This window comes from Macaca nemestrina, chromosome 11 (genome assembly GCF_043159975.1).
Source record: "Macaca nemestrina isolate mMacNem1 chromosome 11, mMacNem.hap1, whole genome shotgun sequence".
Lineage (NCBI taxonomy): Eukaryota > Metazoa > Chordata > Mammalia > Primates > Cercopithecidae > Macaca > Macaca nemestrina.
This window is the reverse complement of record NC_092135.1, coordinates 125,808,932-125,880,281: the sequence shown is the minus strand read 5'-3', so window position 1 is coordinate 125,880,281 and position 71,350 is coordinate 125,808,932. Positions and strand designations below refer to the sequence as shown.

General features: G+C 43.3%; 3 protein-coding genes across 14 annotated transcripts; 1 reads left to right on the top strand and 2 right to left on the bottom strand.

Annotated features, from left to right (window-relative positions):
- Positions 1-18,046: 18,046 nt before the first annotated feature.
- On the bottom strand, positions 18,047-18,412 carry LOC139357035 (small cysteine and glycine repeat-containing protein 8-like). Its single transcript, XM_071072492.1, has one exon. The coding sequence runs from the start codon at positions 18,410-18,412 to the stop codon at positions 18,047-18,049; it is 366 nt and encodes a 121-aa protein (XP_070928593.1).
- Positions 18,413-30,023: 11,611 nt separating this feature from the next.
- Positions 30,024-30,764, bottom strand: LOC139357015 (small cysteine and glycine repeat-containing protein 7-like). The gene has a single exon (XM_071072483.1). The coding sequence runs from the start codon at positions 30,720-30,722 to the stop codon at positions 30,396-30,398; it is 327 nt and encodes a 108-aa protein (XP_070928584.1). The 5' UTR covers positions 30,723-30,764; the 3' UTR covers positions 30,024-30,395.
- A 7,552-nt stretch (positions 30,765-38,316) lies between these two features.
- LOC105473971 (thiamine transporter 2) lies at positions 38,317-65,022 on the top strand. 12 transcript variants are annotated; one of them, XM_071073480.1, is made up of 7 exons: positions 38,317-38,414; positions 42,290-42,427; positions 49,971-50,122; positions 53,033-53,861; positions 56,068-56,260; positions 63,808-63,949; positions 64,556-65,022. In XM_071073480.1, the coding sequence occupies exons 3-7, from the start codon at positions 49,973-49,975 to the stop codon at positions 64,730-64,732; spliced, it is 1,491 nt and encodes a 496-aa protein (XP_070929581.1). In that variant the 5' UTR covers positions 38,317-38,414; positions 42,290-42,427; positions 49,971-49,972; the 3' UTR covers positions 64,733-65,022. The 12 variants fall into 12 exon arrangements, with proteins under 12 accessions (XP_070929581.1, XP_070929580.1, XP_070929586.1 ...); XM_071073479.1 differs by having other exon boundaries at positions 38,340-38,414; positions 41,735-42,427; XM_071073481.1 differs by lacking the exon at positions 38,317-38,414 and adding an exon at positions 38,445-38,802.
- The last annotated feature ends 6,328 nt before the right edge of the window (positions 65,023-71,350 follow it).

Here is a 71,350-nt window from a genome sequence, read left to right as displayed (position 1 = left end):
AGCATGGAAAACGTGACGGGGGGCTACATGCATCAGCTAACAGAACAAAAAGTTTTACAGTGCTTTCTCATACAAAGTCTGGAATTTACAGAGAGCACTAGTAGTTTTGGTCAGGGGTTAATATTATTATTATCATTATTATTATTATTATTATTATTTTAACCACCAGGGCCAGGTGGTGGCGCCAAGGTCGTCTAGCTATTTATCTTCTGTTTCTTTCCAACTTTTTGCTTTCTCCCCCTTCTCCTGTCTTATAAACTAGGGAAAAGGGGAGATGGGGAAAAGCTGGGAAGGACAACAGGAGAAGTGGTGGTCTCATTCTGTACTAACACATCCTTCTTTGCTCTTTAAAAAAAAGGGGGGGGGATTGATATTTTTTACTCCTCTTGCTATGATTCCCAGTTGTCTCTTGTTACTCATGCAAGGAAGGATAACTGCTGATTTTGTGCCTTGGCGGGTGCTGCTCCCTCTGCCTGAAATGTCTTTCCTGATTTCTGCTTCCAGTTCACATCCTCCAGGGAGTCGGCTCCTCGCTGGCCTGGGCTCACCTGCATTGTTGCGCCTATCGCTTTGACCACCAGGTGGTAGCACAAGGCAGTGTTTAAGCGCTCGGGCACAGGCGCCCAGCTGCCCGATCCCAAATGCCAGCTCTCCCAAGGACTGAATTACCCTGGAAAAAACACAGAATGCCTCTGTGCGCCTTTTTTTCTTTATCTACAAAATGGAGATAGTAACTATCTACTTCATAAAGTTGCTGTGTGGGTTATATGAGCTAATATGTGAAAAGTGCTCAGAAAGTCTCCTGGTGAAAGCTCAATACAAGCTACTTGTTATATTTTTCTGTGTGTCAGTCTCTTCCAGAAGACTGATCAATCTTTCATATTTTAAACATGAATAACAGAAATCTCACTTTAAAGCAGTCTCTTAACACTGTCCTGGGGGTTTCACGTTTTCCAGGTTATTTGAGAAGCTTCCTGGCCATTTGTACTACGGCATCTGTGAATTACCATCACACCATTTGCTTTTTAATTCCCCCAACAGAGGGGACTGTTTTAGAGCTCAGTTTTGATCTCTGGCCTCTCTCCCTCTCCTCATAGTCTCAAGACTTTCCTCTTCCTGTGACGATGTGGACTGCGTTTCAGGACCATTGTTCTTTTCTACATTTTACTATTTAAGGTAAGCATATTGTCTGTTACTTGAAGTAGATAAATCAACACTTTTTCCAGCCAATAAGAGAAATTGCATATTAAGTAGGGAACAGATAAAGAATGATGTTATTTCATGCACAGTGTTTAATTTTCTCCACTCAAATTCCAATTATGAAAGAAGAGGAAATTACTAAGATAACTTAAAACCGTATGCTGCAGATTTTGAGGTTACTTAATGACACAGAAACCTCCAGAGCCACATGATACTGGGGTAGTGCTTCCACTGACAAACACCACAAAAAGACAAATCTTTTCTTTAAGGGTAGTTTCTGGTAGAATCTACACCTCTATATGTTCAAGGATGCTCATTGCAGCATTGTTTACAATATCAAAAAATTAGACACAACATAAAAGCCCATTATTGGTGACATAAATAAATTGTGGGAGCCAGGTACAATGGCATGCAACTGTAGCCCCAGCTATCTGGGATGCCCAGGCAGGAGGATCACTTGAGCCCAAGAGTTCGAGTTCAGTTTAGGCCATATAGCAAGACCCCACCTTAAAAAAAAAAAAAATTGTGAGCTGGGCACGGTGCTTACTCCAGTAATCCCAGCACTTTGGGAGGCCGAGGCAGGCAGATCACTGGAGGTCAGGAGTTCGAGACCAGTCTGGCCAACATGGTGAAACGCTGTCTCTACTAAAAATACAAAAATTAGCTGGGTGCAGCGGCACATGCCTATAATCCCAGCTACTTGGGAGGGTGAAGTAGGAGGATCACTTGAACCTGGGAGGCGGAGGTGGCAGTGAGCCAAGTGGTGCCACTGCACTCCAGCCCAGGTGACAGAGTGAGACTCCATCTCAAAAAAATAAAGTAAAATAAAATAAAAATTTAAAAATGTTTAAAAATATTGTGGTAAATCTATAAGATGGAAAACTTTGCAAAAATTGTTAAAAGGTGTGTGTAGACAACAGAAAAGACATGCAGTACTGTAATAATAAGTAAGAAAAGCAAGGCTGGGCGTGGTGGCTCATGCCTGTAATCCCATAACTTTGGGAGGCCGAAGCAGGTGGATTGCCTGAGCTCAGGAGTTTGAGACCAGCCTGGGCAGTACAGTGAAACCCTGTCTCTACTAAAATATAAAACATTAGCCAGACATAGTGGCATGCACCTGTAATCCCAGCTACTCAGGAGGCTGAGGCAGAAGAATCACTTGAACCCAGGAAGCAGAGGTGGCAGTGAGCCAAGATCCCACCACTGCACTCAGCCTGGGTGACAGAGCAAGACTTCGTCTCAAACAAAAAAAAAAAAAAAAGAAAAAAGAAAAAAAGAAAAGAAAAGCAAGTTGCACAAAAAATATATAGCATATAGAACATAAGTCTCACTTTGCAAATAGTAACTTTTATTTGTACATGCTTAGGAAAAACCTAAAAGCATAGCCACCAAATGCAAAAGTGGTTACCTTTAGGTGATGAGATTCACTGTGATTGTCTGCTTTCTACTTTGTCCAGTTCCAGAGATAAATTTCTCCATCATCATAATCTATTTGTGCAATATAAAATGAATATAAGTTTAGGCCAGGCACGGTGGCTCACGCCTGTAATCCCAACACTTTGGGGAACCAAGGCAGGTGGATCACCTGAGGTCAGGAGTTCAATACCAGCCTGGCCAACATGGTGAAACCCCATCTATACTAAATATATAAAAATTAGCCAGATGTGGTGGCACGTGCCTGTAACCCCAGCTACTCAGGAGGCTAAGGCAAGAGAATTGCTTGAACCTGGGAGGCGGAGGTTGCAGTCAGCCGAGATCATCGTGCCACTGCATTCCAGCCTGGGCAACACAGCAGAACTCTGTCTCAATAAATAAATAAACAAATAAATAGTCTAGACAGAGTGACAGAGAGATGTGCAGTCTGTGTAAAACTGTGCTGCCTTGCTGCCTATCTCAGTACAAAATCATAGTTTTATTCCTTGTTTCATGATTTTCTAGGAAAAAAGCAAAAAGAAACAAAGTCAGTTAACCAAGAAAACAATAATGAACAATCAGAATCTTCACTGCACTCTCTTAGCAAAGTTCAAAATGGGCAGCAAATTATAGGAGCCAGAGAAAAGCACTATCAACGTACTCATCCCTTGGTCTCAGTGTGCCTCCCCTTCAGAGCATGGCAGAGGTCCTCATCTCTCTCCAGGCTCCAAAAAATCCCCCCAGATTCCCAAAGAACTCAGTCTTGGCTTTCTTCTCTTAGGATCTCACCATCTCCCCCTCCCTGCCCCCGCCCAATCTAATCCTTCCTTGATTTTCCAATATAAATTGAATTTTTTTTTTTTTTTTTTGGAGACAGAGTCTCGCTCTATCACCCAGGCTGGAGTGCAATGGCACGGTCTCGGCTCACTGCAACCTCTGCCTCCTGGGTTCAAGGGATTCTCTTTTTTTTTTTTTTTTTTTTTTGAGACGGAGTCACACTCTGTCACCCAGGCTGAAGTGCAGTGGCGTGATCTCAGCTCACTGCAAGCTCCGCCTCCCAGGTTCACGCCATTCTCCTGCCTCAGCCTCCCAAGCAGCTGGGACTACAGGTGCCCCCCACCACGCCCAGCTAGTTTTTTGTATTTTTTAGTAGAGACAGGGTTTCACTGTGTTAGCCAGGATGGTCTCGATCTCCTGACCTCGTGATCCGCCAGCCTCGGCCTCCCACAGTGCTGGGATTACAGGCGTGAGCCACCGCGCCCGGCCTCAAGGAATTCTCTTGCCTCAGCCTCCCGAGTAGCTGGGATTACAGGCGCCCGCCACCATGCCCGGCTGATTTTTGTATTTTTAGTAGAGACAAAGTTTCACCATGTTGACCAGGCTGGTCTCGAACTGACCATGTGATCCGCCCAACTTGGCCTCCCAAAATGCTGGGATTACAGGCATGAGCCACCGCACCTGGACTAAATTGATTTTGTCTTTCTGGGCTTCCTTCAGTCCTCCACTCTGAGAGCTGATAGGTAAACCTAAAATCTATGGGATAGAGGGGAAGATAGGCATATTTTTGTGTGAATATCATTTATTTACATAACATGTGCTGTATCTTATGTAAGACACTATATAGTCTATGGCCATAGCACCCTGAACGTACCCGATATCATCTGATTGAGGAAGCTAAGCAGGGTCAGGCCTGGTTAGAACTCAGACAGGAGGTACTGTATACCCACATGTACATGCCAGGAGAAAGATCCCCGTTCAGTAGTTTTCCTTAGAAATAAGCAAGATGTAGCGGGGCCCAGTGGCTCATGCCTGTAATCCCACCACTTTGGAAGGCCAAGGAGGGTGGATGGGTGCATCACCTGAGGTCAGGAGTTCAACACCAGCCTGGCCAACATGGTAAAACCCCGTCTCTACTAAAAATACAAAAAATTAGCTGGGCATGGTGGTGGGTGCTTATAATCCCAGCTACTCAGGAGGCTGAGGCAGGAGAATCGCTTGAACCTGGGAGGCAGAGGTTGCAGTGAGCCAAGATTGTGCCACTGCACTCCAGCCTGGGCAACAGAGTGAGACTCTGTCAAGAGAGAGAGAGAGAGAGAGAGAGAGAGAGAAAGAGAGAGAGAAAGAGAAAGAGAGAAAGAGAGAGAGAAGAGAAAGGAGAGAGAAAGAAGAAAGAAAGAAAGAAAGAAAGAAAGAAAGAAAGAAAGAAAGAAAGAAAGAAAGAAAGAAAGAAAGAAAGAAAGAAAGAAGTGAGATGCAAAAGGCTAAGTGCAAGACAAGAAAACAAGGGACTTTCTGTGCTGTTTGTTAATGTTTGACTTAAGATACAAACACAAACACACATACGCACATTTCCACGAAATACCATATGCTTCTTCAAAGACAAAGAGCAGTAGCTATCAACTGTGTTAATCATTTAAGAAGCCATTATCCTCACTATAAAAATAGAGTCTGGAGATGTAGCAATAAAGCTGTATTTATAGCCAGTTATTAAACTTCGCCCTTTAGTCTGGGGAAATGGCTATAAAGTTGAATTTATAGCTAATTATCGAACTTTGCCTTTTCCTGGATCTGGCATACTTCACTCTCTTGTGTTATGTGCAAGAGTAGTACAGAAATGTTGGATGATTACCTAGTGGGCCCTGAACCCTGATTTTGCATAATTATTACTCAAATGAATTGGTATTCTTCATGCTATCCATGCAGCCGGTTTTCTTCTCTAGACCAAGACTTAGACAGAACATCACAAAAACGCTCCAGCCCCAACTAGGAACTGTGCCTGACATTCCTTCAAAGGCAAACAATTCCCAGTTGAGAGTAAAATGTTAAATGGAAATGTGTCTGGCACCTGTCATCTTTAGTACATTTACACAGCTTTTAATAACTGACTTCTGCTATCAAGACTTTTCCTGCAGTAGCTTTTGAAAAAGAAAAGGAACGCACGAGCCAGTGAACCCAGAGGAAGAAGGCCTGAGCCTTCCCCCATGCGCCAACTTAAGCCACAGAACAAGGACAATGGCAAGGACATCAAGGACACCTTGATCTTCTTCATCAACTGCTTCAGGCTCACCCAGCAAGGCCCCTTTTTTGGACTCTTGCCAACTCATAAAATAGCATCATGAGGTTGCACAGCGTCCACATGGAGATGTCAGCTACACACATGGAGAGGGCAGCATCCCACGTGCTGAAAGCTGGCCTGGGGGTAGCAGAAAGTGTATTCCAAGTAGAGAAACAAACAGTCTAACCAGCAGAGATGATGGATGAAAGTGTGCGGGTTGATGTAAACATGGCTCGAATGAAGGGGAATTTTAGACATTGAGTTTAGAAAAAGAACTGGCATAAGATTTGGGAAGGCCTTGAAGGCCACACCAGGCCCTCAGTATCTGCGTGTTTGGGAACTAGGACTGCTGATCCAATTTCTGCAGACATTAGGTCACTCTTGTTCTGTTTTTCATTCTACTAATTTGTACTGATTAGCATAGGCTAGTCCCAGCCCTAGGGATATAGCACTAAACCAGACAGACTTCCAGGATATTTGCACCAAATGTGGAGGAAAACAGATCATAAATGGCAAATATATATAATGTCAATGTGTAAGGAATGCGATGATGACAATAATGGGGCAGAGGACTCTGTGAGACCTGACAGAGGGATAAGGAGCCAGAAGTGCAGAATGGGGGTAAAGTGTACTCTAAACTGATGAAACAGTAGGTGCAAAGGCCCTGAGGCAAGGAAGATTGAGAAGAGATGAGCTGCAGTCCAGCACAGAGGGGTGCACTGAAAGCTGGTAGTTGAGGACTAGATTACATCAGAGTTTGTAGGCTGTGGTAAAGAGAAGCACAGGGCTGGGCGTGGTGGCTCATGCCTATAATCCCAGCACTGTGGAAGGCTGAGGCAGGCAGACTGCTTGAGCTCAGGAGTTCGAAACCAGCCTGGGTAACACGCGAAAACCCATCTCTATTTAAAAATAGAGAGAGCAGGGTGCGGTGGCTCACTCCTGTAATCCCAGCACTTTAGGAGGCTGAGGCGGGTGGATCACTTGAGGTCAGGAGTTTGAGACCAGCCTGGCCAACATGGTGAAACCCTGTCTCTACTAAAAATACAAAAACTAGCCGGGCATGGTGGTGGGCCCCTGTAGTCCCAGTTACTAGGGAGACTGAGGCAGGAGACTCGCTTGAACCTGGAGGCGGAGCTTGCAGTGAGCTGAGATCCTGCCACTGCACTTCAGCCTGGGTGACAGAGTGAGATTTTGTCTCAAAAAAATAAAAAATAAAAAAAATAGGCTGGACACAGTGGCTCATTCCTGTAATCCCAGCACTTTGGGAAGCGAAGGCAGGTGGATCATTTGAGGTCAGGGGTTCAAGACCAGCCTGACCAACATGCTGAAATCCTGTCTCTACTAAAAATACAAAAATTGTAGGATGAGGTGGCCGAGTGGTTAAGATGATAGACCGCTAAAAATACAAAAATCAGCCAGGCATGGTGGTGGGTGCCTGTAATCCTAGCTACTTGGGAGCCTGAGGTAGGAGAATCGCTTGAACCTGGGAGGCAGAGATTGCAGTGAGCCGAGATTGCACCACTGCACTCCAGCCTGGCCAATAGAGTGAGACTGAGTCTCAAAAAGAGAGAGAGAGAGAGAAACACAGAAGCCTTCAAATGACCATGAATTCCAAAGGAGAAATGCTGATATCCTTATGAAAACCATTGACCCACTCCTCGTGTCACAGTTAAAGAGGCATGGAACAAAAGCAGACTGAAAATGCACCCAGCAAAGCTGATGAGTAGGTACCCGGCTGGGACCTTATGATGACTGCCCCTTGGAAGAGCTGCATCTGGCTGAGGTCCGCGTAGGAAGAGGGAGCGCAGTTAAGAGGGAGGCCCAGAGGCATTCAGGCCTGAAACAGTGGCTAAGGCTACCAAGCCCAAACAAGGCAGTTCGGCCAGAAGTTGTGCACGCGTCTCATTGAAGAGACACCCTGCGTCTCATTGAAGAGACAGGCTAAGCCCGAGCAACAAGGCTGTCTGTTCACTCAGGTGCGAGCAGGCTGATTCCAAAAAGAGCGTCAGCGGAGGGTGGTGGCATTGCAGTTAGTTTTACAGGTAAAGGGAAAGTAGTGGAAAGTTACAGTTAGTGACAGTTTTTTCAGGCAGGGGAAGAATGTCACAAGGTGCATAGTCACGAGGTGAGGGTAGGTCACAAGGCACAATATCACAAGGTGGATTGATTCGTTAGGGTTGGGCAGGAACAATGGTGGAATGTTGCAAGGTCGGTTAATCAGTTAAGGCAGGAACTAGCTGTTTCTTCTTCTTTAGTGGCTCTCCTATTGCTGCAGGCTTTGGGACTCCAGGACACCTGTATGTGTGGGTCACAGGGGTCACAATGGCTCGACCATGGTGTAGCCCATTCAGAGGACCTTACAGAAGAGATCAATTTTTTTTTCTTTAACTCCCAAAGCAAGCCAACTCTTAAATCCTCTGACAAGGGTATCCTCTTAAAAGCAATTGCTTAATTATTTACTTAATTAAAATAAACTCTAATTTCTGAAAGACCTAGCAATTATGAAAGCTTTTCCTGGTTTGGCGCGGTGGCTCACACCTGTAATCCCAGCACTTTGGGAGGACGAGGCAAGCAGATCACCTGAGGTCAGGAGTTCAAGACCAACCTGACCAACATGGTGAAACCTCGTCTCTACTAAAAATACAAAAATTAGCCAGGCGTGGTGGCACGCACCTGTAATCCCAGCTACTCGGGAGGCTGAGGAAAGAATCACTTGAACCCGGGAGGTGGAGGTTGCAGTGAGCTGAGATCTCACCACTGCACTCCATCCTGGGGGACAAGAGTGAAACTTCGTCTCAAAAAAAAAAAAAAAAAGAAAAGAAAAGAAAGCATTCCTTGGTCAGCACTGGATTAGAAGAAATAGAATTTGAACAACCTTAACATCTATGAGGATTGAGCCAGATGGGTTCGGATTTATTGCAGAGACGAACCTGGCAAAAAGACCACAGGGTGGAGGCCACCTATGGGTGTGATGGGATCCTGCCACTTGTCGTCCCTCAAACTCTGCTCTCGGCCAATGCCAGGCAGGCCATCCCTCCAATTAATCAGCACATAGTAGGCTGGACTCGGTGGCTTATGCCTGTAATCCCAGCACTTTGAGGGGACCGAGGCAGGCAGATCACGAAGTCAGGAGAAACCCCCTCTCTACTAAAACTACAAAATGTTAGTCGGGCAAGGTGGCGGGCGCCTGTAGTCCCAGCTACTTGAGAGGCTGAGGCAGGAGAATGGCATGAACCCGGCAGGTGGAGCTTGCAGTGAGCCGAGATCACACCACTGCACTCCAGCCTGGGTGACAGAGCGAGTTCGTCTCAAAAAAAAAAAAAAAAAAAAAAAAAAAAAATCAGCACATAATAATCACAGGAGTTTTCAACAGCACTAGCACCACCATGCACAGAGTACATCAAACATCCCCTGGGCCTCGGCCAGGCACCTCTCAAAGCTCTCTGCGAGTGACATACACAATTTTCTCTCCAGAACGTTGTTGGAAGATATTACTATCCCCATTTTACAGATGAGGAAAGTAACAGAGGTTCGTTAACTTTGCTTAACACATATGAACAAGCAATTGCCAGAAAAAGGAGCGGTGATGCGGAACTTACGTGAGGAAATGAGCCTGGGATCCCTGACACTCAAGGAAGTGCCTCATGCTCCTTCCAGATTGGCAAGAGAAATAAATACCCAGTGTTAACAAGAGTGAGAAATGGGCAATTCAGATGCCATTAGCACAAGTTCAAATTGTAGCAACTTAGGTGAGCCTATCAGAATTCAAATTTCAACCTGGGAAATCCATTTTTAGCGTCTATCATAGAGAAATATTCAGGAATCTAAAGCAGAAATTCTTTAACTTCTTTATTTCTTGACCTGGTCCTCTTAGCTCTCAGACCTCATCTCTGGCCATTTGTCACCCTGTCTCTACTAAAGCACCTCTCTGCTTCTTATAGAAGGCAGCATCATAAAACACGTAGTTGGGGTTCGTCCCTTGTTTCTGGCACAGAACTCCTAAAACCTTTAAAATTTGCTGAGTGACAGAAGTGTCTTTTGTGCGTGGGCGAGATGGCTCAGGCTTGCAATCCCAGCGCTTTGGGAGGACAAGGCGGGTGGATCACTTGAAGTCAGGAGTTCTAGACCAGCCTGACCAACATGGTGAAACCCCATCTCTACTAAAAATACAAAAATTAGCCTGGCATGGTGGCGGGTGCCTATAATCCTAGCTACTCAGGAGGCTGAGACAGGAGAATCGCTTGAACCCGGGAGGTGGAGGTTGCAGTGAGTCGAGATCATGCCATTGCACTCCAGCCTGAGCAACAAGAGTGAAACTCCATCTCAAAAAAACCAAAAGAAAAGAAAAAGATATTGTATACATATACAGACCCCTGTGGTAACTGAGTATACCATTCTGTTTCTTACCTTGATTTTCTCGTCAATAAAATAAAATAAAAATAATACATAGGCAGCTGCCTCCTTCTCATTTGTTACTGTATTTTATTTCTTTTTACACATGTACCAAGCTTAACTAAGTCTTCCTTTGTTGGGCCATTAGGTAGTTTCAAACTCTTTTCTTCTATAAACAATACAACAAATATTCTTGCTCACAGGTATCATGCCCATGTAGGAGTAGGTACGGGATTTACACATCATATGTCAACTTTCCCCACTTCTATTCTTAGAGATTAATTAGTCTGGGGCTCCCCTAATTCTACGTGTTTTGTTCAAACTACTCTACCTTTGTGGATTTACAATAATGATATGTGCTATGGACTGAAGTGTGACCCCTGCCTCCGACCAAAATTCATATATTGAAGCCCTAACCCCTGATGTGACTGTATTTGGAGATGGGGCCTCTTAGGAGGTAATTCAATTCAATGAGGCCCTTAAGTTGGGACCCTAATTCAATATGGCCAGCGTTCCCATGAGAAGAAAAAGGCAAGCTGGGCGCGGTGGCTCACGCCTGTAGTCCCAGCACTTTGGGAGGCCGAGGCAGGCAGATCAGGAGGTCAGGAGTTCAAGACCAGCCTGGTCAACATGGTGAAACTCCATCTCTACTAAAAATACAAAAATTAGCTGGGCATGGTGGTGGGCCCCTGTAATCCCAGTTACTTAGGAGGCTGAGGCAGAAGAATCATTTGAACTTGGGAGGTGGAGGTTGCATTGAGGCGAGATCACGCCACTGCACTCCAGCCTGAGTGACAGGGCAAGACTCTGTCAAAAAAAAAAAAAAAAAGAAGGAAGAAAGGAAGGAAGGAGGGAAGGAAGGAAGGAAGGAGGGAAGGAAGGAAGGAAGGAAGGAAGGAAGGAAGGAAGGAAGGAAGGAAGGAAGGAAGGAAGGAAGGAAGGGAAGAGAGAGAGAGAGAGAGAGAGAAAGAAAGAAAGAAAGAAAGAAAGAAAGAAAGAAAGAAAGAAAGAAAGAAAGAAAGAAAGAAAGAGGCACCAGAGATGAGTGGACACAGAGAAAACGCTATATGTGGACATGGCAGGAGGGTCATCTGCAAGCCAAGAAGAGAAGATACAAAAAAGACCAACCCTGCTGGTATAACCACCCAATGGGTTTACCTTGCCTGCTGCCTAGACAGAGCCAATTTATCAAGACAGGGGAATTGCAGTGGAGAAAGTAATTTATGCAGAGCCGGCTGTGCGGGAGACCAGAGTTTTATTACTACCCAAATCATTCTCCCAGAGCATTCAAGCATTCAGAGATCAGAGCTTTTAAAGATAATTTGGCAGGTAGGGGCTTGGGAAGTGGGGAGTTCTGATTGGTCAGGTTGGAGATGGAATCATAGGGGGTCGAAGTGAGTTTTTCCTTTTTTTTTTTTGTTTTATTTTGTTTTGTTTTGTTTTTTTGAGGTGGAATTTCCCTCTTGTTGCCCAGGCGGGAGTGCAATGGTGCAATCTCAGCTCACTGCAATCTCCGCCTCCCAGGTTCAAGCAATTCTCCTGCCTCAACCTCCCAAGTAGCTGGAATTACAAGCTCGCAACACCACACCTGCCTAATATTGTATTTTCATTAGAGACAGGGTTTTGCCATGTTAGTCAGGCTGGTCTCAAACTCCTGACCTCAAGTGATCCACCCATCTTGGCCTCCCAAAGTGCTGGGATTACAGATGTGAGCCACCGCGCCTGACCCGAAGTGACTTTTTCTTGCTGTTCTCTGTTCCTGGGTGGGAAGGCAGAACTGGTTTAGCCAGGTTACTGGTCTGGACGGTATCAGCTAATCCATCGAGTGCAGGGTCTGCAAAATATCACAAGCACCGATCTTAGGTTTACAATAGTGGTATTATCCCCAAGAACAATTTGGGGAGGTTCGGACTCTTGGAGCCAGAGGTTGCATGACCCCTTATCTGTAATTTCTAATCTTGTAGCTAATTTGTTAGTCTTGCAAAGGCAGACTGGTCCCCAGGCAAGAAAGGGGTCTTTTAGGGAAAGAGTTATTATCAATTTTATTTCAGAGTCAAACCATGAACTGAAATCCTTCCCAAAGTTAGTTCTGCCTATGCCCAGAAATGAACAAGGACGGCTTAAAGGTTAGAAGCAAGATGGAGTTGGCTTTCACTGCCATAATTTACTCAGTTGTAATTTTACAAAGGCCAATCAGACTGGTTGTGGGCTACCACTTCATTTACATGAGGTGAGTATGAAGTGGCCAGTGGGAAACTTCTAGGTGGTATTTGAACCCAAGAAGATTCTGTATCTGGGCCCTTGAGCCACTGCTGGACCAGAACCCACACTATGGAGTGTACTTTCATTTTCAATCAATCCCTGCTTTCATTCTTTTGTTGCTTCATTCTTTTTTTTTTATTTTTTTATTTTCTTTCTTTGCTGGGCAGTTTGTCCAGTTCTTTGTTCAAAATGACAAGAACCTGGACAACTTGCAGTCATGACCCTCTACTGGTGACAAAACCAACCGTCATTTCTCCATGTGCACCTTCTTACAGCATATACTCACCCTTTTCACAAACAGCTCACTAGCCAGCCAGCACAAACACAAAATTCAAGGATTTTTTTTTATATTTGAGACAGAGTCTTGCTCTGTTGCCCAGGCTGGAGTGCAGTGGCGCGAACTTGGCTCGGCTGACTACAACCTCTGCTTCCTGGGTTCAAGCAATTCTCTTGCCTCATCCTCCTGTGTAGGTGGGATTACAGGCGCCCACCACCACACCCAGTTATTTTTGTAATTTTAGTAGGGACAGGGCTGCACCATGTTGCCCACACTGGTCTCGAACTCCTGACCTCAAGTGATCCACCCACTTAGACCTCCCAAAGTGCTGGGACTATAGGTGTGAGCCAATGGACATTCTTCATATAAGTACATACAGCAGATCTTGATGCCTTTGCTTTGTCTGGATTGAAGTGCCTAAAGGACTTTTGGATGGTAATACTCTGACCTGTGAGAACCTCTGGTAGAAGCCGCGGAGCATAAAGTAAACACAAGGGTGAAGTCCCTGCAATCACAGTTGACCCAAAGATCAGAAAGGAACAGACACAGTGAGGTGGAGGCAAGCCTTAACAATGGAAACAATGTATTCGAGAACGTATGTTCCGAAAATTACTAGATTTTACAAAATCACGTGTTAAGTCACAAAGTTTAGACTCTGAGAACATATATGTGTTATACATACACACATATGTATATACATATAACATGTGGATGTGTAAAAAATTGTGTGTAACATGTACAATCTGAGGTATATCTGTTATATATAAGTAACATATGTATAACATATATATGAATTTCATATATAACATAAGTATACTATAATGAATACAAGTAACATATACAAACACATATATAATCTATATTATATATATATCATATATATGGTTTTATTTTATTTTATTTTATTGAGACAGAGTCTTGCTCTGTTCCCAGGCTGGAGTGCAGTGGCATAATCTCGGCTCACTGCAACCTCTGCCTCCGGGTGTTCAAGCGATTCTCCTGCCTCAGCCTCCCAAGTAGCTGGGATTACAGGCACATACCACCATGCTGAGCTACCTTTTGTATTTTTAGTAGAGATGGGGTTTCACCATGTTGGCCTGGCTGGTCTCAAACTCCTGACCTCAAGTGATCCTCCTGCCTCAGCCTCCCGAAGTGCTGGGATTACAAGCGTAAGGCACCACACCTGACCTATATGTAGATATAATGTATATAATATATATAACATTTGCTCATTCTAACAATATTTAGTGGCAAACTATACATGTGCCAAGCCCTGTGATCCCTATATGTGTGTTATTAGTCTACAACCTGCATCCGAACATTCTTAAAATGAATGCAAAAGATCAACATTCAATAAGTAGGAGGTGGCTCACACCTGTAATTACAGCACTTTGGGAGGATAAGGTAGGAAAATTGTTTGAGGCCATGATGTTGAGACCAGCCTGGACAACAGAGCAGGACCCTGTCTCCACAAAAAAAAATTTTTTAATTAGGCGGGTGTGGTGGTGCATGCCTGTAGTTCCAGCTACTTGGGAGGCTAAAGTAGAAGGATTGCTTGAGCCTAGGAGGTCAAGGTTGCACTCCAGCCTGGGTGACAGTGAGACCCTGTCTTGAAAGGAAAGAAAGAAGGAAAAAAAAAGGAGAAAAGCTTAGGAAGAAAGGAAGGAAGGAGGGAGGCAGGGGGGAGGGAGGGAGGGAGGGAGGAGGGAGGGAGGGAGGGAAGGAAGGAAGGAAGGAAGGAAGGAAGGAAGGAAGGAAGGAAGGAAGGAAGGAAGGAAGGAAGGAAGGAAGGAAGGAAGAAAGAAAGGATTCATTTAAGTAGACTAAAAAAGCAATTTTTGGCTGGGTGTGGTGGCTCATGCCTGTAATCCCAGCACTTTGGGAGGCCAAGATGGGTGGATCACTTGAGGTCAGGAGCTCGAGACCAGCCTGGCCAATATGTTGAAACCTCATTTCTACTAAAAATACAAAAATTAGTCAGGTATGGTAGCATATGACTAGTCTCAGCTACTTGGGAGGCTGAGATGAGAGAATCACCTAAACCTGGGAGGTGGAGGTTGCAGTGAGCTGAGATCCCGTCACTGCATTCCAGCCTGAGCAAAAGAGGAAGACTTTGTCTCAAAAAATAAATTAAAAATAAATAAATAAATAAAATAAAAAAGCAGGCAGGCACAGTGGCTCGTGCCTGTAATCCCAGCACTTTGGGAGGCCGAGGCAGGCAGATCATTTGAGGTCAGGAGTTCGAGACCAGCCTGGCCAACATGGTGAAACTCCCGTCTCTACTAAAAATATAAAAATTAGCCAGGCGTGGTGGCGCATGCCTGTAATCCCAGCTACTCAGGAGGCTGAGACAGGAGAACTGCTTGAGCCCAGGAGGCAGAGGTTGCAGTGAGCAGAGATCGCGCCATTGCACTTCAGCCCAGGTGACAGCACAGGACTCCATCTCAAAAAACAAAAAAAAAAAGGCAATTTTTTTCAAGCCTAGATCTTTTCAGATCAGCCCAATGTAGCCAGTCAAGCAGACCTGCATTTTCTCCAAATAACTATTTCACACTGCATCTGCGATAGAATGAACACGCCAAGATCGGGATCAGTGATATGTAAGGGAGTTGTCATGCACATGTATTAGACAGCATTTTTAGATTATCAGCTCCCTTTCCTGCTACATCTTAACAGAGCGAAAAGAACAACTTTAAAGGAAATGGCCAATTCCTGACCTAATTGATCATATTTGATAAGAATTTTAAAATGGGGGCCAGGCACAGCGGCACACACCTGTAATCCAAGCATTTTAGGAAGATCACTTGAGCCCAACTGTTTGAGACCAGCCTGGGCAACACAGCAAGACCTCAATTCTATCACAAAATGTAAAAAGTGTGGTAGCATGCACCTGTGATCTCAACTACTCAGGAGGCCGAGGTGGGAGGATCGCTTGAGCCCAGGAGGTTGAAGCTTTAGTCGGCCATGATGGTGCCACTGCACTCCAGCCTGGGCAACACAGCAAGAACTTGTTGAAAAAATAAGATAAAATAAAATAAAAATAACAAACTGGGATGCCTTGTACAATTTCTCGAATCTCTAATAAAAGAATAGAAGTCCCAGTGCATTGTTAAATCACCATTGTCATCTTGCCTGTTTTGTCATCGCAGAAGTTCCCCTCATTTGTTGGGTTTTGTGTTATGCCTTAACTCCCCACAAATACTCTTATACTCTTGCCATTCCCACTCTTCTGTTGTCTTGGGCCCTCGTTGCTTTGCTCAGGATTGCTGACACTGCTCCGTTCTCCCCGTGAACCGATTAATTCTGCGCATTGCTGTCCAGGTAAGTGTCCCCTCACAAAAGCCTTCCCTAGCCCATAGCATTGCTGTGTGTGCAGCACCCCCAGCAGCAGTTATGTACTTTGAGCAAGTTTCTTAATAACTTCTCTGTGCCATTTCCCTCTCTGTGCAACATGATACATGTATGTGCTTAGAAGAATGCCTGTCCCCTTTTCACTCTATCACCCAGGCTGGAGTACAGTGGCACTATCATGGCTACTGCAGTCTCCACCTCCCAGGCTCAAGTGATCCTCCCACCTCAGCCTTTCAAATAGCTGGGACTAAAGCCACATGGCATCACGCCCAGTTTATTTCTGTATTTTTTGTAGAGACTGGGCCCCACTATGTTGCCCAGACTGGTCTTGAACTCCTGGGCTCAAGTGATCCTTCCAGCACTTTGGGAGACTGAGGCGGGCAGGTCACTGGAGGCCAAGAGTTCAAGACCACTCTGGCCAACACAGCGAAACCCTGTCTTTACTAAAAATACAAAAATTAGTCAGGTGTGGTGGCGCAGGCCTGTGATCCCAGCTACTCGGGAGGCTGAGGCATGAGAATCACTTGAACCCAGGAGGCAGAGGTTGCAGTGAGCCAAGATCACGCCACTGCACTCCAGCCTGAGTAAGAGATTGAGACTCTGTCTAAAACACAAAACAAAACACAAACCAAAGTGCTGAGATTACAGGCATGAGTCACCACGCCTGGCCAGAATACCTGGCTTTTAAGGGCAACGTGAATGCCAGTTACTGTTGCTTTTGTTCTTGCTGTTATTCTTAACCCCTCAGCCTTCCAAATCATAGGACAGCCTTCCTGTCATTGTTGACTTGTAACTATTTATATTAGCCTACTGTAGGTCAGATTCATGATTTGTCCCATGTATGTCTTGAACTTTTCCATTCTCGCATTTTTGCCCTTCTCAAAACATCTGCCCCAACCACCTCCACCTGTCAAAACCTTACTAATTCTTCAAAACACACTCCCGAATGTCCCTTCCTTCTTGAAGTGATCCGAGTTCCTTTGAATGACACCCATTCCCCATCCAGCAATGTGGAGTTGTTCCTGCCCATGATGTGCACATCAACATAGAACTTTTAACACGTTCATTATTTTTCTACCTCATGTTTGTGGTTATTTGTGTATAAATGGAATGTAAACCACGCAAGGGTATAATGATGTGTGTATCCTTGATGGCCTCCAACCCGTGGGAAATCATAATTAATGGAAGTTTAATGGAAAATATCTATAAGAATAAAACTAAGGGAAACTGTTCAGAGTTCACTTTTACATTTTATTATGAAATTTTTCATGAAGAATCGTTGATTAATGAATACAAAAATACAGTTAGAAGAAACAACACCTAGTGTTCAATAAATCAGTAGAGGGACTATAGCAAACAATAATCTATTACCCATTTCAAAACAGCTAGTAGAGAATAATTTGAATGTTCCCAGGATAAAAGAAAAAGATTTAAGGTGATTAATATCCCAATTACCCTGATTTGATTATTACACATTATACAAATATATTAAAATATCACATGTACCTCCCCCCAAATATCTACATCTATTATCTATCAATTTTTTTCAAGTAAAAAAATAGAGATGGGTTACTACAAAAGGGAAAAAAGATTTTTTGGTGATGTAATCAAAATTATAGCAGTAAAATAAAGACCATGAAGTAGCAAAATTTAAAAACAAAAAAAAGAGAAAATTTTAGAACACCTAGAAAAGACTCTATGGCCACAGAAAAGACAGAGCATATGTGGAACACAGGAGAAGACCTAATGCCTAGAGAGAAACGAGTTCAAAGAAGAAAACACGGTCAAAATCATGATCCCGCTTTGCTGAGCTCAAAACTCAAAATGTCCTGTATCTTCGTGCTTGAATGACATTGTACCAGATGTCCATGTGACTATCTTAACAATAGAAAGAATTCCTTAAACTACAGAGATGAGAACCAAGCAGAAAAGTGCCATGAAGTCCAGGTGACGGGGAGACAGCAGGGAGCACACAGGATGGGATGGAGGAAAGCCACAGCAAGGGGAGCAAGCTGCCTCCCTGTGGCACCTGCAGACCCGCAGTCTTACCAGCAGCATGAGCGCCTGCAGCCCCTGCCCAGAGGCTGGGTTCCCACCTAGCAGCAGCATTGCTTCTGGCAGCAGCACTTCCGCTGACAGCACCCCTTCTGCTGGCAACAGCCCTTCCCACAGCCACAGCCACACGAGCTGCAGGTGCGGCGGCAGCAACAGATCACGGGCGTACTACAGCAGCCCCCACAGCAGCCGCGGCAGCAGGGGCAGCAGCTGGAGCAGCAGCCCACCCGGTAGCACCTGCAGGTGGTGCAGCTGCCACAGCCACCACCACAGCCACCGCAGCCACCACCGCAGCCACCACCGCAGCCACCACCACAGCCACCACCGCAGCCACCACCGCAGCCACCACCATAGCCACCACAGCCACCACCGCAGCCACCACAACTTCCACAACCACAGCAACCCATGGTGTCAGTAGAGAGGACTCAGGAGAAGTGAGGATGGAGGACTCAGGAGAGATGAAGAGTTCTGATGCCTCCTTCTGTCCGGGGAAGCCCTTATATAGTAACTCCAGCAAGCCAAGCCCAATATGTGGCCCATTTCTTGTTGTTGTTTATCCCATCTCTTGTTGTTGTTTATGAGATCTCGTAAAAGATCTCATGAGTTGTCTTATGCCCTACCTCGTGAACGTCTTAACAAGCTAATAATGCTAAATTTAACTTTTACTCATCTCTTGAGAACACACCTCTAAGACGTTTGTGTTTGTAAGAACTTAAATATGTGTATAGTTTTTGCCCCAAGGCTTAAAATAGTGCCCAACACATTGTAAGTATTCAATAGGTATCTTTTGAATTAAATAAATGCCTAGAACATTTAAGGATAGTCTTCATTTCTTTATAACCATGAGAGACTGAATCCAAAGCCAGGTAAAACTCTTGTGTTTCTGTTGATACTTCTCAGTTGTCACAGGTTAGACAAAACATTGTTTTTCTCTCTATTGGAATTCATCACACAGTCTTAGGATCTATTAGAAAAAAAAAACAAAAAAACAAAAACTTCTCGGCTGGGCGCGGTGGCTCACTCCTGTAATCCCAGCACTTTGGGAGGCCGAGGAGGGCAGATCACCTGAGGTCGGGAGTTCGAGACCAGCCTGACCAACATGGAGAAACCCCGTCTCCACTAAAAGTACAAAATTAGCCAGGCATGGTGGCACATGCCTGTAATCCTAGCTACTTGGGAGGATGAGGCAGGAGAATCGTTTGAACCTCGGAGGCGGAGGTTGCGGTGAGCTGAGATCGCTCCATTGCACTCCAGCCTGGGCAACAAGAGGGAAACTCTGTCTCAAAAAAAAAAACAAACAAAAAAAAGAAACAAAACAACAACAACAACAACAAAACCTTCTTGAAAGAATTAGTGAAAATCAGAATCAAAAGAAAAAAGGCCAGGCACGGTGGTTCAAGCCTGTAATCCCAGCACTCTGAGAGGCCAAGGTGGGCAGATCACCTGAGGTCAGGAGTTTGAAACAAACCTGGCCAACATGGTGAAACCCTATCTCTACCAAAAAATACAAAAATTGGCTGGATGTGGTGGCACATGCCTGCAGTCCCAGCTACTCAGGAGGTTGAGGCGGGAGAATCCCTTGAACCCAGAAGGCGGAGACTGCAGTGAGCCAAGATCGTGCCACTGCACTCCAGCCTGGGAGACAGAGGGAGACTGTTTTTAAAAAAAAAAAAAAAAAAAAAAAAAAAAAAAAAAATTAGACCAGCTACTCGGGAAGCTGAGGCAGGAGAATCACTTGAACCCAGGAGGCAGAGGTTGCAGTGAGCCAAGATTGTGCCATTGTACTCCAGCCTGGGTGACAGAGTGAGACTCCATCTCAGAAAAATAGAAAGAAACAGAGTAGGCATTTCTGAATGTATTATCTTGCACATTATATCTCACCTTAAAACACAAATATTCTCTTTTCTAGCTCCTTGGAATTTTTCATTCACCAGAAGAATTGCTTGATCATTAAACATTCCAAAAACAAATATTGTGCTATGTGAAATCCTAAAAATACAATTATGTAGGGCCTACTCCTAAGTCATCTGCCAAGGGTGAGGTTTCTGTTTGCTGTTTATCTGTTAAATAATTGGGAAAAGCAACGAAGTTTACATTTGGTGGCTGGCCTGCTCTCGTGCCTCTCTCACATTTAAGACCCATGGAGAGGCTCCAGGCTTAGGCCTGCCCACACACTAATGGAATGTGTATTTGGAATGATCCCCTTCAGTCCACCTGACTCTACCTGTCAGGCCTCCATTTCCTGCCCCAGCTAGCCCGTGGGCGTGAGTAAGTCAGTAGGGTAAGGTTCTTGCCTGACTATGTCCAGAGTTTAAGGTCTGCCCGGCTAATCTCTGTTCTCCAGACAACTCACAGAAGAGGCTCGTGCTGTGGGGACCCTGCAGTCCCTCTTGGAACTTACACTGCAGGTTCTGATCAACAATGACCAGGCTCTGCAGCGGCTGCCTGTCCCCCGGGATGTCACTGTCCGTGGTTTTACGACTGGCACCTCTTTCATAAGCTGACTTTTTGAAAGCAGAAGAAAGGCTTAAGACACCCTCCCCTGATACACCTCTCACAGGTGCGGGGCTGCGAGGATTCCTCCTGCTCTCCGTTTTGGCTGCCCAGCGCCCCACTTGAGACATTCATGTAATGTCTGTGATGCCCACGTTAGAGACAACAAGGACCAGACTCCCTCAATTGGTTCCTGCTCCTTCCAGACCTGTCTGCCCTGCTGTATGAGATGGCTGTTCTTTTTGTTTTATTTTGTTTCTTAACGTTTTGACACAGGGTCTTGCTCAGTCAGCCAGACTAGAGTGCAGTGGTGCAATCACAGTTCACTGCAACCTCAAGCTTCTTGGGTTCAAGTGCTTCTCCATCCTCAGCCTGCCAATAGCTGGGACTATAGGTCCATGTCACTAGGTTCAGCTACAGACGGCTGACTCCGGACTCTGTTTGGGGACCTTGTTTTTGTGCTCTTCTGTCTTTTTTTTTCAGACAGAATTTCGCTCTGCCGCCCACGCTGAAGTGCAGTGGCACAATCTTGGCTTACTACAACCTCTGCCTCCTGGGTTCAAGCAATTCTCATGCCTCAACCTCCCAAGTAGCTGGGATTACAGGCGTGCACCACCACACCTGGCTAATTGTTGTATTTTTAACAGAGACAGGGTTTCACCATGTTGACCAGGCTGGTCTCGAACTCCCGACATCAGGTGATCCACCCGCCTCAGCCTTCCAAAATGTTGGGAGTGTAGGCATGAGCCACCGCGCCCAGCCTGTAGTGTGCTTTTGACATCACAGCTAAGAAGTATTAATGACCTCAGTAACCCCCAACCAGGCAGAGCAGTGCTCCTAATTCTTCTACTTTCCTGGACCTCTGTGTCCTCCAACACACACACAGTAGCTTTGGGGCTGGGCTGGGGGATGTCAGGCAAAAACAGCAGCAGTGACAGCACACAATGGCTGCCCTCCTCTCTCTGTGGAATGCAGATGTCTGATTTTTCAATTGGCCAAAAACCTCAATGTCTCAGGGTGCCTGTAGGTTGAAAGTGAAGTAATTTGGGGGAAATATCAGGGGATTCTTGGGCTCAAGTTTGCTCGAGCCATAGGTTTCAGTAAGTAATTCACCCTAATCTTATTCTCTGCAAGTATTCAGCATTTATTTTTATTATCATTAATTATTATTATTTTCAGACAGAGTCTCACTCTGTTGCCCAGGCTGGAGTGCAGTGGCGTGATTTCTGCTCGCTGTAACCTCCACCTCCCAGATTCAAGTGATTCTTTTGCCTCAATCTCCTGAGTAGCTGGGACCACAGACACGCAGTACCACACCTGGTTAATTTTTGTGTTTTTTTTAGCAGAGACACGGTTTCACTATGTTGGCCAGGCTGGTCTCAAACTCCTGATCTCAGTTATCCACCCACCTCGTCCTCCCAAAGTGCTGGGATGACAAGTGTGAGCTACCTCACCCAGCATGTCTTCAGAATTCTTATAGGTCATGCCCAGAACATCTTTGCTCAGGGAATTAGACCACACCTACAACCATTGCTTAGATTCCCAGGGAAACACAACCTAGACGGGACACCTACCTCAAAACACGTTCACAACAGAGCTGAGGGTTGTTCCAAAATGCACACTGTGGATAGTAACAGCACTTTCCCAAACACCTCAGAAGGTGCCACATCTAGACATCAGCAGTTGCCTCTGCCTCTTTCCCGAGTCCACGTGTTGTCATGTCAGGTTATGGAAATTGACATAGAACATTGAAAAAGAAAAATGGGGAAAATCGAGTGGTTTTTCTCTCCTCTAAGTTTTTTTTCCGAATTTAGAATAATAGATATAAGTTCACTATAAACAATTTTAAAATACAGAAAAACATAAAGGAGAAAAGTAGTAGTGCCTGTAATAACCTCTTTTACCATTTTGTTGTATTTTCTTCCATTATTTTCCTATGCCTTTTAAAAATGGAGATGGGGTCTTGCTATGTTGTCCAGGCTGGTCTTCAACTCCTGAGCTCAAGCAATCCTCCTGTCTTGGCCTCCCAAAACGCTGGGATTACAGACATGAGCCACTTCACATTGCCCCATCATTTTTCTATGTTTTGTTTTTTCCCAATATTTTTATTTTGGAGAATCTTAAACCCACATAAAATGTGCAACAATATTACAGTAAAATCCTGTATACCATTTACTTAAGTTAACCAGTAGTTAACATTTTGCCATACATTTCATTTTAGTTATCTCTCTTTAATTTAGTTTAATTTTATATTTTTGTAGAGATGAGGTCTGGCTATGTTGCCCACACCGGTCTCGAACTCCTGGCCTCAATTCATCCACTTCAGCCTCCCAAAGGATTGAGATTACAGGAGTGGGCCACTGCACCTAGCCTTCTCTCTCCCATTTGAATGAAAGCAAGCTGCAGAAGTGGCATTTTACCCCTACAAATTTTAGTAAGTGTCTCCCAAAAGGGAGATTTTCCTGTAGAACTACAATACTATTATCACACTAAATTTCCCTAATTATCCCAAGAATGTCCTATAATTCAGAATTGCATTTTTAATAATTTTTCATGTTAGATCCAATCAAATATGTATGTTTATTGAACTTTAATCTAGAATGGTTTTCCAGCATTTTATTTTTGTCCTGGAGAGTTGTTTTGCAAAATAACCCTCAATCGAGATTTGGCTGGTTGTTTCCTCATGGTCAGGTTCTGGTTAAACATTTTTGCAGAAATATTACACAGTCGATGTGTTTTCCTCAGTGCGTCACAACAAGTGTGTGACGTTAATTGATCCCATTTCTAGTGATATTAAATTTTATCACCCAATTAACATGGTGTCCACCAGATTTTGCTGTTACTAATCTACTGTTTTTTCTTTTTTTTTTTTAATTAATTTTTTTTTCTTTGAGATGGCGTTTTGCTCTCGTCACTCAGGCTGGAGGGCAATGGTGCTATCTCAGCTCACTGCAACCTCTGCCTCCCAGGTTCAAGTGATTCTCCTGCCTCAGTCTCCCAAGTAGCTGGGATTACAGGCATGCGCCACCAGCCCAGCTAATTTTTATATTTTCAGTACAGAGGGGATTTCACCATGTTGGCTGGGCTGGTCTCGAACTCCTGACCTCAGGCGATCTGACCACCTCAGCCTCCCAGACCACTGGTTATACAGGCATGAGCCACAGCACTCGGCCTCTTTTTTTCTTTTAATTAATATAGACTATTTCCTTGATTTTTTAATTATTTATTTATTTGTTTATTTATTTAGTTTTTTGAAACAGAGTCTTGCTCTGTCGCACAGGCTAGAGTTCAATGGCGCAGTCTTGGCTCAGCCTCCCGAGTGGCTGGGATTACAGGCACGTGCCACAATGACCGGCTAATTTTTGTATTTTTAGTAGAGAGAGGGTTTCACCATGTTGGCCAGGCTGATCTTGAATTCCTGACCTCAGGTGATCTGCCCACCTTGGCCTCCCAAAGTGCTAGGATTACAGGCGTGAACCACCGCGCCTGGCTATTTCCTTGAATTTATATGGCAAAATTAAAAGCATTGTGAATCTATAATTTTGTATCCCGGTTTTAAACTTAGCATTTAATCATATACAATTACCCTCATTATTAAATATTTGGTTTTCAGAAACTGTTTCTTAATGACCACATAATCGCCAATTACATATATAACTTCTGTAAATTACCTCATATTCAGTACTAAGCTCCCTAAGCAATTAAACATTTAGCTAACCATCTGGAAAAATAAACTTGGATACCAACCACCACGACCACCACAACAACAAAATGACAAAACGGGTTTTTTTCCTTCTTTTTTCTTTTTCTATTGAGACAGGTTGTCACTCTGTCGCCTAGGCTAGAGTGACAGTGGCACCATCATAGCTCACTGTACCCTCGAACTCCTGGGTTCAAGCAATCTTCCTGCCTAATCCTCCCAAGTAGGTAGGACATCAGGCATGAAACACCACACTCAGCTAATTTTTAATTTTGTTTTGTTTTGTTTTGTTGTAGAGACAGGGTCTCACTGTGCTGCCCAGGCTGGTCTTGAACTCTTGGCCTCAAGTGATCCTCATGCCTCAGCCTCCCAAAGTGCTGACATTACAGCTGTGAGCCACTATACTCAGTGGGTTTTTTTTTTTTTTTTTTACTTATTTTAAAATTATAATAGACTTTTGGTTGCAAACATAGCATAGAGAGGGCCCACGTACTCTTAGTCCAGCTTCCGTCAAGGACATCTTACACAACTATAGTATGACATAAAATGATTTTTTAAGTAAAACCCTTGCATCATGCCAAATCCCCATAAATTCCAAGGATCAAGTATTGAAATATAAAAAAGTAAGGCAACAGGGGTAGTATAAAAAATATGGGAGAATGGTACTATATTCCTGGACTGTGGAATACCTTGCTTAATATGGCAGCAATACCAAAAACCATACATGCTGATGTCATCAGACCCAACACCAGGTCGTGCGGGCGACGAAGTCCGTTGGAGTCAAAGGATTGAGGAAAAGACAGTTTGAGAAGTAAAGTGGGACCAGGGGGCCATCGTGATTGTGGAGGCTGCCGAAGGCCCCGAGCTCTGGGAGCCCACGCTATTTATTGGTAATCCAGCAAAAAAACAGGTGGTGAGAATGTGGGGATCAAAAGGGCAGGTGCATGATCTACAGCTGTGACAGTTTAGCATTTATGAGGAACATGTTCTGCTACTTGAGATAATGGGAATACAATGGATCTAGGAGCCTAGAAGCAAGGAGCCAGCCAGTCCAGATACATTCCAGAGGACATTATGTCACACTTGCAAGCCCTGCCTCGGTTTTTTTCCCCAATACTCAGCTTTTTCCCAACAATACGGAAAAAAAATTGAGAGATGTGACTTATAAAATGTTTAAATTTCTGAGAAAAACAAAGCTTCAAAATTTCTAAAACTGGGGAAAATATATATGCATATAGGACAAAAGATTAATACCTTTATATGTAAGGAACTTTTATAAATTCACAAGGGGAAATATGCAAAGGAAAAATCAGGCATTTTAAAAAGAAATATAAATAACAGCTCCTTGAAAAATGAATGATTCCAGGTTGGGCATGGTGGCTCATGTCCCAGCATTTTGGGAGGCCGAGGCGAGCAGATCACTTGGGGTCAGGAGTTCAAGACCAGCCTGAACCACATGGTGAAACCCCACTCTACTAAAAATACAGAAATTAGCCAAGCATGGTGGTGGGCACTTGTAGTCCCAGCTACTTGGGAGGCTGAGGCAGGAGAATTGCTTGAACCCTGGTGGGGCAGAGGTTGCAGTGGGCCAAGATCATACCACTTCACTACATACAGCCTGGGTAACAGAGTGAGACTCCATCTCAAAAAAAAAAAAAAAAAAAAAAAGAAAGAAAGAAAAGAAAAGAAAAATTAATGATTCCAGGCCAGGCATAGTGGCTCACACCTGTAATCCCAGCACTTTAGGAAACCAAGGTGGGCAGATCACTTGAGGTTAGGAGCTTGAGGCCAGCCTGAGCAACACGGTGAAACCCCGTCTCTAACTAAAAATATAAAAAATTAACCAGATGTGGTAGCCTGTGCCTGAAGTCCCCAGCTACTTGAGAGGCTGAGGCATGAGAATTGCTTGAATCCAGGGGGCAGAGGTTGCAATGAGCCAAGATTGTGCCTCTATACTCCAGTTTGGGTGACACAGCGAGACTCTGTTTCAAAATTAAAAAAAAAAGAAAAAGAGATTCCAGATTTGGGGCATAAAATGTATGGGACAAGCCTGGAATATCTTGTCACGACAGAAAACAAGGAAGCTACCAAAGGGTAATGGGTTCATATCGAGACAACAATTTAAGCATCAAAGAGAAAAATGGCTGCAATGAGCTAAAGCTTGTGTTTGTTATTCCTTTGCATTTCTTTGGACATGGTTTTACTACATCTACTTGCATTCCATTTCTGTTCATTTACTCTCCAGATGATAGGAAGTCCCGTTGTTTCCAGGTTTTTGCTATTTTTGACAGTGCTACTGTGAGCATTCTTATATGTATCTATAGAATTTACACACACTTAGGATGAAATTTCTGAGTCTGTGGAAATAAATGACAACCCACCAAATGAGTCCAGGTAAAAGCTATTTAATTATGCTTGCCATAGCAAAGTGATGGTTTGCCACAGCATCACTTGTGTTTTTGTGGACACTCGAAAGCAGGCAGAGGAGTGGGAAAGCTTCATACCGGAAGAAGGGAAGGTTTCAGGTATGCCCAGATGAGAGGCTTTTGGTATAGAACATTGTAGACAGACTAACTAGAAGTGGGGCATCTTATGTGATTCGTTAGGAGTGCATATTCGACTCTCTCTAATTGGTCCTAAATTGGAAAAAGGGGATAAGAATTAGGGAAACTGCCAGTTATTAATTAAGTCCTGGCCATTTGGGGCTGATTGCCCTCGTTTGGCTTGCTGGACTGTTTTTAAGAGATAGTGGTCTGACTTCCTACAAGTCTGATTGTAGCGAGTAGGCTGGATGCATGGACTGGTTAGGATAGATAATAGGTTGGTTTCCTGGGATGTTTGCTGCAGTTTACAGGTGAGAGATCTATTTCTATGTATGATCTGGCCACTGTTCATTTGTATGTTCTGTCTCTCCATCTCTAACATGCCATATAATATACTTATTTATGATGTGTGTTGTCTACCTCCCGTGACTAGGTTACTAGTTCCATGAGGACAGATTTTTTTTAATACTCTTTTTTTTTTTTTTGAGACAAGATCTCGCCCCTGTGGTCCAGGTTGGAGTGCAGTGGTGCAATCTTGGCTCACAGAAGCCTCAACCTCCCAGGCTCAAGCGATCCCCACCTCAACCTCCCCAGTAGCTGGGACCACAGGCATGTACCACCATGCCTGATTACTTATTATTATTATTAGTAGTAGTAGTAGTAGTACTGTAGAGATGGGTTTCACCATGTTACCCAGGCTGGTCTTGAACTCCTGAGCTCAAGCAATCGGCCCTCCTCAGTCTCCCAAAATGCTGAGATTACAGGCATGAGCCGCTGTGACTGGCCCATGAGGGCAGACATTTGTATCCATTTTGTTCATTAAAGCATTCTTGATTCCTAGAAAAGTGCCTAGTGCATCATAGATACTCAATAAATATTTGTAAAATGAGTGAATATCATGTATCTATAAAAATATTATGCTACTGATGCATATTTTTGGTTTTGCTGTTATCCTCACACTAAAGACTGTATCACTCGGATCCAATCCCCCCCATTAGTGCAGATGTGGTCCCAGCCCTTTCTCATTTTCGCGTGTCTTATTTTGCCCACCACAGTGTCTGATGCAAAGTTTGTGATTGCCAGATATATGCTGAAGCAAATTCATCTACTTTATATTATTACCTGGTTCTTTTGATCCACATATTGATGCTGAAGCTGACAGGCAAGAACAAGAAATAACCGCCGAGTCAGCACTGTAGCTCTTCATCTTTTAGGTCCATATGGAAACACACTTGAGTCAGGCAAGAAGTGCCCATTTTTCCTGGAGCCTTGTGAAACCCTCGTAACAGCCTCTTTTTGGAAGCATCCGTGGTGTTACTATTTACTGTAGACTTTGAACTTGCCCCTGGACTAGCATCTTCTACAGTTCTTTTCACTGTAGCATTTCTCAAGTATCTACTTTCTGTGAGTGCTTCCAAGAATGGAAGAGAAAGAGAAGAGACCTCGTGGTCCAGAAGCAAGAAGCAGTAAATCACCTTTCTCAGGCCCAGGGTGGCTACCAACCCCACGGAGAAGTCTTCTGCCCCTTTCCCCATCTCTTGCTTTCAACAGGGAACAGAGTTAGGATCAAAATTATAATGGATATCTCATTTAAAAAAGGGCACTACATTCTGTAGATGGGTTTTTCAACATACACCATATGTGGCTTCACTTTCAGGGGACTCACAGATGTGGTCTGAAAGCCGCCCCTTGTGAACTCTGTATTTTTTTGTTCTTACAATATTCTTACTTACTTGTGATAGAATATAATTAAAGTGGGGTTGAGTGCAGTAGTTCACACCTGTAATCCCAACACTTTGGGACCCCAAGGCCAACTCACCTGAGGTTGGGAGTTCGAGACCAGCCTGGCCAACATGGTGAAACCCCATCTCTACTAAACATACAAAAATTAGCCAGGTGTGGTAGTAGGCGCTGGTAATCCCAGCGACTCGGGAGGCTGAGGCAGAGAATTGCTTGAACCCAGGAGGCAGAGGTGGCAGTCAGCCGAGATCGTGCCACTGCACTCCAGCCTGGGCAACAGAGTGAGACTCCATCTCAAAAAAATATATATATACATATATACACACACACACATATATAGTGTGTGTGTGTATATATGTATATATATATATATTTAAAGTGGATATAGTGTTTTAGTAGGTCACAACTTTTATGAATAATTTATTCAAATATGACCACATTAGTATTTTGTGACCATAATCTGCCAGAAAGACAATTAACTAGTACTGATGATAATTTTTTTAAATTTCATTGAGCTGTAATTAAATTTTAGTCTGTTAATAGAACTGAAACCAAAATAACCAAGACCTAAATAGCTTTAGGTGTTGAATTTCATCTGGCTATAGATGCTGAGGTTAAAATCTGTTAGAAAAGTTGAATCTAAGGGTAGAGAAAAAGTGATGAAATAAAATCTTGTTGATACAGTTTTCTGAATGTTTTCTAATTCAGATAAGAGGATAATAGAAGCCAACAAACTTTACCCCTGTGTGAAAACATGTTAGGAACAGATTGTTCATGATTTCTTTTCTTTTTTTCTTTTTTATTTTTTATTTTTTTTAGACAGAGTCTCACTCTGTTGCCCAGGCTGGAGTACAGTAGCATGATCTCAGCTCACTGCAACCACTGCCTCCCAGGTTCAAAGTGATTCTCCTGCCTCGGTCTCCCAAGCAGCTGGGACCACAGGTGCCCACCACCACACTCAGCTAATTTTTTGTATTTTTAGTAGAGACGGGGTTTCACCATGTTGACCAGGCTGGTCTCGAAGTCCTGGCCTTAACCTCAGCCTCCCAAAGTGCTGGGATTACAGGTGTGAGCCACTGCACCCAGTTTATTAGTGACCATTCTTTTTTTTTTTTTTTTTTTTAGATGGAGTCTTGCTCTGTCGCACAGGCTGGAGTGCAGTGGTGACATCTTGGCTCACTGCAATCTCCTCCTCCCGGGTTCAAGTGATTCCCCTGCCTCAGTCTCTCAAGTAGCTGGGACTACAGGCACCCGCCACCACACCCAGCTACTTTTTGTATTTTTAGTAGAGACGGAGTTTCAACATATTGGCCAGGCTGGTCTCGAACTCCTGACCTCGAACTCCTGAACTCCGCTCGCCTCGGCCTCCCAAAGTGCTTTGAATACAGGCGTGAGCCACCGCGCCCGGTCTATTAGTGATTACTCTAAATCCATCACAAACAAACATAGGGAGTATTAGTTTTCTAGATTTAATTGCATCTTTCCTTTAAACACATTAGAATAACAAAAGAAAGAAGGAGATGTCCATGAGCCTTTAATGCCAGTTTTATGTGGTTTATTGGGAAAATATTGTCTCAGGTTTACAGAAACAGAAAGCAGGAGCAGACATGCAGAATACAGAAACTACAGAATGAAGGAAAAAGGAATAGAAGCAAACATTTCAATAGTAAAATTTCAAGAAAACATAGCATGAAAAATATCCCTCTGTTTTGTTGGACTCATACTTTGATTGGTGCTTGATAGAGAAGGTTTGTGTTGGTGGTTTTCATGTGCAGGCAGGATCTCAGAGACCAGGGAATGTGGATAAAACTTCTTGTGACTTTCATATCAGAGAAGACTGGCAGGAGGGAGAGAACATTTTACCAACAGGACAGTTAGTTACCTGCAGCATCTTCCCGGAGGCCTGGGACCTGCCTAGCAGCAGCATTGCTTCTGGCAGCAGCACTTCTGCTGGCAACAGCCCTTCTGCTGGCAACAGCCCTTCCCACAGCCACAGCCACACGAGCTGCAGGTGCGGCGGCAGCAGCAGATCACGGGCGTGCTACAGCAGCCCCCACAGCAGCCGCGGCAGCAGGGGCAGCAGCTGGAGCAGCAGCCCACCCGGTAGCACCTGCAGGTGGTGCAGCTGCCACAGCCACCACCACAGCCACCACAGCCACCACCGCAGCCACCACAGCCACCACCACAGCCACCACCGCAGCCACCACAGCCACCACAACTTCCACAACCACAGCAACCCATGGTGTCAGTAGAGAGGACTCAGGAGAAGTGAGGAAGGAGGACTTGAGAGGTGAGCAGGTCTGATGCCTCCTTCTGCTGGGGGAGGCCCTTATGTACCAACTCTGGGGAGAGGAGAGGGAAGACACATGACCACTTCCTTATTATGGTTTGGGTCAATTGTCATGGGAGAATCTCATAATATATTATTTACTGCCCTTTGGAATGGGAGCTAGATTTATGAGATTACTTGTTTTGTTTATTTTCTGAGTCGAATGTCCTAAAAATTCCAGTAAGACCTCCTGAGAGTCATGGGAAAGCGGGTATTATCAACAGCCTTGGGCACACTCAGAAAGCCCGTATAGTACAACAGCAATGCTTGACTGGATGGTCCAACATTCGAACAACGAATAAACATTATCAGGAGGCTATTCCTGTACAGTGCCCAGAAATTATCTTACCAAAGTCTGGAGAAATGACAGGTATCTCCAGCACAAATGTCACTGCCAACTGCAGAAGCAGCCGGATACTCTCACTGGAGATTGTCCACCCGAGAATGTAAGATTTGGTCCCCACCACACAGTTACAAAGCCTGGCTCTATGTTTCATTTTTCAATATATTTAACATTGTGTTGGCCAGGTGTGGTGGCTCATGCCTGTAATCCCAGCACTTTGGGAGACCAAGGCGAGTGGATCACCTGAGGTTGGGAGTTCGAGACCAGCCTGGCCAACATGGTGAAACCCCATCTCCACTAGAAAAAACACAAAAAGTTAGCCGGGCATGGTGGTGCCCTGACCCCCCAAGCCTTACTTCCTGCTCTAACTCACAGGCCAAATCATGGCTCAAAATGTTCTGCTACAGAAACTTCCAGCACAGCACAGGTTTCTTTTTTTGTTTTTGTTTTGTTTTTGTTTTTTGACACAGTGCCTCACTCTGTCACACAGATTGGAGTGCAGTGGCATGATCATGGCTCACTGCAGCCTCAACCTCTTGGGCTCAAGTGATCCTCCCACCTCAGCCTCCCAAGTAGCTAAGACTAGAGGTGCACACCACCACACCTGGCTAATTTTTTATTTTTTGTAGAGATAAGGGTGTCGCTATATTGCCCAGGTTCATCTCAAATTCCTGGACTCATGTGATCCTCCTGCCTCAGCCTCCCAAAAGTGCTGGGATTACAGGTGTAATCACCATGCCTGGCCCCAGCCCAGAATATTTTACCTGACATGGGCATGATGCATCTTTGTTAACTAATTGAATAATAATTTTTTAAGGTAAATCTCAGGCAATAATATTGTTTCAAAATAATGGAGGCGAAAATGCTTTAGAAAGGGAAAACACTAAATATGACAAGATTTGTCAACTTTGGCACTACCGACATTTTCAGCCAGACAATTCCTTGTGTGAGGTCTGTCCTGCACAATGTAGAATGTTGAGCAGCATCTCTGGCCTCAAGCCACTAGTTATGACAACGTCTCTGCCAGTTATAACAAGCAAAAATGTCAGGCCAGGCGCAGTGACTCACGTCTGTAATCCCAGTAATCCCAGCACTTTGGGAGGCCAAGGTGGGAGGATCACGAGGTCAGGAGATCGAGATCATCCTGGCTAACACGGTGAAACCCCGTCTCTACTAAAAATACAAAAAAATAGCCAGGCACTGTGGCAGGCGCCTGTATCCCAGCTACTTGGGAGGCTGAGGCAGGAGAATGGCATCAACCCAGGATGCAGAGCTTGCAGTGAGCTGAGATTGTACCACTGCACTCCAGCCTGGGTGACAGAGCGAGACTCTGTCTCAAAACAACAAAACAAAATAAAACAAAACAAAACGAAACGAAAAGAAGCAAAAATGTCTTCAGATGTTGCTAAGTGTCTCCTGGGGCAAAATTGCCCCTCATTGAGATCCACTGCTCTACAGAAATATAAGGGAGAATACCCCACATCATAGCACTCAGGAAAAGAGGCCAATTTAGGAATAGCTTTTGAAGGCTGCAAAAGGGCTTTACATGAAGTTCTTCTTTTCTTTTAATTTTTTGGAGACAATTTCTAGGACATACGATTCTTTTTTTCTTCTTTGAGACCAAGTCTCACTCTGATGCCCAGGCTGTTGAACCTCTGCCTCCCGTATTCAAGTCATTCTCATGCCTCAGCCTTCCGCATAGCTGGGACTATAGGCATGAGCCACCACCCGGTTAATTTTTATATTTTTAGTAGAGACAGGGTTTCCCCATGTTAGCCAGGCTGGTCTCAAACTCCTGACCTCAGGTGATCTGCCTGCCTCAGCCTCCCAAAGTGCTGGGATTACAGGCATAAGCCACCACGCCCAGCGGGACATATGATTCTGAAGGGGTTAAGTACCTGGGGTGGTGAAAGAAGGCAAGAGTGAGCCTTGATGAAAGCTGTGGACTTTGGGTGATTATGATGTCTCACTGTAGGTTCACCAGTTGTAACAAATATACCACCCTGGCATGTGATGTCAGTAGTGAAGGAGGCTGTGTTGGGGAGGACAGGGGGTATAAGGGAACTCTGTACTTTTGGCTCTATTATTATTATTATTATTATTATTATTATTATTATTTTAAGATGGAGTCTCACTCTGTCACCCAGGCTGGAGTGCAGTGGCTCGATCTTGGCTCATTGCAACCTCCGTCTGCCGGGTTCAAGCAATTCTCTTGCCTCAGTCTCCCAAGCAGCTGGGACTACAGGTGCCCGCCACCTCGCCCGGCTAGTTTTTTGTATTTTTTAGTAGAGACGGGGTTTCACCGTGTTAGCCAGGATGGTCTGGATCTCCTGACCTCGTGATCCACCCCTCTCAGCCTCCCAAAGTGCTGGGATTACAGGCTTGAGCCACCGCGCCCGGCAATACTGCTCTTTACTGCACTGAGATGTTTGTGTAAAGTCAAACATAAATCTGGCCTATGTGCACATCGAGGCACAGCACCTTTCCTTAAACTTATTTATGACACAGAGTCCTTTGCTCACATGTTTTCCTGCTGATCCACTCCCCACCATTACCCTGTAGTCCTGCCACATCCTCCTCGCGGAGATGGTAAAGATAGTGATCAATAAATACTGAGGGAACTCAGAGACCAGTGCTGGCAGGGGTCCTCCGTATGCTGAGCGCCGGTCCCCTGGGCCCACTGTTCTTTCTCTATACTTTGTCTCTGTGTCTTATTTCTTTTCTCAGTCTCTCATCCCACCTGACGAGAAATACCAACAGGTATGGAAGAGCTGGCCCCCTTCAATATACCAGCCTGGCTAAACAGGTTATGGGAGGAGGAAGAAGAGGAATTCCGCTGAAGGACAATAAAGAATCAGGAACTGAGATTAATTTGTAAGTAGTTCTCTTTGACTGTGAGAGGGTCAATTCAAGTGTGTTTACATTCTTACTCTTACAAGGAGGGAAGAAAAAACAATAGTTCCCCTTGGTGGGTCTAGATCTTAGGCAGACAAAAGACTTCAACTTCTTCGGAAGAGACCTTGTCGGGGAGATCAAAGAGATCTTTAGGCTTCTGCAGTCCAGTATCCCAAGGCACTGTATTTTGCGGTATCGGTTTATGAGCTCCAACATCTGCAACTGAATTATGATTGGGAGCGCTGGATGGTCCCAGCATGGCAGGTCACAGCTTCACTCCAACTCTCCACGCGTTTTTCACTCATTCACTCAGCAAATACGTAACTACTCTATTAGGCCAGGTATCCAGCCGAGATAGAAATCTAAAGATAAGACCAGGTGCAGTGGCTCACACCTGTAATCCCAACACTTTGGGAGATCGAGCGGGGGCGGATCACCTGAGGTCAGGAGTTCAAGACTGGCCTGACTAACATGGTGAAACCTTCTCTCTACTAAAAATACAAAAATTAGCTGGGTGTAATGGCAGGTGCCTGTAATCCCAGCTAATCAGAAGGCTGAGGCAGGAGAATCCCTTGAACCCAGGAGGCGGAGGTTGCAATGAGCCAAGATCACTCCATTGCACTCCAGCCTGGGCAACAGAGTGAGACTCCATCTCAAAAAAAAAAAAAAAAAAAAAAAAAAAAAACCAATAACAAAAAAAACTAAAGATAAACAAATCTTTGCCTTCAAAGAGTTAACATTTAAGAGTGAAACAGCTAAATTAGCATACTTACAGTAATCCTAATGTGAGATTTTCTTTGCCTGGCCTCCTTTTCTCCACTCCTATATCAACTATTCAAATAGCTTTTTTTTTTTGAGACAATGTCTTGCTCTGTCACCCAGGCTGGAGTGCAGTAGCGCGATCTCGGCTCACTGCAAGCTCCGCCTCCCGGGTTCAAGTTATTCTTCTGCCTCAGCCTCCCATGTAGCTGGGACTACAGCGGTGAGCCGCCACGTGCTGGCTAATTTTTGAATTTTTAGTAGAGGTGGGGTTTCACCATGTTCGCCAGGCTGGTCTCGAATTCCTGATCTCAGGTGATCTGCCTACCTCGACCTCCCGAAGTGCAGAGATTACAGGTGTGAGTCACCATGCCTGGCCTTGTATAGATTTTCATGGACATAATTGCAGTCACATTTTTGAGTAATAAGGAAGTATAATAGGGAGGTACACAGTGTTGAGCAACTCCCTAATACACTGTGGCTCCCTCTCCTACTGTTCTCATTCAGCCTTCCTGTAGGTTCTTTCCCAAGTTGGAGCCCCAAGCCTCAGGCTTAGTCCCCTTGTCCATCCTCTTCTCAATGGAATCCACAACACTTATCACTTTCTAATACACTATAAAATTCACTAACTCATCATGTTTACTATTCACGTTCCTTCTACATACCCCATTCCAAGCTAGAATGTAAGTTACAAGGCAAGAGATTTTTAACTTTGTTCACAAATGCATCGCAAGCACCCAGGACAGTGTCTGGCACATAGTAGTTACTCAATAAATAAATTCTTAATGAACAAATGATTTTTTTTCTTTTTTGTGTGTGGGTTTATTTGAGACAGGGTCTGGCTCTGTCACCCAGGCTGGAGTGCAATGGCGTGATCTCAGTTCATTGCAACCTCCACCTCTTTAGGCTCAAGCCAACCTCCCACTTCAGCCTCCCAAGTTACTGAGACTACAGATGCAGGCTACCATGCCTGGGTAATTTTTGTATTTTTGTAGAGACAGAGTCTCACTATGTTGCCCAGGCTGATCTTGAACTCCTGGGCTCAAGCGATCCACCCACCTCAGCTTCCCAAAGTGCTGTATTACAGGCATTAGCCACTGTGCCCAGTCAGAACAAATGATTTTAAAACTATTTTGTATTATGGAAAACAACAAACATATACAAAAGTGGAAAACAGTACAATCCATTTCTAAGAACTACCGCCCAAGTTAACAATAATCAACACATGGCCAATCTTTTGTCATCTATGACCCCATCCACACCTTTCTCCCCACACGATCATATGGGATCAAACTCAAATGTCATGTCATGTAATCTGCAAACGTGTCATTTATGCTTCTACGCATGAATGCATTCAATCTCTCTCTCTGACTTAGACTATGGCTATGAGATATTAGAGAATCAGAGTAAACTTCTCAAGATCCAATTTGAACTCATCTTCTTCAAGAGGTGTGGAGAAAATCATGACACCTTCAGCCTTTAAGAAAATTTCACAACATTCTCTGGAAGAACCCAGCTATTTGCAAGGTTGCACAATGAGCAGGGCACTCCTACACCTAAGGTTCAGCTCGGGACTTTTCACAAACCAGGAAGATGAAAATAGAAAACCCGGAGCCACAGGAGAGAGAACCAAGACACCTTGGGGTCTTTTAATCCATTTCACTTCTGCTGGTAGCCCTTAGAAGCCATGCAGTATTCATCTTTAGGGAGGGTTTTTCAATTCTACCAGGAGATGAACAAAAATAAAATTTTTTTCCATTTTAACCAATAAGAACCTTGTAATGCTTTTCTTAAAAATCTTCTGTTTAATAAGAAATTTCACTTTAATATATAAACTCTTTGTAGGTTGAGCGTAGTGGCTCACGCCTGTAATCCCAACACTTTGGGAGGCCAAGGCAGGAGGATCCTTTGAGGCCAGGAGTTCAAGACCAGCCTGGGCAAGATAGTGAGACTCTGTCTCTACCAAAAAAAAAAAAATTAATGTGATGTGGTGGCACCCACCTGCAAGCCCAGCTACTTGGGAGGCTGAGGCAGGAGGATCACTGAGTCTGGAGATCGAGGTTGCAGTGAGCTCGGGTTGCACCACTGCACTCCAGCCTGGGAGACAAAGTGAGACCCTGTCAAAAAAAAAGAAAAAGAAACAAAAGAAAAGAAAGAGGCCGGGTGGCCAGGTGCTGTGGCTCACGCCTGCAATCCCAGCACTTCGGGAGGCTGAGGCAGGTGGATCGCCTGAGGTCAGGAGTTTGAGACCAGCCTGGACAACATGGTGAAAGCCCATCTCTAAAAAAAATGCAAAAATTAGCCGGGCATGGTGACGGGCGCCTGTAATCCCAGCTACTCGGGAGGCTGAGGCAGGAGAATTGCTGGAACCCGGAAGGTGGAGGTTGCAGTGAGCCGAGATCCTGCCATTGCACTCCAGCCCGGGGCCAACAACAGCGAAGCTCCATCAAAAAAGAAAGAAAGAAAGAAAAAAAAAAAAAAAGGCCAGGCGCGGTGGCTCATGCCTGTAATCCCAGCACTTTGAGAAGCCAAGGCAGGCGGATCATGAGGTTAGGAGTTCGAGATGAGCCTGGCCAATATGGTGAAACCCCGTGGCTACTAAAAATACAAAAAATTAACTGGGCATGGTGTCGCGCACCTGTAGTCCTAGCTACTCTGGAGGCTGAGGCTGGAGAATGACTTGAACCCGGAAGGCGGAGCTTGCAGTGAGCCGAGATCGCGCCACTGCACTCCATCCAGCCTGGGCGACAGAGCCAGATTCCGTCTCAAAAAAAAAAAAGAAAGAAGGAAGGAAGGAAGGAAGGAAGGAAGGAAGGAAGGAAGGAAGGAAGGAAGGAAGGAAGGGAGGGAAAGAGGGAGGGAGGGAGGGAGAGAGAGAGAGAGAGAGAAAGAAGGAAAGAAAGAAAGAGAAAGAAAGAAAGAAAGAAAGAAAGAAAGAAAGAAAGAAAGAAAGAAAGAAAGAAAGAAAGAAAGAAAGAAAGAAAGAAAGAGAAAGAAAGAAAGAAAAAATAGTTTGTATCAGAAGATTTTCAAAGTGCCAGGAAACCATCCCACACCACCTCCTTTAAAAAAAAAAAAAAAAAATGCAGCGTGATGACAAACACCGGCTCTGGAGCCAGAAGCCCCAACTAAAACCCAGGCCTCTCTATTTACTAGGCCTGCTTTCTTCCTCCTCACTTTCTTCATGTGTAGAGTAGGGGTCACAGCCAGCCAGCCAGCCTGCCTTCTCTCCTAAGCTTTTGGGGAGAAATAAATGGATTCATAAGAAACGACATATTTGTAAATAAAGCAAACGATCGACGTCGAATTCAGGCCCTCTAGCTTTATTACGCTAAATGTCAGTGTACTACTTAAGTTGCTCCTTTCAGCGGAGTTCACTGTTTCTGCCCAGAAAACCGGCCCTGGCCCGGGAAAACCTGGGCTTCCACACTGGGATGAAAGGTATGGACGCGCGGATTCACATATGCAAAACGTGGGGGCGTGGCCCCGGGCTCCCGGCCAGGCAGGCTCCGCCCCCTTCCCATCAAGAGCGCTTGGATCCACCCGGCAGCCGCGGGTGAGTGGTCGTCCGGCAAGTGAGCGATTTGGTTAACAGACACCTCCTTCTGTAAGTAAGAACATCTCGGGGGGCGAATTAATGGAAACAGCACTGTCATCCCTCGGCCTCAGCAGTGTCGCCTCTCCCCGGGTTCGGAGAGCTGGGGGCGGGGTCCTGGCTCCGCGGACCTGGGCTACACTCCCAGCCGCGTGAGGAGCTCTCCCGCCGCGCCGCAGCCCGCGTGCTGGGACTCACCCAAGTGGGTTTGTCTGGAATTCCCATTTGCAGCCTTCTGGAAAAGCAGATTAAATAAAATCACCATTCTCGAAAAGTGCCAGCACCTCCTATGGTTACACCCCGCGTTCACAGATTTTTAACTGCAAAGGCGTTTTAGCACAGAATTCCAAATTCCAATCCAAGGATGGAGAAAAGGTCCTTCCTAGTGAGAAAAAGGAAGGTGAGTTTGAATTTAAGAGAGCAGGGACTTTTTTGGGAACCACTTCAAATTTAGTTAATTGAAACTAAAAGAAAACACAACTGCGCTTTACAAAAACACTGCTGGGAAGAATACCTAAGTCATCAAATAATAAATAAATAGTGTGACATCTATTTACCAAATCAATGTCACCTCCGCAAATGTGCAAAAGGTTGGTACTTTCCGAGTGCTTCAAGTTTGAAAAGGGTAAAGATATAATGTTCTCTAAAAGTACTCTCAGGCCGGGGGTGGTGGCTCATACCTGTAATCCCAGCACTTTGGGAGGCTGAGAGGGGTGGATCACTTGAGGTCAGGAGTTCGAGATCAGCCCGGCCCTGCCTCTACTAAAAAGGCAAAAATTAGCCTGGCATGGTGGCGGGCACCTGTAATCCCAGCTACTCGGGAGGCTGAGGCTGAAGAATGGCTTGAACTTGGGAGGTGAAAGTTGCAGTGAGCCAGGATTGTGCCACTGCACTCCAACCTGGGCGACAGAGCAAGACTCTGCCTCAAAAAAAAAAAAAAGTACTATCATGTGTTTTGCTCCTATCAATATTGAAACATTGGTGTCTCCTGTGGCAAAAGGTGTTTTTCATCGAGGCACATATATTAAATAGACCAAAACATAACTTCCCAAATATCTTATAAGATTATCCTAGTAGTAGCTGAAATGAACAAAAATACCAATTTCCTTCAGTCATTATTGGTAAAACACCAACAAGACTCATAAGGTTGTATAATAGTAAATGCATACACATTTATTTAACATGCACACAGGGAGACTCAGAGTGATTGATTACCCACCTTGCAACATGTCTGGGAAGCTTATAGACTACCCTGGCAAATAAGGTTATGGGAGGGAGGAGAAGAGCAGTTCTGTTGAGGGGCCTGCTAGGGAGAATGAATGGGCCAGGGGAGAGAATAAGCTACAGTATCCTGTGAAAGGGTCTGTTCAGGTGTGGGGTATATTCTTGGTCTTACAGGGAGGGGAAAAGAAACAATTGCTCCTTTTGGTGGGTCTGGATCTTTGGCAGATAAAGGCTTTGTTGAGCTGGGAGCAGGGAAGGTCAGAGAACCTTGAGGTCTCTAGCATGTCAAAGCCCCATATTTTGGGGTATCGGCTTCTGAGTCCCACCACTTAATAGTGATGAAACTGGTGAGTCTGTAATAGCCAGATCAAAGAAGAATCCAAAGAATGGGTATGTTTGTAGATCAGGAATATTGAATAATGAAATATATAGAGATCAGGAATATTGAAACTGGTTTTCCATGGGGGAAAGGAAGACTGTTGTCCTTCACAGGATAAACCTTATTTGCACGTCTATAGACAATAATTATTTAACATTGCCGTCAGTTGTTAAAATTTACAGAGTTGTCAAATAGCTCCAATGACCTCTAATTTTTCTTTAATCCAATTTTTTCCCTACAATCCCACCTTCTCTCAGTGCATTTAATCAGATACTTCCACTGCATCTCAATGACTAGATGGTCAGTTGACTTTCCTTTTATGTTTTGTTTGGGGTTTTCGAAGTTTTTTTTTTTTTTTTTTTTTTTTTTTTGAGATGGAGCCTCGCTCTTGTTGCCCAGGCTGGAGTGCAGTGGCTGGGATCTCGGCTTACCGCAGCCTTGACCTTTCCAGTTCAAGCGATCCTCCCACCTCAGTCCCCCAAGTACCTGGCACTACAGGCACACGCCACCACACCTGGCTAATTTTTGTATTTTTTTATAGAGATGAGGTCTCGCTACTTTGCCCAGGCTGGGGTCAGTTGACTTTCTAAGCTGCTCCCATCAGTTTCATGGTTTTCTTAGGTATATTCCTCCTGCTCTACCTACGACTAGATTGATCTGAACATAGACATAACAGAATACACAGAATTTGGAAGGGAATGATTAATTTACCAGCAAATACCTCATGCAAATTAAAAGGAATGATACCATATATGATAAAATAAAAGCTGAAGCATCTTAAAGATCACTTGGGCTGGGCACAGTGGCTCATACCTGTAATCCCAGCACTTTGGGAGGCCGAGGCAGGCCAATTGCTTGAGGCCAGGAGTTCAAGAGCAGCCTGGCCAACATGGGAAAGCCCCATCTTTACTAAAAATAACATTTTAAAAATATCACGTTTCTGCTCTTACAAAAATAAACAACAGAACTATTCTGGCCCACATATTGAATATCTGGGTCTAGTTCATGTCTTTGGAAGTTGTGTGGAGTGCTTTATTTCAGCAAAGATTTTTTTTTTTTTGGTGGGGAGTATGGGGATTTACATAAAGGATTATAAATGGATGATAAGGCTGCTTTGTAGTTTTTTAAGAGTCTAGGTCACTTAGCACAAAATTCTATAGATGCTAAATTAGGTGACTTTAGTAAGAATAGTCAGGGGCAGGCCGGGTATGGTGGCTCACACCTGTAATCCCAGCACTTTGGGAGGCTGAGGGAGGCGGGGCACTTGAGGTCAGGAGTTCAAGACCAGCCTGACCAACATGGCAAAACCTTGTCTCTACTAAAAATCCAAAAATAGCCAGGCCTGGTGGCAGGTGCCTGTGGTCTCAGCTACTCAGGAGGCTGAGGTGGGAGAATCTCTTGAACCCAGGAGGCAGAGGTTGCGGTGAGCGGAGATTGTACCACTACACTCCAGACTCCAGACTCCAGCCGGGACGACAGAGGGAGACTCCATCTCAAAAAAAAAAAAAAAAAAAAAGAATAGTCAGGGGAAGGTATTATTCATTTGTCATTTGTTTATCTCTCTAATAACTTGTGTTTCAGAAAGATCTGAATCTGGGTGTCCGCCTTTTTTTTTTTTTTTTTTGAATGGGATTTCAAATGGCATTGGCTGCAGAAGAGGGTGGGCCCCGGTACATAAAGCCACCAGAAGCGGATGGGCTTCTGCGTATAAAGCTATTGCTCTTGGCAGCTCTGTCTGAAGGAGGAGGACAAGAGACTCCAAGGAGAGGAAAGCGATTTTCATAGTGGCAGGCAGCAGAAGGAGCAAAAGTTGGATCTGAAGGCAGGAAGCCAGCTTGGTTCTAGAAAGAAAGAAACCGTGGGCACAGAAAAAACAGGTAACTCAAGGGATCCTCCTGCCTCGGCTTCTCAGATTCAGATTCCATTTGTATTAATTGAAGAATGTTATATGTGGCCAGACTTACAAGGTTGATTAGCCTGTCCTAGGTTTGCTTTATAGGCACTGTTTTCATCAGCAATTTTCTGGGACGGACTCATGTTCAAAGAACCTGTTTGGTTTTCCTATTATATGGAGGCCTTGCCCTGATGTGGAATTTAAATTTAAAATAGTCATTGCACCACTAGAAAAAGTCCAGAGCTACAGAGAGTTGTGCACAGTAAAATGCTTTGAAGGTGGAGAGTAGGATGCATTTCTTTAAATTGAGGTATAATCTACATACAAACAAAGATTTTAAGTTTCAGTGTTTATAATTGTATACCACCCGTGTAACTATATCCCATCAAGATACAGGATATTTCATCAACCCAGAAAGTTGCCTCCTGCCCTTTCACCGTCAATTCTCCAAGATGACCGCAATTGTGATTTCTATCAGCATGAAGTAGTTTTGCCTGTTTTGGACCTGGAGTAAATGAAATCTTCATGGTACGTCCTTTTTGTGTCTGGATTCTTGTACACAGGATAATGTTCGAGTTTGGTTTATTTTCTTCCGTGTATCAGTGATTTGTTTTTGTTTTTGTTTTTGTTTTTCAAATTTCAAATCATCTTTATTGAAGTACATCTTTTTCTTTTAATCTGTTTTCTGTTGCTTATAACAATACCTGAACGTGGGAAATTTAGAAATAAAAGAGCTTATTTCTTACAGTTATGGAGGCTGGGAAGTCCAAGGTTTAAGGGGCACTTCTTTCTCATATGGACTCTAAAGAATCCCAAGGGGGGCACAGGTATCACATGGTCAGATGGCTAAGGCTGCTAGCTCAGGGCTTTCTCTTAGAAAACCACCAGTTCCCCTCCCATGGTAACCCATTAATACATTAACCTTTGACTCCATTAATTCATGAATGAGCTAATTCATTCATGAGCACAGAGCCCTTATGATCACTTCTGAAAAACCCCACCCACCCCCACCTTTTTTTTACAACAGGGTCTCACTCTGCAGCCCAACCTGGAATGCAATGGTGCAGTCATGGCTCACTGCAACCTTGATATCCTGGGCTCAAGGGATCCACCTGCTTCAGCTTCTCAGTAGCTTGGACCACAGGCATGTACCACCATGCCCAGTCAATTTACTTAATTTTTTTGTAGAACCATGTTCTCGCTATCTTGACCAGTCTGATCTTGAACTCCTGACCTCAAGCAATCCTGCCTCAGCCTCTCAAAGTGCTGGGATTATAGGTGTGAGCCACTGCACCCGGCCTGGGATTAAGATTTAACGTGAGTTTTGAAGAGGACAGATATTCAAATCCTAGCAGTATGGTTTACAAATAAGAAAATGTATATCGTAAGTGTATAGTATTAATACATGAGTTTGGACAAATGTTTGTAATCATCACCACAATCAAGGTGTAGGGTGTTTTGGTCACCCCAGGAAGTTCCCGTGTGCTCTATTGCAGTCACTCTCTTCCCTAACTCCCACCCCAGGCAACCCCCAATCCAATTTCCATCACTACAGGTAAGTTTTGCTTGTTTTAGGACTTTATATGTTAATGGAATCATACATTTTTGTGGCTGGATTCCTTGACACAGCAAATTTTTTTTTTTATATTCATTCAAGTATTTGCAATAGTTCACTCCTTTTTATTGCTAATTAGTATTGGTTGCCAAAGTTTATGATTGTTTATTCATTCCTCATTTAATGGACGTTTAGTTGCTTCTCGTTTTTTCACTAATATGAATATATGAACATTCTTAGATAGACTGCCAAATGATTTTCCAAAGGGTTGGTACCATTTTACATTCGTACAAGCAATGTATATGGATTCACTTGCTCTAAATCTTTGCCAACATTTGGTATGCTGGTCTCTGTAACCATTCCAGTGCTAGTTTTCTCTCCTAGTTTTAACTTAGGATTTCTGATTACTTATGTTGAGTATCTTTGCATTTGCTCTTGGCCTGCTACATCTTTTGCAAAGTATTTAAATCTTTTGTTCATCTATTCTTATTGAGTTGCAGGAGTTCTTTATTTTGGAGACAACTCCTTTATCAGATATTGCTTTTATGACTATTTTCTCTTAAGTCTGTGGCTTCCCTTTCTAATTTATTTGCCTTTGTGTGTGTGTGTGTGGGGGGGTATTTTTCTGTACAGACGAAAAAAAAAAAATGTTGTCCAGGCTGGTCTTGAACTCCCAGGCTCAAGTGACCCTCCTGCTTCAGCTTCCCAAAGTGCTGGGATTACAATCGTGAGCCACTGCACCTGGTCTCTTTACAGTTTCTTAACAGTACCTCTTGAGAAGCAGATGTGGCTTTTTTTTTTTCTTTTTTTGAGACAGAATTTCATTCTGTCGCCCAGGCTGGAGTGCCATAGCGCGATCTCGGCTCAATGCAACCTCCACCTCCTGGGTTCAAACGATTCTTCTACCTCAGCCTCCCGAGTAGCTGGGATTACAGGCTTGTGCCACCATGCCTGGGTAATTTTTGTATTTTTAATAGAGACAAGGTTTCCCCATGTTGGTCAGAGTGGTCTCAAACTCCTGACCTTAAGTAATCCACCTACCTCGACCTCCCAAAGTGCTCGAACTATAGGCATGAGCCACGGCGCCCGGCCTCCTTTCCATTCAGTTTCTTAACCGTACCTCTTGATAAGCAGATGTGGCTTTTTGATGAAATCCAATTTATCATTTTTTTCTTTTAAGATTCTTTTTATCATTTCAAATATGTGCCAGTCCCTAGGTAACAAAGATCTGTTTCCTTCTGGATGGCATGTTGTGGGATTAGTATTTGTTATGTCAAATTAGTTTTTGTGTATGGAGTGAGGTAGTGATCAGTAAGATGCATTTCAAGTAAGATGAAGTTATAGCCAGGATACAATAACTCCCTAGAAGTTGGTGGAAGCACCTTCCAATTTTTTTGTTTTTGTTTTTGTTTTTTTTTTTTTGAGACAGAGTCTCACTCTGTCACCCAGGCCGGAGTGCAGTGGCACGATCTTGGCTTACTGCAGCCTCCACCTCCTGGGCTCAAGAGATTCTTGTGCCTCAGCCTCCCAAGCAGCTGGGATTATAGGAACCCGCCACCATGCCCAGCTAATTCTTTTGTATTTTTATTAGAGATGGGTTTTCACCATGTTGGCCAAAGTCAAAAGTGCTGGCTGAATCAACACCTCTGTGTATCCCCACAGTGTCCATGGCTGTTTTCTTCAGGGCTCATGTGGTGTACTGCAACAGGGTTAGGGGGCAGGTGCACTCTGGTTTGTTGTACCGGTGCAGCAGGGAGACCTGCCCAGGGTCACCGTGGCTCCGGAGTGGAGCAAAGGTCAAAGCTCAGGGTTCACCTCCTCAATCTGCTGTTGTAACTAACACTGTGCCTCTGCAAACTCTCCTGTGCGTCCAAGTCCACCAAGGTAAGGTCTGTTGTGGATTTAGCTGCTCTGAGTCTCTGCTAAAAGGAGCAGCTGATGAATTGACTCTTTCTTTCTACTTTCAGCATCTTCACTGCATGTTTCAAATCGTGAGAGCCCGATAGGCTGAGTTTTGTTTGGGGAAAGTGCCTTTTTTTCCTGTTGTTGTTATTAACACAGTCATTCTCTGTTGTCCAGGTTGGGGTGCAGTGGCGTGATCTCCACTCACTGCAACCTCCACCTCCCGGGTTCAAGTGATTCTCCTGCCTCAGCCACCCAAGTAGCTGGGATTACAGGCACCCACCACCACAACTGACTAATTTTTGTGTTATTAGTAGAGATGGGGTTTCGCTATGTTGGCCAGACTAGTCTTGAACTCCTGACCTCAGATGATCCACCTGCCTTAGCCTCCCAAAGCACTGGGATTACAAGCATGAGCCACTTAAAAAAATTTTTAATCTACTTTTAAAAAAATTTAAAAAATTTTTAATCTACTGTTTACACAGTGTTCTTGTACCTTTTTAAAAAGTGATGGAGCTTATAGTAATGGGTGAGGATTACTGCTACAGCAGCAACTTTTAAAAGGACTATCTTGTGATTTGGAATGCATAGAAAATGAAGGGGAAAGGTAAACATCTGGCTTTCACAGGTATGAACTCAGAAAATCGAGTCAATTCATGTCCTCACCTTAGAAGCAGTGGAAGCAAAGGGACGTTTAGAGTGCTTTTTAGAGACCGATAATATTACGAGGTCAAAATGGAACGATAAATGGAAAAAGGACAAAAGGACAGTCTATTCCAGAATAGTACTTTCTTGTGGAGGATGTGATCCTCCGAGACAGCACAGGTGGTTACTGTGTTTATAAGGGACATGTGTTCACATTTAGTCCATTTTTTTCCTCTGCATTTTTTTTTTTCCAGACAGGGTCTCACTCTGTCACGGAGACTGGAGGGCAGCGGCATGATCATAGCTCACTGCAGCCTCGAACTCCTGGGCTAAAGTGATCCTTTCACCTCAGCCTCCCAAGTAGCTAGGATTATAGGCATGCTCCACCACACCAGGCTAAATCTTTGTTTGTTTGTTTGTTTCATCAACTTTATTTTAAGTTCCAGGGTACATGTGCACGATGTGCAGGTTTGTTACATAGGTGAACGTTTGCCATGGTGGTTTGCTGCACTAATCAACCCATCACCTCTGTACAAGCCAAGCATCCATTAGCCATTCTTACTCCCCCTGCCTCCTCGTTCCCCTGGCAGACCCCAGGGCATGGTGTTCGCCCCCATGTGTCCATGTGTTCTCATTGTTCCGTTCCCACTGGCCAGGTTGCCGAGAAGAAGAAATGCTTTTACATTGTTGGTAGGAATGTAAATGAGTTCAACCACTGTGGAAGACGGTGTGGCAATTCCTCAAAGATTTAGAAGCAGAAATACCATTTGACCCATCATTCCTGTTACTGGGTATATACCCCAAGAAATAGAAATCATTGTATTATGAAGATACATGAATGTGTATATCTTTTTTTTTTAAAGAGATTGGGCCTCGCTATGTTGTCCAGGCTGGTCTCAAACCCCTGACCTCAAGCAATCATCCTGCCCTGGCCTCCCAAAGTGTTGAGATTACAGGCATGAGCCACTGAGCCCAGTCTTCCTCTACAACTTGTAACTTAGTGCCATGCCCCATAGTAAGATAGTGTACATTATGATTATGTATTTGTATTTATATATTGCTGACCTAAACAGAAGTTTCGGAAAAAAAAGCTTAGCCTTTCTCTGCAATGCATTCTGATAGTTAACATTTTTTGTACCATTAAAAAAATCCCAACACTTTGGGAGGCTGAGGTGGGCGGATCACCCGAGGAGTTTGAGACCAGCCTGGTTAACATGGCGAAACCCCATCTCTACTAAAAACACAAAACTTAGCCGGGCATGGTGGGTGCCTTTAGTCCCAGCTACTCTGGAGGCTGAGGAAGGGGAATCACTTGAACCTGGGAGGAGGAGGTTGCAGTGAGCTGAAATCGTGCCACTGTGCTCCAGCCTGGGCGAAAGAGTGAGACTCCATCTCAAATAATAATAATAATAATAATAATAATAATAATAATAATAATCCTGTTTGCAACCCCATACTAAATTTCCTTGACACCACAATATGAAAATCACTGTTTTAAAATAAACTGAAATTGGATTTTTGTTTTTATTTTTGAGACAAGATCTCACTCTTGCCCAGACTGGAGTGCAGTGGTGCGATCACCACTCACTAACACCTTGATCTCCTGGCCTCAAGTGACCCTCCTGCCTCAGCCTCCCAAAGTGCCGGGTACCATGCTCAGCTTAGAACGGGGATTTTGAGGATATAGCCAGGCTCTCTCAAACAGAAGGTAAGAGGAAAGATAGCTGAACTTGGAATTAGGAAACTGAGGCCAAATGCAGGCTCTGATGTTTGTTAAAGGTGAAAATCAGCACAAACCTTACTACCTCTAGCCCTCCATTTTTCCCCATCTATCCGGTGACAACCATCCCGCCTCCATGTGCCTCATAGAATGCTCAAGGAAAAATTAAATCATTTTCAAAATGTAAAAGTTATTTTAAAAGATTGTGTAAGTAATTCAATTATCATAGTCCTAGTCATAAATGGTAAAGCACTTGTAGAGCTGAGGACCTTTCTGTCCTTTAAGAGATGCAGCTAGGAAGTGAGATGCACTCAGGAAAACCAGGCAGCACTTGAATTTATTCTCAGTGGTGAGGCGTGACTCATGCCCTTCCCTCTGTAAGACTGCCTTCCCTAACTCCTGGATTCTTGCCTGTTCCTGACACTTCTTTTCACCCTTACTCTTCTTCAGGTAGGCTGTAATTGTTTATTTATTCAATTCATTCAGCATCTTCCTGCTATGTATTAGGTGCTAAGTTAGGCACTTAAGACAGAGCGGTGAACCAGGCAATATGATCTGCTCTCCTGGGCTGGCGCTTTAGTAGGGCATGTATTAGATAGGTTTTTTTTCTGCTTGACTGTCCCAACTAAATTGATTTGGACAGCAGTATTAGAACCCTAAAGAGACAAAAAGATAGATCATCCAGCAGGCTTTCAGCAGCCTGTGGATCACTGTAGCAAAGTCATAGGTCTCAGATGCATGGAGAAGATGATGACCTGGATTTAGTGAACAAATCCATGGTCAGCAAAGGTGGAGAGGAGGCTCTGGATATAGAGGCAGCAGATGCCACCGCAGCAAAACCACTCTTCAGAAGATGACCAAGCCTCCGTGATTACCTGTCCCGGACAGCCGTTTCTATAAGATCATTAACAACAAAGCAAGCAAGCACCAGCAAACCCAGCAGCGCTCCAGGAAGAAGAGAAAGCCCTGTTTTCGGGACTAAGGGAGTAAGTGAACAATCACTCTAATTTGCCTTTGGCAAAATTTTCACATCGTCAGCATTGCTCACTGATGCTGTAATGCTAGTTTCAAAATCTGATCGCCCTTGTCTCTCTACTGCTTACTCAAGGGCTTTGTTGACATAAACAGCATTTACCCTGTTAAACTTAAGAGAGGAATTATGCAGCTGTCTGGGGTCACCTTGGGAAAGGGTAGGGTGAGTGGCAAGCCGTAATGATGTGACCTAGTAGGTCCTTCCTACCTCCCCAACCCCTAGTAAAGCTCCTCACCCACTGGATACCTGGAATTCCACCCGGGTGACTTGCTATTCTGGAATGAGAATGCTTTTCCTTCTCTCTAGCCTGCTTTCAAACTGTAATTGACCCTAAAAGCTCTATACATGAAACCATAATCTTTAGTATGAATGTGTTTATAAATACACATTTTTCCCCTCACTGTGGTTGTCATTAGGTTAATACCAGCAGCTGAGGGGGCCTCCGGAATGTGGGAGAGTGGAGTGGGTGAAAGGTTCCTGACGGGAGTAGGGAGACCTGGATTCAGATCTTGATCATGTGGTTTGAAGCCAGTGTTTAGGCATCTTCCATATGCTCCTCTGGGAATGTGGGGAAATGATATCTATTTTACAGTTATCATGTAGATTTAAGGAGATAGTATGCAGAAAAGCATCATACAACAAATTAGATTCCTTCCTATAAATTTATCTCAGAGGAGTTAACCACATACAGGACCGTCAAAAATCTATAAAAGAGTTACAACAAGGCAAAGCTTGAGCTAAAATGTGGAGGAATTAGTGAATTTCCCTGTGCACATGATAATTCACATGAGATAGCAAGATGTTTTCAAATATAGCCACCATACTATGACTGTTTTTTGTTTTTTCTATGCAGTGACAAATGAGATCCTCTGTTGGGCTTTATGTCTAAAGCTTGAATTTCAAGCAATTTCCTCACTTAAGATCAGGAGTTCAAGACCAGCCTGGCCAACACGGTGAAACCCCATCTCTACTAAAACTATAAAATTATCCAGTCATGGTGGCGGGCACCTGTAATCCCAGCTACTTGGGAGGCTGAAGCAGGAGAATTGCTTGAGCCAGGAGGCGCAGGTTGCAGTGGGCTGAGATCATGCCACTGCACTTCAGCCTGGGCAACTGAGCAAGACTCCATCTCAAAAAAAAATCAGGTTTTCATCACATCAAAGATGCTAAAAAGAATAAGCATCACTTAATTTTCTCTTTGTTTCCATTTGATCAGCCATGGATTGTTACAGAACTTCACCAAGCAATTCCTGGATTTACACCACTGTGATCCTCTGCATATTTGGTTTTTTCTCCATGATGAGACCCTCAGAACCATTCCTTATCCCATATTTATCTGGACCAGATAAAAACCTGACCAGTGAAGAGGTAAGTTAACATACATACGTATCTTAATGTGGTTTTTTAAATTTTACAGGACTTGAACAAGGATACGGGGCTTCCCTCAACTTGAAATAAGATGAACACATTAAACTCAGTGAGCCCGATTTTCATAATATGTGTCACATAAAGAACTTTTCAAACTATTTCCTCCTCATACTTGCAGAAAATTGCAGCCAAAACACATTACATGTGTTAACAAATTTTTAACTCGCATAGAGTGCTAACATTTGTGTTAATGATAGGAGCCTTTCAGGTCTCCATTGATTCTATTATACTAATCCTAAAACAGCATCACTGGCAGGCACAGGATCTAAATCTAAATAAACTCTCAGGCTGCTGAGGGATAAGCAGGATCTCATAAAGAATTGTGGTATTTCTTTATGACACTGTTTACCAGCAGGTGAGCCATTAACAGCTTTATCTCCCAGCCCTTGCCTCCTTCTCTGGAATGCCAGATTCTTTTACTTAAAAGAGCAACGTCTTTCTTTTTTGTTGTTGTTTGAGATGGAGTCTCACTCTGTCGTGCAGGCTGGAGTGCAGTGGTGTGATTTTGGCTCACTGCAACCTATGCCTCCCAGGTTCAAACAATTCTCCTGCCTCAGCCTCCTGAGTAGCTGGGACTACAGGCATGAGCCACCATGCCTGGCTAATTTTTGTATTTTTAGTAGAGACAGGGTTTCACCATGTTGGCCAGGCTGGTCTCGAAATTCTAGCCTCAAGAGATTCGCCCTCCTCGGCCTCCCAAAGTGCTGGGATTACAGACATGAGCCACTGCCCCCAGCCTCGCATTTCTTTATAAGAAGTACAACAAGAAAATGCACTGACCTAACTGTAACATTACCCTGGGCTGATTTTACAATCTCCAGCCTCAGCCTTGAAAACACTATGTAAAGTGTGTGGCTTCACCTGCAAGGCTAATTGGTGCCTCGGGTGGTGAGGTGGCAAGGACAGAAAGGCAAGCTTGTTCTGTAGTATCAGATCACTTAGGGACAACCGTGTTTCCGAGTTGCTCAGGTTGAAGCATGCCACAATGAAGACAACAAAGGACAGATGCAGGGTCAGAAGCAACTCAATGAGTCCACTGGGGTCTGCTTCTGTAGCCACTATGGACCAGTTAATAGACCCTCCTTCCAAGGAGCAGCTCAGTTGTGTGGTCTTTGCTCTGTGGTCTCCTGCTTTCTCCAGCAACTTCAGTGATCCAGGTGTCAAGGTGGGTAAGTTCAGTGATTTGAGAGGTTGCGGCACTCACCCATCATGCCCCACAGATCAGCAACTCCAGTCCTTCCTATTATGAAAATTGATATCCTATGCATTTCTGACTAAATCCGTGAGATGATCCATATTAAATTGAGGCATAGACAAATCAGCAGAATGGTTAGGGGGAGACGGGGAAAGGTTGGGAACCTAGCAAATTTGCCCAGGAAGGAAAATGAGATGCATTACTTGCTTCCACTCTATAATGTGGCAAAGTTATTTACTCTTTCCCTATCTTCCCATATCTTTCCAGATGTTGGAAGGACTGAAATATTTGACATCGTGATAGATCACATGAAAATAAAGGCTGTTGGATTCTTTTTGTTGTTGTTGCTGAGATGGAGTCTTGCTCTGTTGCCCAGGCTGGAGTGCAGTGGCACGATCTCGGCTCTCTGCAACCTCTGCCTCCCAGGTTCGACTGATTCTCCTGCCTCAGCCCCCCGAGTAGCAGGGATTACAGGTGTCTGCCACCATGCCTGGCTAATTTTTGTATTTTTAGTAGAGACAGGGTTTCATCCTGTTGGCCAGGCTGGTCTCGAACTCCTGACATCGTGATTCACCTGCCTCCGCCTCCCAAAATGCTGGGATTACAGGCTTGAGCCACCACGCCCAGCCTGGATTCTTTTAACATTATAGTCTACTTGTCTAATGTTAGTATTTGAACAAGAAGGAAATGGTATTTTTTAAGAATCTTGGGCCGGGTGTGGTGGCTCACGCCTGTAATCCTAGCACTTTGGGAGGCTGAGGCGGGTGGATCACCTGAAGTCAGGATTTCAAGACCAACCTGATCAACATGGTGAAACCCCATTTCTTCTAAAATACAAAAATTAGCCGGGCATGATGGCGGGTGCCTGTAATCCCAGCTACTCGGGAGGCTGAAACAGGAGAATGGCCTGAACCCAGGAGATGGTGGTTGCAGTGAGCCAAGATCGGGCCACTGCACTCCAGCCTGGCTGGCTGAGCAAGACTCTATCTCAAAAAAAAAAAAAAAAAAAAAGAATCTGAAAAACTTAGAAGTGTCCAAACGCTTTTTAACTCATCTACTCAACTGTACCTACTATTTAAACTTAATATATAATTCAGATTGCACAATAAGCCAATATATTCTTCTACCGGGGTTTATCTAAATGTATAAGTTGGTTGGTTTTTACCAGTGGGAAAGGAGACTACCTTTTCTTAGTGATTTCCTTGAAAATGAGTTTTCTCGGCCGGGTGTGGTGGCTCAAGCCTGTAATCCCAGCACGTTGGGAGGCCGAGACGGGAGGATCGTGAGGTCAGGAGATCGAGACCATCCTGGCTAACCCGGTGAAACCCCATCTGTACTAAAAAAATACAAAAAACTAGCTGGGCGAGGTGTCGGGCGCCTGTAGTCCCAGCTACTCGGGAGGCTGAGGCAGGAGAATGGTGTAAACCCGGGAGGCGGAGCTTGCAGTGAGCTGAGATCCGGCCACTGCACTCCAGCCTGGGCCACAAAGCGAGACTCCGCCTCAGAAAAAAAAAAAAAAAAGAACATGAGTTTTCTCATTATGTTTCTCCATAACGTGAATAATTTCCAATTGGATGCAGAATTTGAGGTACAAACCACAGGTAGCTTAGTAAAGTACCAGTGCTTCACCGTCATGCAGTGTACTAACTTTGCAGATGACAAATGAGATCTTCCCCGTTTGGACATACTCCTACCTGGTGCTGCTGCTGCCTGTGTTTGTCCTCACCGATTATGTCCGCTACAAGCCGGTCATCATCTTGCAAGGTATCAGTTTCATCATTACCTGGCTGCTGCTCTTGTTTGGCCAAGGAGTGAAGACCATGCAGGTTGTAGAGTTCTTCTACGGGATGGTGACCGCCACCGAGGTGGCCTACTACGCCTACATATACAGCGTGGTCAGCCCCGAGCACTACCAGAGAGTGAGCGGCTACTGCAGGAGCGTCACGCTGGTCGCCTACACAGCAGGGTCCGTGCTGGCCCAACTCTTGGTATCCCTGGTGAACCTGTCATACTTTTACCTCAACGTCATATCCTTGGCCTCTGTCTCCGTAGCCTTCCTTTTCTCACTTTTCCTACCAATGCCCAAGAAAAGCATGTTTTTTCATGCAAAACCCAGCAGAGAAATAAAGAAGTCATCGAGTGTGAATCCAGTATTAGAGGAAACTCACGAAGGTGAAGCGCCAGACTGTGAAAAGCAGAAACCCACATCAGAAATACCCAGCACTTCAGGGAAGCTGCATAAGGGCCAGCTGAACAGCCTGAAACCCAGGAATGTGACTGTGGAAGTTTTTGTACAGTGGTTCCAAGATCTGAAGGAGTGCTACTCCTCAAAACGTCTTTTCTACTGGTCTCTGTGGTGGGCTTTTGCCACAGCAGGTTTTAACCAGATTTTGAACTATGTTCAAATCCTGTGGGATTACAAGTCACCTTCCCAAGATTCTTCCATCTATAATGGGGCCGTAGAAGCTACTGCGACCTTTGGAGGTAAGCAAATGTCACTTAATCTTCCTTTGTTGGCTTTTCCCCCTTAAGACCGTTTCTCCAGGTACCGAACTTCATGGTGCGAATTAGCTCTGTTCAGAAGGCAGCATAATTTTTTTCAATCAAGAATGAAAGTCACTGGAAAAACAAGAATACCATGATTTTCTACCATATTGTAGTTCCAACAAGTAACTCTTTTTTTTTTTTTTTTTGAGACAGAGTCTCGCTCTGTCACCCAGGCTGGAGTGCAGTGGTGCGATCTCAGCTCACTGCAACCTCCACCTCCCAGGTTCAAGCTATTCTCCTGCCTCACCCTCCCAAGTAGCTGGGACTACAGGCGTGTGCCACCACGCCCAGCTAAGTTTTTCTGTATTTTTAGTAGATACGGGGTTTCACCATGTTGCCCAGGATGGTCTCGATCTCTTGACCTCATGATCTGCCCGCCTCAGCCTCCCAAAGTGCTGGGATTACAGGCATGAGCCGCTGCACCCAGCCACAACAGGTAACTCTTAGGAGCTCAGGGCTTAGCACCAAACAATGAAATTCTAGTTGAATCCCTAAGATTCCAATTCATCATTAGCACAAAGGTTAATAACGTGCCCTGTTCTTTTAGGATTATTTTTAATATCAAAATATATACATATATGTGTGTATGTTTTTATTATTTTAGAAAATAAATTAAGGATTCCAAATTCTCACTGAGGGTTTCGTTAATACAGGCTTTGAACTAAGTAGCATGCACCTAAAACAGTTCTAGGCTATATACCAACAACTTTCAAAAGCAGCTTTCTCATGATATTTAAATGAGGGGTGAAAGAGATGTGAAAGGCAGGATTTTAATATCAGAGGGAAATCTGTCTTTGAAGTTTAATCTACAATAAATGTTTATTTCCTAATAACTGGAAGCTTAAATGTCAAATGAGACTTTGAAGGTATTTTTTAGGAAGTGAGATTTTGCCCCACCCTCATTTACAAAAGGTTTTAGAAAACTCATGTGACCTCTATTTTATTATTATCTCCCTTTTGGGAAGCTTCAAGTTTAACTCCTGGAAACTAGGACTGTGCCAGAATTGCTTCACTGAAATTGTGGCTCCTACATTCCAAATCCATGGGGGGAAAATAATTATTTTTTTTTCCTCTGTAGTCATGATCATATGTAGGAAAGTTAGTCATATGTCTGTGCAGTACTTTGAAATCTAAATACCTTTTGTTTATTTATTTATTTTAGACAGAGTCTTACTCTGTTACCCAGACTGGACTGCAGTGGCATGATTTCAGCTCATTGCAACCTCTGCCTCCCCGGTTCAAGCGATTCTCCTGCCTCAGCCTCCTGAGTAGCTGGGATTGCAGGCACCCGCCACCATGCTGGCTAATGATTGTATTTTTAGTAGAGACGGGGTTTCACCATGTTGGCCAGGCAGGTCTCTAACTCCTGACCTCAAGTGATCCACGCCCTTCGGCCTCCCAAAGTGCTGGGATTACAGGAGTGTGCCACTGTCCCCAGCCCTAAATACCTTTTACTTTTGTTGAAGAGAACCACACACAAGTACTAACCCTAATTACTGTCAATTATTCAATTTCTTGAACTCTGTCAGTCTATACCGATGTTTTCACCCAAAGCTTCTCAAGTAAATTATGTCAGATGTTGAAGACTTTAGAGTGGAGATTGGAAATAAGACTAAGATTACTAAAGATTCATAATAAAGACTAACACTGGGTGGGGCAAGAAAAAAGACTAAAGCTATCCGTGTAACACATCTGATACTCATCACTGAAAAAGACTTACAGCAAAAACCGAGAAAAGAAGGGCAAATAGAGAGGCCACATGTGTTCCCAGAGAATTGATTTCATCCTTTTCCATCCCTGCATGTTGTGTTGAGTGACTAGGTTAACGTATCATTTCTCCTTACACTGCCGTGGTTAGGAACCTTTCTGGCCCCTCTGGAGAGTACAGTGCCTGGTGTATAGTTGATACTAATTAAAAGTGTGATGACTAAGTGACCGAAAGAATAGCAAGTGAAAAGAAAAGCCAGAAGAAGACGTGGTTGAGAAAAGGATAGATCCACATTCATGTCGATCACACAATTTTGTGAGAGCAATATATTTATCTTTCAGAATTACCCGAGACCTGGGTTTTTAAGAGAGGGCGTTGATGTTTTCTTGCATGCAAAGTCATTGTGTTTGATTGCCTTCAATGTTTTGTTTTCAGGGGCTGTGGCTGCCTTTGCAGTGGGTTATGTGAAAGTCAACTGGGACCTTCTAGGAGAGCTGGCTCTGGCGGTCTTCTCAGTTGTCAATGCAGGTTCTCTATTTCTCATGCATTACACAGCCAACATCTGGGCGTGCTATGCTGGCTATTTGATATTCAAGTCCAGCTATATGCTTCTTATAACCATAGCAGTGTAAGTTTTACCAACCACTCCTAAAACTGGACTGTATTACTCTCTCTTCTGTCTTCCTAAGCTTTCTCTAAGAACTTCAGAAGGATTTTAGTCAATTGCAATATTAAATGTTGACTACTTTATATTAAATTAGACACAACTAAGCCAACTTTTCGTTTAACTATTTGCTCTCTGAATATTGCTACAATATACCTTTAGTCATCAAGGGAAAAAACTCTGCAGGTTTATAAACCAAAAGCAATGATACATTGTCAGGTTTTTCTTTTTGTTTGGTTTGGTTTGAGAGATGGTCTGGCTCTCTTGCCCAGGCTGGAGTGTAGTGGTGTGGTCACGATCACGGCTCAATGCAGCCTTGACTTCCCAGGCTCAGGTGAGTCTCCAACCTCAACCTCTGAGCAGTTGGGACGACAAGCATGTGCCAGCATACCTAGCTAATTTTTCACATTTTGTAAAGATGGGGTTTCACCATGTTGCTCAGGCTGGTCTCAAACTCCTGGGCTCAAGTGATCCACCTACCTTGGCCTCCCAAAGTGCTGGAATTACAGGTGCGAGCCACTACATCTAGCAACATTGTCAGGTTTTGATTTGTTTATCTCCAGCAACTTTCCACATAAGGTGTGATGTGATCTGCTTTTAAATGGTTAGGTTTAGATTTCATTCCTACTTTCATTTGGTTGCTGGAGAAATTCTAGGCACATACTTTTGTGACACAAAAGATTCTCAGGAAAGTTATTAAAAAGTTGGAGACTAAAAAAAGTAGATGCAAAGATAACAAGAAACCTTTAGCTGCAGTCATATATGGAACCAAGTAGTTTTTCTTTTCTTTCTTTCTTTTTGAGACAGGGTCTCACCTGGGCAGGAGTGCGGTAGTGCAAACATAGCACACCACAACCTTGATCTCCTGGGCTCAAGCAGTCCTCCCAACTCAGCCTCCTGAGTAACTGAAACCACTGGTGCACACTACCATGCCTGGCTAAATTTTCAATGTTCATTTTTGTAAAGACAGAGTGTCGCTATGTTCCCCAGGCTGGTCTCGAACCCCCGGGCTCAAGTAATCCTCTGGCCTCAGCTTCCCAAAATGGTAGGATTACAGGTATGACCCACCTTGCCAGGTCTAGTTCTTAATCATTTTCTAAAAATGATTTCTGGGATTTAGAGTTTCCTATCATTTTTGCTTCTCAGAGATCTCTTTAAGAAAATGATTAAAAAACCATTTGGTTTCATATAAAAGTACAGCTAAAGCTGACTGCAGAAAATATGCTTTGCTATTAACCAAAAGAGATGAGAAACATTTGAATTTCAAATTGCATGAAAGAAGTGGAGACAACAGCTTCATCGAGTTTTGGTTTTAATTTGTGAAAAAAGTGTTTTGTAAACAATTTACCACACAGAAATATGAGCACTCCGGGGAAAAAATCATCAAAGGAAAAAAAAATTAGTTGGTATGTTTATTTTCTTCATGGAAATGTCTTAGTTTAATCAGAATCATGCATCTTAGGTTGCTTTTTTTTTTTAATGTGAGGATTTTGTTAAATGATAAAGGATTATATCATTTCTTTGCATTAAAAAAGAAATATTCATGGCTGGGCACAGTGGCTCACATCTGTAATCCCAGCACTTTGGGAGGCCAAAGCAGGTGGATCACCTGAGGTCAGGAGTTCGAGACCAGCCTGGCCAATATGGTTAAACCCCGTATCTACTAAAAATACAAAAATTAGCTGGGCATGGTAGTGAGCACCTGTAATCCCTGCTACTGGGGAGGCTGAGGCAGAAGAATCACTTGAACCTGGGAGGCGGAGGTTGCACATTCTCATCAGCATTTATTGCTTGTCTTTTGGATAATTCTAATTGAAGTGAGATAATATCTCATTGTAGTTTTGATTTCCATTTCTCCGATCAATGATGTCGAGCACCTTTTCATGTATCTGTTTGCCATTTGCATGTCTTTAAAGAGACGTCTATTCAGATTTTTGCCCATTTTTCATCTGATTATTAGACTTTTTTTCCCTATAGAGTTGTTTGAACTCCTTCTATAGTCTGGTTTTTAACCCCTTGTCTCATGGGTAGTTTGCAGATTCGTTTTTCCATTCTGTGGGTTGCCTCTTTCCTTGGCTGTGCAGGAGCTTTTTAACTTGATGTGATCCCATTTGTCCATTTTTGCTTTGGTTGCCTGCATTTGTGGGGTACTCAAGAAATATTTACCTACTCCAATGTCCCAGAGAATTTCCCCAATGTTTTCTTGTAGTTGTTTCATAATTTGTTTTCTTGTAGTTGTTTCATAATTTGAGGTCTTAGATTTAAGTCATTAATCCATTTGGACTTGATTTTGTATATGGTGAGAAATAGGGGTCTACTTTCATTCATTCTTCTGCATATGGATATTCAGTTTTCCCAGCACCATTTACTGAAGAGACTGTCTTTTCCCCAATGTATGTTCCTGGCATCTTTGTTGAAAATGAGTTTACTGTAGATGTGTGGGTTCACTACTGGGTTTCTGGGTTCACTCTTCTGTTCCATTGGTCTACATGTCTGCTTTTATGTCAGAACTATGCTGTTTTGGTTACTATAGCTCTATAGTATAATTCAAAGTCAGGTAATGTGATTCCTCCAGTTTTTTGTTGTTGTTGTTGTTGTTTCATTTTGTTTTGTTTTGCTTAGGATAGCTTTGACTATTCTGGGTCTTCTGTGGTTTCACATAAATTTTAGAATTGTTTTTTCTATTTCTGTGAAGAATATCCTTGGCATTTTTATAGGGATTGCATTGAATCTGTAGATTGCTTTGGATAGTATGGGCATTTTAACAATACTGATTCCTCCAGTCCACAAATATGGAATATCATTCCATTTTGTGTGTGTGTGTCCTCTTCAATTTCTTGTATCAGTGTTTTATAGTTTTCATTGCAAAGATCTTTCACTTCTTTAGTTAATTCTTAGGTATATTTTATCTGTAGCTATTGTAAATAGGATTACTTTTTTGATTTCTTTTTCAGATTGTTCTCTGTTTGCATATAGAAATGTTATGGAGTTTTCTATGTTGATTTTATGTCCTGCAAATATACTGAACTTATTTATCAGCTCTAATAGTTTATTGGTAAGAGTCTAAGTTTTCCTAAATGTAAGATCATATCGTCTGCAAGCAAGGATAATTTGACTTGATCCTTTCCAATGTGGATGCCCTTTATTTCTTTCTCTTGTCTGATTGTTCTAGATAGGACTTCCAGTGCTATGTTGAATAGTGGTGGTAAAAGTAGGCATCCTTGTCAGTTTTCTCCCATTCAGTCTGATACTAGCTGTATGTCTGTCATATATAGCTTTTATTATATGGAGTATGTTCCTTCTATACCCAGTTTTTTAAGGGTGTTTATCAGGAAGGGATGTTGAATTGTATCACATGCTTTATTTAGCATCAATTGAATGATCATAGTTTTTGTCCTTCATTCTGTTGATGTGACTTATCACATTGATTGATTTGCATACGTTAAATGACCCTTGCATCCCTGGGATAAATCCCACTTAGTCATGATAGATTATCTTTCTCATGTATTGTTGAATTCAGTTTGCTAGTATTTTGTTGAGAATTTTTGCATTGATATTCATCAGAGATTGGCCTGTAGTTGTTTTTTGTTTTTAATGTGCCTTTGTCTGGTTTTGCCGTTAGGGTAATACTGGCCTGGTAGAATGAGTTTGGAAGTGTTCCCTCCTCTGTTTTTTAGAATAATTTGGATAGGATTGGAATTAGTTCTTTTATAGAATTCAGAAGTGAAGCCATTGGGTCCTGGGCTTTCCTTTAGTGGGAGGCTTTTTATTATGTCTTCAATCTCATTACTTGTTATTGGTCTGCTCAGGTTTTGGATTTCTTCATGGTTCAATCTGCGTAGGTTGTTTGTATCTAGGAATTTATCCATTTCTTCTAGATTTTCCAATTTATTGGCATATACTTGATCACAGTAGCCACTGATGATTCTTTGAATTTCTGCAGTATTGGTTTTAATGTCTCCTTTTACATCTCTAGTTTTATTTACTTGGGCCTTCTCTCTTTTTCTTAGTCTGGCTAAAGGTTTGTCAATTTTATCTTTTCTAAAATCCAACTTTTTGTTTCATTGACTTTTTGTATTGTTTTCTTCATTTCAATTTCATTTCTTTCTGCTCTGATGTTTATTATTTCTTTTCTTCTACTAATTTTGGGTTACGTTTACTCTTGCTTTTCTAGTTCTTTAAGATGCATTATTAGGTTATTTATTTGAGGTGTCTCTTCTTCTTTTTTTTTTTTTTTAAGAGACAGGGTCTTACTGTGTTGCCCAGGCTGGAGTGCACTGGCATGATCATCTCTACTCACTGCAACCTCTGCCTCCTGGGCTCAAGTGATCCTCCTGCCTCAGACTCCTGAGAAGCTGGGACCACAAACGTGCACCACCACGCCTGGCTAATTTTTTGTATTTTTGGTAGGGACAGAGTTTCACTATATTGACTAGGCTGGTCTAGAACTCTGGAGCTCAAGTGATTCATCTGCCTCAGCCTTGCAGAATGCTGGAATTACACACATGGGCCACCACACTCGGCCTCTCTTCTTTTTTTATGTAGGCACTTGTAACTATAAACTTCCCTCTTAGTACTGTTTTCACTGTGTCCTATAGGTTTTGGCGTGTTGTGTTTCCGTTATCATTTGTTTCAAGAAATTTTTCAATTTCTCTCAATTTCTCAATTTCTTCATTGACCCACTGGTCATTCAGGGGCATATTGTTTAATTTCCATGTGTTTCTATAGTTTCCAAAATCCCTCTTGTTGATTTCTAGTTTTATTCTATTGTGGTCAGAGACAATGTTTGATATTAATTATTTCAAATTTTTGAATATGTTTTAAGAGTTGTTTTGTGACCTAACATGGTTTATCCTTGACAATGATCCATATGCTGAGAACAGTATGTATTCTGTGGCCAATGAAAAGTTCTGTAAATATCTATTAGGTCCATTTTTTCTATAGTACAGATTAAGTCTGATGTTTCTTTATTGATTTTCTATCTGGAAAATCTATCCAGTGCTGAAAGTGGGGTTTTAAAGTCTCTAGCTATTATTGTATTGCATTCTCTTATCTCTTTCTAGTTCTAACATTTGCTTTATATATGGGTGCTCCAGTGTTGGGTGCATATATATTTACAATTTTTATATCCTCTTGCTGAATTGACCCTTTTATCATTGTATAATGACCTTTGTCTCTAGTTTCTGTCTTGAAATCTATTCTCTCTGCTATAAGTATAGCTACAAACCCTGTTTTTCTGTTTATTTCCATTGGCATGCCATACCTTTGTCCATCACTCCATTTTCAGTCTATGTATGTCTTTATAGGTAAAATGTATTTCTTGTAGGCAACAGATCATTGGGTCTTTCTAAAAATCCATTCAACCACTCTCTTTTGAAGAGTTTAAACTGATACGTAAGGACTTACTCCTGTTATTTTGTTATTTCTTTTCTGGTTTTGTGGCCTTTTTCCTTTTCTTTCTTCCTTTTAGTGAAGGTGGTTTTCTCTGGTGATATAATTTAATTTCTTTTTTACTTTTTGGGTATCCATTGTATGTTTTTCAATTTGAGATTACCGTGAGGCTTGCAAATACTATCTTATAACCCATGATTTTAAGCTGGTAACAACTTAAGACTATTTGCATAAACAAGCAAAAAGAAAACTAATAAAAACTCTACAGTATAACTTTGTCCTCCTGCTTTTTAACTTTTTGTTGTTTCTCTTTATATCTTATTGTACTGTCTTGAAAATTTGTAGTTACTATTTTTGATTGGTTCATCTTTTAGTCTTTCTACTTACAAGAGTAGTTTATACACCTGTTGCAGTGTGATAATATTCTGTGTTGTTCTGTGTGCTTATTATCACAAGTGAGTTTTGTGCCTTTACATGTTTTCTTATTGCTCATGAACGTCCTTTTCTTAGAGATGGAAGTACTCCCTTTAGCATTTCTTGTAGGACAGGTCTGGTGTTGATGAAATCCCTCAGCTTCTATTTGTTTGGGATGGTCTTTATTTCTCCTTCAGGTTTGATATTTTCACTGGATATACCATTCTAGGGTAAAGGTTTTTCGCCTTCAGCACTTTAAATACGTCATGCCACTCCCTGGTTCTAAGTCTTTTCTAAGACTGAAAAGTGTGCTGCCAGACATGGGGCCTCTATTGTATGTTATTTATTTCCTTTCTCTTGCTCCTTTTAAAATCCTTTTTTTTTTTTTTTTTTTTTTTTTTTTGAGAAGGAGTCTTGCTCTGCAATCCCGGCTCACTGCAACCTCCACCTCCTGGGTTCAAGTGATTCTCCTGCCTCAGCCTCCTGAGTAGCTGAGATTACAGGCACACACCACCACGCCTGGCTAATTTTTGTATTTTTAGTAGTGATGGGGTTTCACCATGTTGGCCAGGATGGTCTTGATCTCTTGACCTTGTGATCCACCTGCCTTGGCCTTCCAAAGTGCTAGGATTACAGGTGTGAGCCACAACGCCCAGCCTAGAATCCTTTCTTTATCCTTAACCTTTAGGAGTTTGATTATTAAATGCATTTAAGTAGTCTTCTTTGGGTTAAATTTGCTTGATGTTCTGTAACCTTGTCCTCGGATATTGATATCTTTCTCTAGTTTTGGGAAGTTCTCTGATATTATCCCTTTGAATTAAGTTTCTACCTCATCTGTTTCTTTACCTCCTCTTTAAGGCCAATAACTTAGATTTTCCCTTTTGAGGCTATTTTATAGATATTGTAGGTGTGCCTCATTCTTCTTTTTTCTGTTGTCTCCTGACTGTATTTTTAAATAGCTTGTCTTCAAGCTTGCTAATTATTTCTTCTGCTTGATCAGTTCTGCTGGTATGAGATTCTGATGCATTCTTCAGTATGTCAATTGCATTTTTCAACCCCAGCATTTCTGCTTGATTCTTTTTAATTATTTCAATCTCTTTATTCAGTTTATCTGACAGAATTCTCAATTCCTTGTTTGTGTTATCTTGAATTTCTTTGAGTTTTCTTAACACAGCTATTTTGAATTCTGTGTCTGAAAGGTCATATATCGGTTTCTCCAGGATTGGTCCCTGGTGCCTTATTTAGTTTGTTTACTGAGAACATGTTTTCCTGGATGATCTTGATGCTTATGGATGTCCATCAGTGTCAGGGTATTGAAGAGTTGTATTTATTGTAGTCTTTGCTCTCTGGGCTTTTTTGTACCTGTCCTCCTTGGGAAGGCTTTCTAGGTATTCAGAAGGTTTTGGGTGTTATGATCTAAACTTTGTCTGCATTAGGCAGCACCCCAAGCCCAGTAACACTGTGGTTCTAGCAGACTCTAAGAGGTACTGCTTTGGTGATCTTGGATAAGATCCAGAAGAATTTTCTGGATTACCAGACAGAGACGCTTGTTATTTTCCCTCACTTTCTCCTAGATAGTCTCTCTCTTTCTCTTTGCTGGACTACCTGGAGCTGGAGGTGGGTGACACAGGCCCCCCACTAATTTCTATCTTTTGAAGACTTCCACCCATGTTATGGTTAAAATGCTTATTTATGTTTAATGATAGATTTCAGATTGCAGTTAATCTGAGTGTGGAACGCTATGCCCTGGTATTTGGAATCAACACCTTTATTGCCTTGGTGATTCAGACCATCATAACTGTGATTGTAGTAGATCAGAGAGGGCTCAACTTGCCAATCAGCATTCAGGTAAGCTGTAATACTTCTGTTTTCAACTAGGTAACCTCAAAGGTTTCTCAACCTTGCAACAAGCAATATTTAAATTTCTTGAGTTCCTTGGTTAAGCAAATTTTAATATATACAACTCCTTAATTATCATACTGTAACACACCAAGTATGTTTTGAGCAATAATTGCAACTAGGACAACATTTACCTGGATAATGCAGGTAAGAAGTAACTTCAGTGCTTAAATTTATTCTTGGAGACATTGAATGTAACATTGCACCAGCCTCCAAACAAAGACATAGAGACAAATTAATGAATTTTAGTGTTTTTTTGTTTTGTTTTGTTTTTTACTATTGATGATAGTAGCTATGATTTTAACCCAAGCAACCTGCTCTGAAGCCAAGACTCTTAGTCACTGTATTGCTTACATCTTCTTACTTGATCTTGATTTCTTACTTGATCTTGATTTCTTACTTGATAGGACAGTATTGTTCAACCTAAATGACCCCACATTAAAAACCTGGGTCTCAGTTAACCCATAATCCAAGCAAACCAACAGTATTATGTTGTATTATCATTGACATAGATGGTCATATTTTATATGTGGCTAATTATTTGTTTTTCTCCAGTTTTTAGTTTATGGGAGCTATTTTGCAGTAATTGCTGGAATTTTCCTAATGAGAAGCATGTATATTATCTATTCAATCAAATCCCAGAAGGATGTACAGAGCCCTGCTCCAAGCGAGAATCCAGATATGTCTCACCCAGAGGAAGAGAGTAATGCCATCATGTCAACAAAACTCTAACCTCATTGCAATAATTGCAGCAGTGGCTTTTAAAGCTATGCAATAATAAGGAAGGATTTTAAGATGGGTGGCATATGTTTTGCCATAACTTGACATGCTTTTTGCAAATCGGGATTCCAATGGACCTTTCAAAACCACAATGAAACCTCAGCTTTAGACGAGTTCTCCATCTGCCCAATTTTACTGGATGCAATTGACAGAACCCATCGTCATAATTAAACAACCCATATTGGGGACCCCCCTGTGACCAGTAGCAGCTGGAAAATTCTGGTTTTTCTCACTTGTACGGACATGCAGATGGTGTGGAACCAAACCATGAGAAAACTCCAGCCATCCTGGAGTTGGTATTCACCATTTGTGGGGAGAAACACTAACTGGACGGACCCTATTGCTTGGCTTAAATTCTTGTTTGATCTTACCAAAGAAGTCAACGCATGGGACCTTTTTGTCAAAAGATCCATTTTGTTTCTTCTTATAATAAGTGTATTTCTGTTTAAGTTATAGTTCTCCAAGAGAATTACAAGGTTTATTCCATTTCTAAGGGCTTGTCTTCAACTCTGATAACAGCATTATTCACAAGTTATGATTTGATAGTATTATTATTTAATTTTTTATGATTATTTTCCATGTTGTGCTCTGAGTTTTGCTGTTGAAAGTCTACCTCAAGAATAGCTCCAGACCCTCTTGCATATTTGCAGAATGACACTCAGGTCATTTCCCAGTGGCCTGGGAGAGGCAGGGAGCCTTCTCTCCACCACCATATAGAGGTGTTAATGCATCTATGGGCCAGGTGCAGTGGCTCACTCCTGTAATCCCAGCAATTTGGGAGGCCAAGGTGGGAGTTTTGCTTGAGGCCAGAGGTTCAAGACCAGCCAGGGCAACACAGTGAGACCTGACTCTACTAAAAAATTAAAAAATTAGCTGGGCAGCATGGTGTGTGCCTGTAGTCTCAGCTACTTGGGAGGTCATGGGGGGAGGATGGGTTGAGCACAGGAGTCAGAGGCCACAGTGAGCTATAATTGCACCACTGCACTCTAGCCTGGGCAACAGAGTAAGACTCTCATCCCCCTCTCCCAAAAAACAGCACCTGTGTGATGTCTGTCTAAAATAGGAACACTTAAAGGAGGTTTCTAGAAGTATTAGAAATAAGAAAACACTGATGGAGGGAGTGGAATGAAACACCTGTTTTTTGTTTGTTTGTTTGTTTTGAGACAGAGTCTCGCTCTCTCACCCAGCCTGGAATGCAGTGGCGTGATCTTGGCTCACTGCAAACTCCGCCTCCTGGGTTCAAGCCATTCTCCTGCCTCAGGCTCCTGAATAGGTGGGACTACGGGTGCGCACCACCATGCCTGGTTAATTTTTATATTTTTAGTAGAGATGGGGTTTCACCATATTGGCCAGGCTGGTCTCAAATTCTTGACTTCAGGTGATCTGCCTGCCTCGGCCTCCCAAAGAGCTGAGATTACAGATGTGAACCATCATGCCAACCAAAACACCTAATTTTTAAATGGCAGCAATTGTGCTACATAAAATGTGTCAACATTTTAAAGAGTTTTTAACATTTTTTTGATGAATTCTGCTGAAAATTATCTGAACATACCTGTTTTTCGAAACTTCAAGAAGGGATGCATTGAGCAGTCTGACAGTGAGAATAAAGAATGCTGAGTCAAGATTTATATCAGGGCTGGCAGCTGTGGCTCATACCTGTCATCCCAGCAATTTGGGAAGCTGAGGTGAGAGGATAATTTGAGGGTCGGAGTATGAGACCATCTTGGCCAACATAGCAAGACCCTGTCTCTAAAACAAATCAAAAAAATCTTTAATTGCATTTTGATATGGTTTGGATCTGTGTCCCCACCAAATCTCATGTTGAAGTGTAATCCCCAGTGTTAGAGGTGGGGCTGGCTGGCAGGTGACTGGATCATGGGAGTGAATCCTTCATGAATGGTTTAGCACCATCCCCTCAGTGCTGTTCTCATGACAGCGAGTTATCGCAAGATCTGGTTGTTTAAAAGTGGGTAGCACCTCCTCGCTCTCTCTTTCTCCTGCTTTGGCCATGTGAAGATGCCTGCTCCCACTTTGCCTTCTGCCATGAGTAAAAGCTCCCTGAGGACTCCCAGAAGCAGATGCTGCCATGCTTCCTATATAGCCTGTGAGCCAATTAAACGCCTTTTCTTACAAATTACCTAGTCTTAGGTGTTTCTTCATAGCAATGTGATAATGGACTAATATGTTTCTCAACTATACTTCTCTCCAAATCCCCAAATTCATTCACTGGACTAAGATCCAGCCCAAGAACCAATGCACTCACTTAGTGGAGAAAACGGGTAACATTCCTACTTACATTGAAGGCAAGGAAGGAATGGCTGCTATTCTTCTTTTTTTTGATAGAATCTTGCTCTGTCACCCAGGCTGGGGTGCAATGATACAATCTCAGCTCACTGCAACCTCTGCCTCCCGGGTTCAAGCAATTCTCCTGCCTTAGCCTCCTGAGTAGCGGGGATTATAGGCGCCCGCCACCCTGCCCAGATAATTTTTGTATGTTTAGTAGAGACGGGGTTTCACCATGTTGGTCAGGCTGGTCTCAAACTCCTGGTCTCAGGTCATCCGCCTGTCTCAGCCTCCCAAAGTGTTGGGATTACAGGTGTGAACCACCTCGCACTCAGTCCATTATCCTTCTTTTTTAACGTATTATACTGGAGGTGTTAGGCATCACAATTCGACAAACAAGAAAAATCAGAAGTCAAAAATTGGAAAGGAGGCCAGGTGCAGGGGCTCACGCCTGTAATCCCAACACTTTGGGAGGCTGAGGCGGACAGATCACATGAGGCCAGGAATTGTAGGCAAGCCTGGGAAACATGGTGAAACCCCGTATGTACTAAAACCAACAAAATTAGCCGAGTGTGGTGCATGCCTGTAATCCCAGTCACTCGGTGGCTGAAGCATAAGAATCACTTAACCCGGGAGGCAGAGGTTGCAGTGAGTTGAGATTGTGCCACTGCACTCCTGCCTGAGCGACAGAGTGAGACCCAAAGGGGACAAAAAAATGCATTATGATTCATTCCCATATTCACCTATAACAAAATTAACTGCTAAAAAATGAGGAAGATCTTTAGTGACACAGAACTCTAAGAGCTCTATTATCAAGTGGAAAAAAGTCAAGCACCAAAGTAATAATGAATGCAGCAACTCGGCATTTGTATAAAAAGGAGAAAAACACCTGTATTGGCTTACATATGCATATAACTTTTCTAACAAGACAAATGAGGCCAGGCACGGTGGCTCATGCCTGTAATCCTAGCACTTTGGGAGGCTGAGGCAGGTGGATTGCTTGAGTTCAGGTATTCGAGACCAGTCTGGGCAACATGGTAAAACCCTGTCTCTACAAAAAATACAAAAATTAGCTGGGCATGGTGGCTTGCACCTGTACTCCCAGCTACTTGAGGAGGATGAGAAAGGAGGATCGCTTGAGCCTGGAGGTGGAGGTTGCAGTGAGTTGAGATCACGCCACTGCACTCCAGCCTGGGTGACAGAGTGAGACCCTGTCTAGAACAAACGAACCAACAATCAAACAAATAAATCAATAAACAAATGAAACTCATACCAATGATTGTCCGCTGTGGAGTAATGGGAAATGGGAGGGAGACATCACATTCTCTGGCATCTGATGCTTGCACCAAATGAATAACCCACCAGTAAATTAAAATACTACTTTTACAAAAAAGCATTTAACCTCTTGGGAAATAAATCTGCATTGAAGAATAAGGAGCTGGAGATTTGCTATGCAACCATTATAGTGGTTTTATATTTTTGGTAATGTGAATGAATTACTGAATGTGCATTTATAATTAAAAGGAACAAACAACAGAAGAAAAAAATAAGTAGGCCTGGTCAGACACCATGGCTTATGCCTGAAATCCCAGCACTTTGGGAGGCTAAGGTGGGAGGATCGCTTGAGCTCAGGAGTTCAAGACCACCCTGGGCAACATAGTGAGACTCTGTCTCAAAAACATTAATAATAATAATTAGACCTGATACTGAAAAATTAAATTAAAATTTTTTATTTGGTATCTCATTAATGAAAAAAAATTTTTTAAATAACGACCCCTCATATAAGCACCAGTCACTTTGGGGTGTCATTTGATGATCAATCCCAACTGTGATTCCTCAGTCAGGAAAGAGCCTCATAGGCATATGAAACTGGTTCAAAGTCAAGCACGCAGGAAATAGTGAAGGTGCAATTTGAATTCAAGTATGTCTGACCACTGTGGTCTTTCTATGATACCACCTTGCTCTATACTCAACACAGGAGAGTATTGTATCCATTCATGAAAGATAAAATCCAGAGCGGGGTCCCTATTTCCCCGGTCCATGGACTGGTACTGGTCGGTGGCCTGTTAGGAACTGGGCCGCACAGCAGGAGGTGAGCGGCAGGTGAGTGAGCAAAGCTTCATCTGTATTTACAGCTGCTCCCCATCGCTCACATTACCACTTGAGCTCTGCCTCCTGTCAGATCAGCGGAGGCATTAGATTCTCATAGGAGTGGGAACGCTGCTGTGAGCAGTGCGTGCTGGGATCTAGGTTGCATGCTCCTTATGAGAATCTAATATCTGATGTCTGTCACTGTCTCCTATCACTCCCAGATGGTACCATTTAGTTGCAGGAAAACAAGCTCAGGGCTCCCACTAGTTCTACATTATGGTGAATTCCATAATTATTTCATTATATATTACAATGAAATAGTAATAGAAATACAGTGCCCAAGGCCAGGCACAGTGGCTTACGCCTGTAATCCCAGCACTTTGGGAGGCCGAGGCAGACAGATCACTTGAGGTCAGGAGTTTGAGGCCAGCCTGCCCAACATGGTGAAACACCATCTCTACTAAAAATACAAAAATTAGCCTAGCATGGTGGCGGGCACCTGTAATCCCAGCTACTCGGGAGGCTGAGGTACGAGAAGTGCTTGAACCTGGGAGGCAGAGGTTGCAGTGAGCCAAGATCGTGCCACTGCACTCTAGCCTGTGTGACAGAGTGAGACTCTGTCTGAAAAAAAAGAAAAAAGAAAAGAAATACAGTGCACATTAAATGCAATGTGCTTGAATCATCCTGAAACCATCTCCTCTACCCAGTCTGTGGAAAAATTGTCCTCCACAAAACCAGTCCCTGGTGCCAAAAAGTTTGGGGACCACTAACCAGCAAAATGTCAACTTATAGGATTGCAGGGAAATTAAGTGTTGTGAATTTTAAAGTATATTTTAGAATAACTCAGGAGTAGCTAGAAAACATTTTGATCTAAAGGATTTTTATATTTCAAAAGTTTCTTACATAACTGCCCTTTACTGGGCACCATAAAATCAGTGACAGTTGGCGAGGTGTGGTGGTTCATGCCTGCAATCCCAGCACTTTGAGAGGCGAAGGCAGTAGGGTTGCTTGAGGCCAGGAGGTCAAGACCAGCCTGGACAACATAGTGAGACCAGGTCTCTACAAAAACCTTTTAAAAAATTTTGCTGGGTGTGAGTCTGTAGTCTTGACTACTCAGGAGGCTGAGGCAGGAGGACCATTTGAGCCCAGGAGTTTGAGGCTGCAGTGACATATGATTTTGCCACTGCTCTTCAGCCTGGGTGACAGAGACCCCATATTCTAAAGAAAAAATAATCAGTGAATTTAAAGTAAAAAGGATGGCATGGTCCCTCTTTTAAGGATTAGCAGACTAGCAGTAAGATAAATACGATCAGTAGCCAAACACATGCTCTTCCAGAGAGAGGTTAAGGCCAAAAGAGCAGATTCCCAGATGCATGCTAGGAGGGCCAATCAACTCCACCTGCTCAGGGCAAGAAACTCATGACAGAAAGAAACTACTGATCACTGAGCTGAGTCCTGAGTGTGAGCTGTTGAGAACTTTCAGAACATTTAAGATTATCTGCGTACTTGTATTTTTTCAGATGCAGTAGGTTTTATACATTGTTCCAATGTGATTTATAACTCTGAACAGCAACCCTTCCCTTTTAGTATTTAAATTATAAATAGGGATGGTTTTTACTTTATTATTTTTTTAAGGATGTGATGCTTGGCTCTGTGTCCCCACCCAAATCTCACCTTGAATTGTAATCCCCATAATTCCCACGTGTCAAGGGCAGGACCAGGTGGAAGCTATTGAATCATGGCGGTGATTTCCCCCATGCTATTCTCATGGAAGTGACTGAGTTCTCATGAGATCTGATGGTTTTATAAGCATATGGCATTTCCGCTGCCTGCAGTCACTCTGTCCTGCCGCCTTGTGAAGAAGATGCTTAGCCTTCTGCCATGATTGTAAGTTTCCTGAGGCCTCCCAAGCCATGCTGAACTGTGAGTCGATTAAACCTCTTTCCTTTATAAATTACCCAGTCTCAAGTATTTCTTCATAGCAGTGTGAGAACAGAGCAATACAGGTTGGTTTTTAAATGGAGATATATTTTGAACCTAAGGAAAAAAGTTAATTTTCAATTATTTCTTTCTCGATATGGCCTTTTGTGGTTGCTATGCTTCTTTTCTAAAAATAAAACAATGATTATCTGAATACAAAACTATTCCAAGTAAGAGACATGGCCGGGTGCAGTAGCTCATGCCTGTAATCCTAGC

Bases quoted from the DNA above. Each gene is read 5' to 3' on its own strand.
- LOC139357035 (XM_071072492.1), bottom strand. From the start codon at position 18,412: ATGGGTTGCTGTGGTTGTGGAAGTTGTGGTGGCTGCGGTGGTGGCTGT.
- LOC139357015 (XM_071072483.1), bottom strand. From the start codon at position 30,722: ATGGGTTGCTGTGGTTGTGGAAGTTGTGGTGGCTGTGGTGGCTGCGGT.
- LOC105473971 (XM_011728245.3), top strand. From the start codon at position 45,122: ATGGCTGTTTTCTTCAGGGCTCATGTGGTGTACTGCAACAGGGTTAGG. The intron at 45,339-49,970 runs GTAAGGTCTGTT...CCATTTGATCAG, and splicing joins GTGCGTCCAAGTCCACCAAG to CCATGGATTGTTACAGAACT. The intron at 63,950-64,555 runs GTAAGCTGTAAT...GTTTTTCTCCAG, and splicing joins ACTTGCCAATCAGCATTCAG to TTTTTAGTTTATGGGAGCTA.